This window comes from Primulina tabacum, chromosome 6, assembly GCF_025594145.1.
Source record: "Primulina tabacum isolate GXHZ01 chromosome 6, ASM2559414v2, whole genome shotgun sequence".
In the NCBI taxonomy this organism is placed as follows: domain Eukaryota; kingdom Viridiplantae; phylum Streptophyta; class Magnoliopsida; order Lamiales; family Gesneriaceae; genus Primulina; species Primulina tabacum.
Window position 1 is genome coordinate 36,791,146 of NC_134555.1, and position 72,089 is coordinate 36,863,234.

General features: G+C 33.9%; 5 protein-coding genes and 1 long non-coding RNA gene across 8 annotated transcripts in view; 2 read left to right on the top strand and 4 right to left on the bottom strand.

Moving 5' to 3' along the window:
- Nucleotides 1–18,236: 18,236 nt before the first annotated feature.
- On the top strand, nucleotides 18,237–22,336 carry LOC142549310 (uncharacterized). Of its 2 annotated transcripts, none has more exons than XM_075658183.1 (5): nucleotides 18,237–18,392; nucleotides 18,812–19,396; nucleotides 20,073–21,332; nucleotides 21,417–21,487; nucleotides 21,897–22,336. In XM_075658183.1, the coding sequence occupies exons 1-5, from the start codon at nucleotides 18,282–18,284 to the stop codon at nucleotides 22,216–22,218; spliced, it is 2,349 nt and encodes a 782-aa protein (XP_075514298.1). In that variant the 5' UTR covers nucleotides 18,237–18,281; the 3' UTR covers nucleotides 22,219–22,336. The 2 variants fall into 2 exon arrangements, with proteins under 2 accessions (XP_075514298.1, XP_075514297.1); XM_075658182.1 differs by having other exon boundaries at nucleotides 21,882–22,335.
- Nucleotides 22,337–42,959: 20,623 nt separating this feature from the next.
- Nucleotides 42,960–45,281, bottom strand: LOC142550225 (uncharacterized). Its single transcript, XM_075659464.1, has 3 exons — nucleotides 44,559–45,281; nucleotides 43,877–44,360; nucleotides 42,960–43,567 (listed from the first exon to the last, which is right to left on the bottom strand). Exons 1-3 carry the CDS (start codon nucleotides 45,279–45,281, stop codon nucleotides 42,960–42,962), a joined length of 1,815 nt encoding a protein of 604 aa, XP_075515579.1.
- An 11,805-nt stretch (nucleotides 45,282–57,086) lies between these two features.
- On the bottom strand, nucleotides 57,087–58,713 carry LOC142550226 (putative mitochondrial protein AtMg00860). The gene is made up of 3 exons (XM_075659465.1): nucleotides 58,620–58,713; nucleotides 57,470–57,766; nucleotides 57,087–57,190 (listed from the first exon to the last, which is right to left on the bottom strand). The coding sequence occupies exons 1-3, from the start codon at nucleotides 58,711–58,713 to the stop codon at nucleotides 57,087–57,089; spliced, it is 495 nt and encodes a 164-aa protein (XP_075515580.1).
- Nucleotides 58,714–58,878: 165 nt separating this feature from the next.
- On the bottom strand, nucleotides 58,879–60,105 carry LOC142550227 (uncharacterized). Its single transcript, XM_075659466.1, has 2 exons — nucleotides 59,428–60,105; nucleotides 58,879–59,307 (listed from the first exon to the last, which is right to left on the bottom strand). The coding sequence occupies exons 1-2, from the start codon at nucleotides 60,103–60,105 to the stop codon at nucleotides 58,879–58,881; spliced, it is 1,107 nt and encodes a 368-aa protein (XP_075515581.1).
- Nucleotides 60,106–66,897: 6,792 nt separating this feature from the next.
- On the bottom strand, nucleotides 66,898–68,346 carry LOC142548170 (uncharacterized). 2 transcript variants are annotated; one of them, XR_012820924.1, is made up of 4 exons: nucleotides 68,195–68,346; nucleotides 67,371–67,480; nucleotides 67,108–67,176; nucleotides 66,898–66,971 (listed from the first exon to the last, which is right to left on the bottom strand). It is a non-coding gene; the product is annotated as an uncharacterized LOC142548170 (long non-coding RNA). The 2 variants fall into 2 exon arrangements; XR_012820923.1 differs by having other exon boundaries at nucleotides 68,182–68,346.
- Nucleotides 68,347–69,382: 1,036 nt separating this feature from the next.
- The window catches only part of LOC142549311 (uncharacterized), a 7,521-nt gene continuing 4,814 nt past the window's right edge, over nucleotides 69,383–72,089 (top strand). The window contains exon 1 of the mRNA XM_075658184.1: nucleotides 69,383–70,365. Coding sequence (XP_075514299.1) covers nucleotides 69,444–70,365 — 922 coding nt within the window. The 5' untranslated portion in view covers nucleotides 69,383–69,443. The remainder of the gene's footprint in view (nucleotides 70,366–72,089) is intronic.

The window sequence follows — 72,089 nt, forward strand, 5'->3', positions numbered from 1 at the left end:
CGTCTAATACATGAGTCAACAAGAAATGGATTATTAATCTCCCCATCACTAAGAGACTCATCAATGGATCTCTCGAATTGGAACTTATTAGTTCCCATACCATTGTTTGTGGATGTATCAGTCGGAAAAAGATTATTACGATATAAACAAATGTTAAGCACAGATTGAGTTCCTTCAACTGATGAGTTATTCTCGTAAGAGTTCAAATTATCTGAATGAATAAAAATATAAATGATATCTCATTATAAACATACATGGCCATATAACATAGAAAATGACCATATGTGAAGAACACTCATTTAATACAAAAGTAACGTTAACAATTAAATCAACTAACCTCATCTTCGTGGGAATATCCACAGGTTCTTTTATCAGGATTTATGCATTTTTGTAGGAATGTTTTGATGTCATTTAATGGACATCATGTACTGCAATAATAAAGTTGTCGAGTAATAAATATATTGATTCTGTATCCCGACCCTAGTTTGACATTCCATTTTAATTAATGCCGAAGCATAAATCAAATACTTCCCCTTCTGAGAGCCAGAAGGAAAGATGCGTCTTCGAGTAAAGATGCGGGGAAGTTTAAAATTAATTTATCATTCTGCTTTTAACTTTTGGCTTTATAATCAGTTTACAGTACTCGACTGGCGTAATCCAGAGTCAAGAGTTTGGATATATAAAAGTTTCTTTAATTCTGAATATAAGTGCTTTGAGGATGATTGAATTTATATTCTATCTATCAAAAAATAAAAATAAAACACTTAAAAGACAAAAATTAATAAATAAATATGATTTTTGGTTTATTAATTAGCTTCTCTTTCAAATTTTCATATTTAAATACTCTCACTCATATTAGTGAATGAAAAAAATACATCACGGGTATATAGTGAATATTACACTAAAGTTACTTGATACATAATTAAAGAAAAAAATTTAAGTGACTTGATAGATGATTGATCGATAATTAATAAGAAATCAATTGTTAAATTTAATTACAAAATACTCCTAAAATATTAATTAAAAAAATATGAACGTCCAAAAGAATGGCAAAAGGTCATTCATGCTATATATATATATATATATATATATATATATATATATATATAATGAAAATATGACTTTTGGGTTGTTTCGATTTTTTTAACTCGTCTATTAAATATCACCAAATAATGGGGAAAAAAGGCAGTCCTAGATCAGTTATTAAAGTACGTCTAGTACATAGTGCCCCTTTTAAAAAAAACACATTAAAATATATATGGTATATGCTGATATAACATATTTGTAATTGTAATATTAATCTTCCATCTCATGCTTTATGAGCAAAAACAATAATAATAATTTATGTTCATATATATCCGAAAAATATTTATGCCCCCTTTAAAAAAAAAATCACATCAACGACCAAGATAATTAAGTAAGTGTTTTGAATTGTCATAAATGAGATCTAGGAAGAAATTAACGATGAATTATTTGTAGAAATGTTAATTTGCGGCAACCTTGGCATATTTATACAGAAAAATATGGTAAATGCATGCAATTATATATATAATGTTTTTTTTTAAATGTGATTTTATGTTTTCCGCTCTCAGATCTTCTACACATGGGCTACTAGCTACAAGAAGCATAATATCGCAGTACTATAAACTCACTTTTAAGAGTGAAAGTTCGAGTACTTTGATTAATTATTTACTCAAATTAATTTCATAAAAAAACTGCATGTACATGTATCTATTTGTGATTTTGGTAGTCATCAAATTTCAATCTTAGTCAATATTTTTATTTTTTTGGCAATTATAATATATTTTTATTGGTAGTGCGGCACTGAACATGTCGTCACAACATTAGCGTCACAACGTTGTCACGTTGAAAAAATGTCTAAAGTTGTAAGACAAATAAAAAAATAATGATAATAGATTAAAACTGAAATTTGACAACATATCAATGAAAATCACAAAAATACAATGTTTTTCCCTTACTTTTTATTTTTAGAATGGAATCAATGTGTGAATCTATTGAGAATTTTAAATCGGTCACACCAAAAATCGAATATAATGAATTCATATCTCTACTTACAGAAAATAATTTTGTATCCTTATAAATCAGTTTTCAAATTTGTGAAATATATTTTGAACTAAAAGGAATATTAAAAATACAAATATGGACTGGGTAAAATTATCCCGGGCCTCACAATGAAAGTGAGCCAGTTAATTAATTCTTTGGTTTTGGGCCTCTGTTTCGAGCTGGTTGGATAAATTCGAGCCCACTTTGAATTGACATTTAACAAGTCTACAAAATTTTGTTTCTTCTTAACTGTCATTTCCTAAAGCTCAAACTTAATTTATTTAAAAATATCCGAGTCAAGCTTACGAATGAACATTTAATCCATAATTTATCCTTATTACATAAATCTTATGAAATTCGACCTCCTCATATATGAAAAAATATCCTTAATAAAGAGACTTAGCCAAATTGGCAAATATATCCATCAATCTATAATTTTTACTTTGAAAAATAATATTTTGCCTTAATTAATTAAGTCATGGATCGAGTTAGTACTGCGATATGGTGGAACTAAATAAATTGAATAACGTGCTAATTGTGGTATATTTCTTCACGGTTGAAATCCCAAATGTCGGCAGTCAACTTTTCGGAAATGTGGAAATAATATTAAGAACTAACTTTAGATATATAAAATTCGAAAATGAAGAATTTAAGCATGAAGGCATTCTGGCATTCCATTTTAATTAATGTCTAAGCAGATATCAAAGACTTCCCCTTCTGAGAGCCAGAAGGAAAGATGCGTCTTCGAGTAAAGATGCGGGGAAGTTTAAAGTTTAAAGTTAATTTATCATTCTGCTTTTAACTTTTGGCTTTATAATCTGTTTACAGTACTCGACTGGCGTAATCGAGAGTCAAGAGTTTGGATATATAAAAGTTTCTTCAATTCTGAATATGAGTGCTTCGAGGATTATTGAATTTATATTTTATTATTTATCAAAAAATAAAAATAAAACACTTAAAAGTTAGAAATTAATAAAAATAAATATGATTTTGGGTTTATTGATCAACTTCTCTTTCAAATTTTCATATTTAAATATATCACCGACGTTAGTGAAGGAAAAAGACATAACCGGTATATATTGAATAAATTATTTTTACACTAAAGTTACTTGAAACATAATTACATAAAAAAAAATTTAGTGACTTTATAGATGATTGATCGATAATTATTAATAAGAAATCAATTGTTAAATTTAATTACAAAATACTCCTAAACTATTAATTAAAAAAAATATGAACGTCCAAAAGAATAGCAAAAGATCATTCATACCAGCTAGCTAATCTATATCTGTTTAATTGTAGTAACTTGGGTCTTATTTGTTTAATTATATATATATATATAGCAAATAAGATTGGAGATATAAAGAAAATATGAACGTACAAAAGAATAGCAAAAGGTCATTCATACTAAGAAAATAGGCATTCTGGAGAAATACTAGAGAAAAAAGACATTCTGATATCAGTGATCAAATACGTCTAATACATGAGTCAACAAAAAATGGATTATTAATCTCCCCAGCACTAAGAGACTCATGAATGGATCTCTCGAATTGGAACTTATTAGTTCACATACCATTGTTTGTGGATGTATCAGTCGGAAAAAGATTACTACGATCTAAACAAATGTTAAGCACAAATTGAGTTCCTTCAACTGATGAGTTATTCTCATAAGAGTTCAAAATTATCTGAAAGAATAAAAATATATATGATATCTCATTATAAAAATACATGGCCATATAACATAGAAATTGACCATATGTGAAAAATACTCATTTAATACAAAAGTAACAATAACAATTAAATCAACTAACTTCATCTTCGTTGGAATATTCACAGGTTCTTTTATCAGGATTTACGCATTTTTGTAGGAATGTTTTGATGTCATTTAATGGACATCATGTACTGCAATAATAAAGTTGTCGAGTAACAAATATATTGATTCTGTATCCTGACCCTAGTTTGGCATTCCATTTTAATTAATGCCGAAGCAGAAATCAAATACTTCCCCTTCTGAGAGCCAGAAGGAAAGATGCGTCTTCGAGTAAAGATGCGGAGAAATTTAAAGTTTAAAGTTAATTTATCATTCTGCTTTTAACTTTTGGCTTTATAATCTGTTTACAGTACTCGACTGGCGTAATCCAGAGTCAAGAGTTTGAATATATAAAAGTTTCTTCAATTTTGAATATAAGCGCTTCGAGGATTATTGAATTTGTATTTTATTTATCAAAAAATAAAAATAAAACACTTAAAAGTCAGAAATTAATAAAAATAAATATGATTTTTGGTTTATTGATCAACTTCTCTTTCAAATTTTCATATTTAAATACTATCACTGATGTTAGTGAAGGAAAAAGACATAACAGGTATATAGTGAATAAATTATTTTTACACTAAAGTTACTTGATACATAATTACATAAAAAAATTTAAGTGACTTGATAGATGATTGATCGATAATTACTAATAACAAATCAATTGTTAAATTTAATTACAAAATACTCCTAAAATATTAATTAAAAAAATACGAACATCCAAAAGAATAGCAAAATGTCATCCGTACGGGCCGACCCGAAATCGTACCCAATTTTTTTTAAAAAAAGAAATTTAATCCAAATTTTCGATTTCCTCTAAAATATTTTGTTGAACAAAAATCAGAAGAAAAATCGAAATCTTATACCAAATCTTTAAATTTTACAACCAAATCTTTTTACCAAAACTAAAACTTTAAAAGATTTGGTTTTCAACCAAAATATTTTCCAGATCTGAAACTATATCAAATTTTTTTTTTAGATCTGAAACATATCAAAATAATTTTTCAGATCTAAAATCATAACAGAAAATTTCTAAACAAAATTTTTTTTCCAGATCTGGATCCAAATAATATCCAAAAACTTTAAACAAATCTCAATGATTCAAGTATGAATGGCTCTGATACCACTTGTTGGGGAAAACCTATAAACCGCAGAATCCATCACGTTAAATCATTAAGAATTTGACTGAAAACTTAAGCGGAAGCGTACCTGAAGCCATAATCCTGAATTCTTTAGAACGTGTCTTGATCTTCCAGATCTACGCGCTCTTTTCTTGAGAGAATCCTTTAGTTTCTCTTCAAAACTATTTTCTTAATGGGGGAGAGAATAGTGGAAGTGATAACGCGAGATCTGGGGACCATGACCCATATTTATAGATAATGTTTATCAATATCTTCTGATATTTTTATTTTAGCCCATCATAAAAACAGAAATTACAATTATGTCTCTACACATTAAAGACCCACAACCCATTAGATACATTAAAACCCAATAACCCGAAACATTAATTGATCACTTTATTTTGGGCTTAACTTAATAGACAACCCACAATACATATATATATATATATATATATATAAAGTATGAAAAAACTACTTTTTATCATTCTTAATATCTACTAAATACAAGACACGTCAACATTATTATTAGCATAAAATATGATAATTCAGGAATAATATAATGCAATGCTTGTGTATTTTGTGTAAATAATGGCACATAACGGGGAAATTTAAGCAAATTTTTTTATGGGAACCACCGTCTTTTTTTTTTATCCAAACTCATTATGTATATTTAATGCATAAAAGTTAGAAAAACATCTTATCGTGATATTTATCTACCAAACACAAGACACTATCAACATTATTATTGCCACAAAATATGATAATTGGGGGATACTTAACGCAATTCTAGTGTTTCGTGTAAATTATGACACATGAGAACATATATTTTGAGAAGAACCACCATCATCTTCACTTAAACTCATCATGCGTTATATTTTAAACGAAATATACTTGAATTGCGTTAGATTATTTCCGAGTAATCATATTTTGTGCAAATAATTATTTGATAATGTTGTGTGTTTGGTAGATAAAAATAATGATAGGAAATGTTTTCTCAACTCTTATGAGTTAAATATACATATGAGTTTAAATCATGACGATATAGTTCTTCTCAAAATATTTGCTCAAATTTCCATGCAATGTATCATAATTTAAACGCAATAACCTGGAATTGTGTCATATTATACTCGAATTTACATATTGTGTTTCAATAATAATGTTGATATTGTCTTGTGTTTGATGGATAAAAATCATATTATACTCGAATTAAATTAGATTATACTCGAATTATCATGTAAATGTACATTTCCAATTTCTCTCTTTTCTTTTTCCATTTCAACGGCACACAAAGCAAAATCGATAGACTGACAGCCGATGTTAAGTGACGACAGTCACCGTGTAAAGAATAAGAACTCTTCCTTGGCAACGTACGAGTTTTAGGATATTTATGCTCTATCAGAAAAGGCAATGAGCATGCTGCTGAATTTGAGGAAATCAATTTCAGAATATTTCGTGATAAATGTGACAAATAACGGAAAAATTTGAGTATATATTTTTATAGAAACCACCATCGTCTTGATCTGAACTCAAATGTATATGAGCATAAATTTCGAGAGAAATATTCGCCGTCATCTTGACCCAAACACATACGTCTTTTCAATGATTAAGGTGTACAAAAACTATTTCTTATCATGGTTTTGATCTACTAAACACAAAATACTAGTAACTAAATTTTTGACATAAATAGGTCAATTTCGGCACAAATTAAAACAATTGCAGTATAATTTGTTTGCAACTTGGTACATAACATGAGAAAATATGCATATATTTTGAGAGAAACCACCATCTAAAACCAAACTTATATGTCTTACCAATGAGTACGTTTAGAAAAACTACTTTTTATCATGTTTTTTTCGTCTACTAAACACATAACACTAACAACTAAATTCTTAGCATAAATAGATGGCACAAATTAAAATAATTGTTGTATAATTTGTTTGCAATTTGATAAAAATGGATACTTTAAAATTTTTGTGCAAATACAGAGAGACCCATGGAGAGTGCAAGGCAAGCAAAGGAAGCATGAAGAGAAACAACAACTAAGCATGGTTAAGGAAGATTGCACCAAATTAAACTCAGTTCGCCAATCCATTGAATCAACCCGAGTCTCACAGTAAATCATGCAAATATGAAATATACAAGTTTTAGATGCACCTCAGACAAACATCATCAAACCCCTTAATGTAAGTAGATGGGAAAATTTGCCAAATTCTTGAAGATTTGCAACGGAAGACTGAACCTGGAAACCTGTAACATGAGATGGATCTGTAAGAAAAAGTGACACATATCAAAAGAAGAACAGATGTATAGGAAATGGCGACGGCCATTGCCTACAACTTTTGACAAAAATGATACATGCACCGTCTCAACTTTAGAAATTGAGATGCGTATACGTTTCTTCTTTTGAATCTCGGCTCCCGATACACTCATCGATGGTATGAGAAACGCCTATAAATAGCGGTGATTGAGGTCCCTAACCACACACCTCATAAGAAAATTATACACCATCTACTATCGAGAGGATGAAGTGCTTAGAAGACTTTAACCGGAAGAAAAAGCAGAGAAATCAAAATTTTTCAATGGCCAGAGGTAACACTCGATTTATTTCCGCATATTGATTATCATGTTTATATACGTTCAGAAAAATGATTTTTAGAAAAGATTCTAACATTTGGTATCAGAGCCGTGATACCTCTGCCTTGAAAATATTTGTTTTCATTTCATGAAATTTTGGGAAAAGAATTTTAAGTTTTACGTAAGAAACTTGAAATTTAAAGGACGGACATACTATTTATTCTCCGTTGAACCTTGAAGTCTTGAAGATAAAAATATACAGTTTTCTGAATTTTCAAAAATTTTTGAGAAAAAAAAATTTTAATACGAAGGTTTCTGAAAATCTTTCTGAGAAGATGAAGAGATGCCTTCGTGATATAATGGAGATGACTTCGTATTTCAAATATTTGAAGACAACATTTCACATCATATCACGTGAAGATTTCAGAGGTATTAAATAATATGCAAGGTTTTAATTTTTTGAAATAATAAAAATAATTAAAGTGGAACCCACAATTAATTAATGCGGGACCCACATATTTATTTGACAATTGAGCATTGTCGGTTTTTGTTTATTATTATTTTTATTTTAAAAATAATAATAAATAAATAATGATTAATGTGTTATTAAGTTATATGTATAATTCGGTATACATATAGCATTTGGTAAAATAATTTATACACATTAAAATAATTTCAATTTCGACGTAATTTCTAATACATGTTTAGAAATTATTTTTTCATGTTAGATATAATGTCAAATATTATGGATAAGTGTTTGATGTGTACATGCAAATTTAATATTATGTTTGCATTTATTCTTGAAATTTAAAATGCAAATAATATTGAAAAATAATTGGTACATCAATATTCACATTGTGTTCATATTAAATTATATTAAGTTGTTTATAATTTGAAATGAACATATCAAGTAAGATGTGAATACAATATTATAAAATATTTCAGATGTTCACAAATGAACAAATAATCCTCACTTTATCACTACTATGATAAAAGAGAAAAAATGATGAGGAGTCCACATTTTTATGTAAATGTGATCATCACTTTATCACTACTCTGATTGAAGAAAAAAACTGATGGGGAACGTATTTGTTCATATTAAGTAAAAATTAAATATAAAGTTATTTAATTAAAAATTTTGGCTTATAAAGATTCACATAAATGTGGATAATTAAAGTAAATAATAATTATAAGATGACATGAGAAAACATGATATGTGAGTTCTTCATAGATCGGTTTAAATTGTCTTGACTTGCCACTGGTCTTCCTGAGCAATGTTGCTCTGACTAGGAGTTAGGTATTTAAAGGGCCTTAGCACTACCTATCTTTCCTGGGAGCACTCTTGGAAAATGTTAATATGTTACTAAATAATTATTATATAAAATATTAAAGTAAAGCCAAAATTTTGTCCGGTGAACCGTATAATTTTAAATAATTGAGGAATAGTCACATCATCCTGAATTATGAAAAATTATGATTAAGTGGATTTGGATCACATAATTGTCATCAATTGTAAATAGTTATATAAACATAATAAATTTTATCCCGCGAGGATTTTATTATATTTATATAAATAATTAGGTTAAAATATCAAATTATATTTTTCTTAATTTACCCACAAGAGTTAAGGAAAATATATTTTTATAGTTTTATCATAAAGTTACAGAAAAATCTTATTGAATTAAAATTTTAGCCCACATGTAAATTTTATGTCACTAGATTTAAAAAAAAACATGAATTACATTGGTAAAATATGATATTGTCTCAAAATTTTAAGCATATGATATTTTGTGCAGTTATGCAACCTGCAAGTTTTTCTGATAAAAAATGTGACATTCTCGAACTAAAGGGCGATAACTATAAAATATGGAAAGAAAGAATTCTTATTCAATTAGGGTGGATGGATATTGATTATGCTATACGAAAAAACGAACCATCTGTTATTACTGAAAACAGCATTCCTGATGATGTTGATTTTTATGAAAAATGGGAGCGATCTAATCGACTTTGTGTAATGTTCATAAAGACCAAAATCTTTGCTGGTATGTATGGTTCTGTCGATCAGCATAATAATGTCAAAGAATTACTGAAGACTATTGATGAACAGTTTCAGTCTTCAGATAAGGCGCTTTCCAGTACCCTAATTATGGAATTCTCTTCATTAAGGCTCACCAGTGTGAGAGGTGTGCGAGAGCACATCATGAAGATGTGGGACATAGCGGCTCGGCTAAAGACACTAGAAGTGGAAATGTCTGAAACTTTTCTTGTGCACTACATTTTATGCACTCTTCCACAACAATATGGACCCTTCAAAATTTCCTACAACACACTAAGGATAAATGGTCAATCAATGAATTAATGACCATGCGTGTTCAAGATGAAGGAAGGTTGTTAATGGAAACGAGTGATAATGTATTTATGACTACACAAGGAAAGTATAAGAAGCAAGCCAAAGTCAAAGGAGAAAGGGAAATGAATAATTCCACCCCAACCTGACATTAAGAAAGAATCTAAGTGTTTCTTCTGTAAAAAGACGGAACACATGAAGAAGGATTGCAATAAATTTAAGGACTGACTTGAAAAAAAAAGTATTCCTACTTCATTTGTCTGTTATGAATCTAATATGGTTAATATGATTTATAACACATGATGGATTGATTCGGGTTCTACAATCCATGTTACAAATATCTTGCAGGGTATGCAAAACCTAAGGAAGCCAATAGAAAATGAACGGAGCATCTATTCAAGAAACAAGATGTCTTCGCATGTGAAGGCTATTGAGACTTGCTGCCTTATATTGGATAGTGGTTTTATTTTAAAATTGGAAAAGACATTTTATGTTCCTAGTTTTTCTAGGAATTTAATTTCAGTTTCAAAACTTGTACCCCTTGGTTATTCATTTCAGTTTTTGAATAAATCAATAAATTTGTTTTATAAATCAAATCTTATTGGAAATGATACAATGGTTGATGGTCTTTTCTTTACTTTTTTACAAAATAATAACACCACTATGAATGTTCAAGGAGGTATCAAAAGATGTGTTATAAATGAAGATTCCTCTATATTGTGGCACAGGAGTTTAGGACATATCTCCATAGAGAGGATTAAAAGATTAGTGAATGATAGAGTACTTAGTACTTTAGATTTTACTAATTTTGAGACTTGTGTGGACTGCATTAAGGGAAAACAGACCAATAAGTCTAAAAAGGGTGCCAAGAGGAGTACATAAATATTAGAAATCATACATTCAGATATTTGTTATCCAGATATGGACATGAAAAGTCCGAAATACTTCATCTCTTTTATTGATGATTACTCACGATACACGTATATCTACATGCTTCATAACAAAAACGAAGCACTTGAAGCCTTTAAGGTTTTTAAGGCTGAAGTGGAGAAGCAATGTGGAAAAAATATTGAGATTGTGAGAACATATAGAGGTGGAGAATATTACGGAAGATACACTGAGAATGGACAAGAACGTGGTCCGTTTGCGAAGTTTCACCAAGAACATGGGATTGTTGCCCAATATACTATGCCTGATTCTCCGGACCAAAATGGCGTAGCTAAAAGGAGAAATCGAACATTATTGGACATGGTGAGGAGCATGTTAAGTAGCTCCAAACTTCCTAAATCCTTGTGGACTGAGGCTCTTAAGATAGATGTGTATATATTAAACCGAGTTCCAACTAAGGTTGTCCCAAAGACGCCATTTGAGTTATTAAAAGGTTGAAAATCGAGTTTGCAACATATACGCGTTTGGGGTTGTCCTTCTAAAATACGAGTTTACAATCCACATGAAAAGAAACTGGACCCAAGAAATATAAGTGGATATTTCATCGGGTATGCCGAAAAATCCAAAGTGTACAGATTATATTGTCCATTTCACAGCACTAAAATTTTGGAATCAAGAAATGCAAAATTTCTTGAGAATAATTTGATTAGTGTGAGTGATCATTCAAATGACATAGTTTTTGAGAATGATCACATTAATTCACAACCCTCTTATTCAAATGATATATTGATCGTTATTCACACCCTCAAGACCAAACAGGTGTTAGGCAACAAATTACTGAAGTTCCACAAATCACTGATGAAGATCCAGTAGATCAAGTTGTTAATGAAGAACAACAAGAAATTGTTGATCAACCAAAAAACCTAAGGAGATCTACTAGAATAAGAAGATCAACAATATCTAGTGATTATGTTGTGTATTTACAAGAATCAGACTTTAACATCGGAGCTGAAAATGATCCTAAAACGTTTTCACAAGCCATGAGTTGTAATGAGTCAAAACTGTGGTTTAATGCTATGAAAGAAGAGATGAATTCTATGGCAGTTAATGAAGTATGGGATCTTGTTCAGTTGCCTGATGGTGTAAAAGCCATTGGGTATTCAAAACAAAGAAAGGCTCATTAGGAAACATTGAAAGGTATAAAGCAAGACTCGTTGCTAAAGGATTCACTCACAAGGAAGGAATCGATTATAAGGAAACTTTTTCTCCTGTATCTAAAAAAGATTCTCTCCATATCATTCTAGCATTAGTTGCACATTTTGACTTAGATTTACAACAAATGGATGTGAAAACAGCTTTTCTCAATGGAGAACTAGTGGAAGAGGTTTATATGAAACAATATGAATGATTCTTCTCTAGTAATAGTGAGCAATTAGTTTGTAAGCTTAAGAAATCTATAAAACAAGCTTCCCGTCAATGGTATTTGAAATTTCATGATGTTATCTTTTCATTCGGATTCGTTGAGAACCCCATGGATCAATGTATATACCAGAAGGTCAGTGGGAGCAAGATTTGTTTCCTTATTCTATATGTGAATGATATATTACTTGCAACCAATGATAAGGATTTGTTATATGAGGTGAAACAATTTCTCTCTAAAAACTTTGATATGAAGGATATGAGCGATGCATCTTATGTCATTGGCATTAAGATACATAGAGACAGAATTCGAGGTATTTTAGGTCTGTCTCAAGAAACCTATATCAACAAAATTTTAGAGAGATATCGGATGAAATATTGTTCACCAAGTATAGCTCTCGTTGTGAAAGGCGATAAATTCAGTTTGAGCCAATGCCCAAAGAATGATCTAGAGCGGGAACAAATGAAAAACATTCCTTATGCTTCTGCTGTCGGAAGCTTAATGTATGCTCAGGTTTGCACTAGACCTGACATTGCAGTTGTTGTTGGGATATTGGGAAGATATCAGAGTAATCCAGGTTTAGACCATTGGAAAGCTGCAAAGAAAGTAATGAGGTACCTTCAAGGGACCAAATATTATATGCTTATGTTCAGACGAACTGAGAATTTGGAAGTAATTGGCTACTCTAATTTAGACTACGCTGGCTGCATTGATTCACGAAAATCTACTTCAGGATATATTTTTATGCTAGCTGGTGGAGCTGTATCTTGGAAAAGTGCAAAGCAGACATTGACTGCTATTTTCACTATGGAAGCTGAGTTCGTATCTTGTTTTGAGGCAACCTCACATGGTGTATGGTTGAAGAGTTTCATTTCGAGGCTTAAAATCATGGATTCTATATTTAGGCCATTAAGAATATATTCTGACAATTCAGCTGCTGTTTTTATGGCTAAAAAGAACAAAAGTGGTAGTTGAAGCAAGCACATTGACAATAAGTATTTAGCCATACGAGAACGTGTTAAAGATAAGAAGTTACTTATCGAGCACATTAACACTAAATTTATGATTGCAGATCCTTTGACTAAGGGCATGCCACCATTGAAATTTAAGAATCATACAGAAAGAATAAGACCCGGTTCCTTTATGTAATTTTATTGTAAGAACAAAGTTAATGAAACTATGATGTGATATTTTCTCATATTTGTTGTGTACACATTCATTGATTTGATAAATATCAATAAAATTGGACCTCGAATAAACATAGGGTTTATTCATTAAGTTATTTGAGAAATATAATACATTGTAATACATGGAAGATAATAATCGTTTTTAGATAACATATCGCCATGATTCATGTATTTTATTTTTTCCTATGGTAAATGAGATATATGTGTCAAGTGCGAGAATGTAAGAAAAAGTGACACATATCAGAAGAAGAACGGACGTGTAGGAAATGGCGACGGTCATTGCCTACAACTTTTGACAAAAATGATACATGCACCGTCTCAACTTTAGAAATTGAGATGCGTACACGTTTTTTTTTTTGAATCTCAACTCCCGATACACTCATTAATGGTATGAAAAACGTCTATAAATAGCGGTGATTGAGGTCCCTAAGCATACACCTCATAAAAAAATTATACGGCATCTATTGAGAGGAAGGAGTGCTTAGAAGACTTCAACCAGAAGGAAAAGCAGAGAAATCAAAATTTTTCAATGGTTGGAGGTAACACTCGATTTATTTCCGTATATTGATTTTCAAGTTTATATACGTGTAGAAACATGATTTTTAGAAAAGATTCTAACAGGATCGGCAATGTTGTCAGAGGAAGGCGAGCAGGCCTGAGAATGGCCACCATTGTTTAGGAGGGAAAACAACGAAGATGGTCAAAGATAAAGAAGAAAGTGCCAGATTTGTTGGCAAGAGGAGCTAGAGGAAGAAGATCATTTACTATTTGGTACTTGACATTGTCTCAAGATTTAGAACAAGGAGTAATGTGTTGAGAGGGTCACTTTTATTCGTTTTGCCTTCCTCTTTCCCAAAGCATCGTCTTCTAACTTTTGGGTCCAATGCTTTTAAATTGGTTTGTAGCAATGGTATTCAAATTATATAAGTAGGATCCAAAATTAAAGAGCAAAAACTTGTGTGAGATAGTCTCGTGGGTCGTATTTTTTGAGACAGATCTCTTATGTGGGTCATCCATGAAAAAATATTATTTTTTATGCTAAGAGTATTACTTTTTATTATGAATATCGCTAGGGTTGACCCTAGGCTTGTCAAATTGGGTCAGGCCCGTCGGGTCGGCCCGCCCCGCCATAAAATTGAGCGGGTTGGGTTGATAAAATAGCAGCCCGTTTGGAGGTGGGCCAAACGGGTTGAGCCCGTTTGGGTTGCGGGCCAAATGGGTTGAGCCCGTTTGGGTTGCGGGCTGGCCCGCCAAATTAGGGTAGAATTTTATATTTTTAAGTTTTATATAAAAATTCCTATTTTTTCCTTATTTTTTCTCATGTGCCTAACTTCAATCACTCTGGTAAAATCTATATGCTTCTATTTTTTTTTGAAGATGTTATACTCTTCGGTCCCCTCCCTTTTTTTAATGTTTAACTCGAACTAATCCAGAATTATCAAAATAATATAGTAAATAAAGTAATTATCTGTATTATTGAAAACATAATATTACATGAGTTAATTTTTAGTACATGTGTACGATGAAATCTTGTGTGAATTAGAATAAACACTTTATTTTTTTTATGTATTATGTTGATTGTTGTATGCTTTCAATGTCTTATTTCAATGTTTTTAAGTTTTTTATGAAAATATTTAACTGAAATATATTTTTCTTCTATATTTATTTTAATACTATTTAGTATTTTTTTTAAAAAAAATAATAAGCGGGTTGGCCCGCCTAGCCCGCGGCCCAAGGTGGGTTGGGCTGGGTTGGCCATTTAGAGGTCCGCCAAAATGGCGGGCTGGCCCGCCCCGTCCCGCCTAATGGCGGGTTGCGGTGGGTTGCGGGCTGGCCCGCCCCGTCAGCCCGTTTTGACATGTATAGTTGACCCGTCTCACAGATAAAGATTCGTGAGACCGTCTCTTAAGAGACCTACTCAAATTAAATAAGAATTTTGTTCATCAACTTTGTTTTTCCAAATGATTTTCTTAATCAGTGTGGAAAACAAATAAATTTATATATTTGAGACGAATGTACTAGGTTTTAAAATGATAACTCAATTACATATGATTTCTTTCTTTTTCGGTAGTTTTAATATATAGTTCAATTTTTATATTTAATAGCATTTTTTTATTAATATATCTGTGGGGACCCGGACGCTAATCAGTTCTTAATCGTCATCAGGATCAATTTACTAATCAAGTAATTAGGGTCATAAAATTTTTTTTCTTTTTAATGGGGAATGTAGTGAAATCAAACTAATATACAATTCAGTATAAAATAAAGTACAAGTCCCGTACCGTCTAAAAATCAGTAAAAACTAAGTTCAACATCTAATTATCAAGTGCCAAAACCCTATATACATCAAAGTCCGAAGTCTCCACTCTATCACGATCTCTCCTCATCTCCTGGACCCTGATATCATGTCCCACCTGTTGTCATGTACACATACAAACAAGACAACAGCCGGATAATTCCGGTGAGAATATAATCCCAGTATAAATCAACGAAACATGCAATCATATAAACAAATATAAAGCATGTAACAGATAACAGCAATATGTATCAAAATCTGAAACATAATCAATATCAGGCTGTCGACAATACTCGTAACTCTACAATTCAGACTAGACTCAATCCTAGTCTAGGGATCCCGGTTTTCAGAAGTTGGCATTCCCATATCGACCAACAGTAATAGAAAAGACTCCAGTTCTATCCACGTCGATAGGGTATCGATCACCAGTAATAGAAGAAGCTCTGATTCTATCCACATCGATATAGTATCGATCACCAGTAATAGAAGAAACTCCGATTCTATCCACATCGATATGATATCGATCATCAGTAATAGAAGAGTTACGATTCTATCAACATTGATACAGTACCGATCACCAGTAATAGAAGAAGCCACATTTCTATCCACATTGATAGCCAATCATCCGGTGACAGACTTTGGCACTATCGCCCATACACTATCTTGTGACATCGTGCAATGTGCCCGTGGCGATCCCGCCACTATCAGGCACTTCTGTCACAAGATTACTCGTCTAATACCTGCTATCTATAAATCAAGAGAACAAGTACATCAATCAAATCAATGCAAATATCAATGCAATAAAATAAAATATGTGATTTAGGGAAACTCAAGTCTAAACCGACTTAAGTCGATCTCCCGATACCACATTGACTTATACCTTTCGTTTGTAGTCTCGGTCTGAAGCAATATCAATTCTGAACTCAAGACTGTCTCTGTAAATCTGAAACGACATATTGAGAATCATAATATCAATATTTCATTCTCAATTCAACATTGAATCTGATTAATCTGGATTTAATTCAAATCACAGCATAACGGCACAATCTCAGTATCCCCGTCAATACCATATCAACAGACATCAATTACAAATCATAACCCATATCCGATACAATTTGTAATCCATCCATAATCCAAATCTGTCCAATTTCAGATCAATATAATCAGAAAATCATAACAATTCCATAATCAGTCTGTTTCTTAATCTGACTTCGATTCTATGATGTCTAACATGACAAGAACATCATATTTGAATCCTATTCAATTCTGACAATAGTATAATTTCAAAACATGTCAAAACGTAGCAAAACTTACGTTTAATTGTAGCCTACGTCGATAGAAACACAGTACCGTACTCGGATTCAAAATCAAACGGACGGATTTATCACAAATCAAAATCTAAAATCAAGACTTGAAGTTGGCCTCGGTTTTCATTTCTCCCTTCCTTTTTCTGAATGAACGATTGTATGTATATATATATCCCTACACATTGCATGAGAAAGGAACGTGGCTTCATTTTTAATCCAACACGTCTCGCGCATATGCGCGACCTAAATCGGCGCATATGCGCGAGACCTTCTGGTCTTCGCACATTTCTTCTCGGCAGCTCGCGCATATGCGCGACACCTTCCGCGCATATGCGCGAGACTCTCTGGAGTTGTGATTGAACCTTCACACAGCTCGCGCATATGCGCGCCTTCCTGTCGCGCATATGCGCGAGACCTTCTGTCCAATTCGCGCATGTGCGCGTCTCATGTCGCGCATGTGCGCCGATGGTACTGTCCTCCCACATACATTTTCACACGTTACTTCAAATCGTGTCCCGATTAATCCTTTCATAATCATATCAAATTATAAATCAATAATTACAGATTACTAGGGTTAAATTTTCGGGCATTACAATATCCTATTAATTAAGTTTTGAAAAAAAACGTGCAATTATTTTTTGAAATAATTAAATAAAGACAAAATATGAAATTTGTTTGTAAACTTTGTTTTTCAATGAATTTTTTAATCTGTATGAAAAACAAAAAAAAAAGCCTATGTATTTAAGACAGAACGGGTGAGTTTTAACATTATAACTTTATTTATATTAATTTTATGATTAGATGATTTTTGGTTTATGATAAAATAATTGTTTTGTATTTTATATATTTTATTTTTAATGTATTATAACATTTAACTAATTTTATGATTCACTTAAACTTAAATTTAATATGAAAATTATAAATAAATCCATAAATCTATGTGATCAGACAAAAGAATTATTGTGAAGAAAATAATCGAAAAATATCCTTTTCGAGCAAAGTTTAAAGTAGATATAGACGTTCGAGATGAGTTTTATATTCAAAACAGAAATTATTATTTTTATTATAAAATCTCTACTAAAATAAAATCATCGATCCAAAATAAAACTTTACATTTGGATGTCGGCAGAGTTTAAAAAATCTCAAAGGGGCTCTTTGTAATTTTAGCATCGGGGTATTCTGCAATTATGGCAAATTTGATTTCTCCATTTCAGTCCAAAAATCAAAAGTTTACGCCCGACTTTTACGCGCCAAAAGCTCATTGACGATGGTTTCGCAGAAGAGGAGCTGCGACAAGGAAGCCGTTCCCAGCCAAAACTCGAATGGGTGCTTTTCAGATGATTTTCCGGCCATAATTTCTGTTTTCCAGTCACCCGAGGTTTGGGTTTTAGTTCCTTTTTCAGCGGATTTGCCATAGATTGGAGTTCTATGCTTGTCCTTGAAATGCCCATTGGTTTTTCGAAGAGTATATTCTTTTCTGTTTTTTTTTTAAAAAAAATTGTTTGGTAAGATTTAGGCGGGCTTTCGTGCAAATCTTCTTTGAAAACTGGCATTGGAATGCGAAAAGTGTAATCCTTTGTAAGTAGGAAATAAGATTTGCAGATAAAGACACCTCCTTTTTAACCCCTTCTATTCGGATTGATATTTTGTGTATTTATTTGCACGGGAAATGTTTTAAGGCAATTTGTAGGTTAGCCTGATCAAAATTCGTTAGTGCAGTAAGTCCCGAAACTATGAACCATAGCCAAAAGGTTTGCTACTTGTGATTTGTCGGTAACATTGGACTCTTTGTTGCAGGGAATTAAGCCCCCAATCTTGAAGAAGTTATTTTGCCTGCTTGTCGGTATTTCTTCAAACGTGAAATGGAGTCCCAAGAATACAGTTGGTTCTGGTTACTTTGGCCTTGAAACGTGCTATATTGGGATCAAAGTGACATTTGAAGATGTTTGTCTTCTCTCTAATTCACTCTTTGCTGAATTAGCGGAAAGATTTGAGAAAATTTCCTCTACTTTGTTAGACATTTCCGAAAATGAGAGTCGGAGTGAGAATGAATCCGAGTCCGACCTTCATTTGTTTGATGATGTCGAAGTAGTGAATTTGCTGTTGCGATGTTGCATGCTCCTCTTAACTTTACTTGCGGCGCAACAAAATCTTATGCTAGAAAAAGGGCAGATTCTTTTAAGAGTAATTAAGAAGTTGTGTTCTCCGATTTGCGTTGAGAATAAAGGCAAACATGTCTTCATATATAATAAATCAGTTTTTCGTCGGTGCGATCCTGGCAGCAAAGGTTGCTCTACCTCCTTTGCTGAGGACTTCACTGCTTCTTTACAAATTTTGGAGCCTTGTAATCCTCTTCATTTTTTCATGAGTGCTATGCTTGAGGTAATTTACTGCCTTTGAATGTACATTCATGATCAATCACTTAATGGAAGAGAATATATACTTTTTATTTTCTATGAGGTTCCTGGGTTTACAATTTGGTGGCGTTTAATTAGAAATAATTAACTGTGTAGAAGACTGGATGTTAACAGACATGTATTTCTGGACTTTCATTGTGTAATCTTGCAGATCCACTACAATGATTAAGTAAAACATTCGCCATAATATCCATGACATGCTCGAACAAGACAAAATTCTTGAATTTGATATAATTCTAAGGTTTATGCAAATATTTTTTGGTTTGGTTTTTTACTTGCGTACACATAAGGAGGTGAAATGCATTTGTCCTCTAACTTGACCTGCATAACCTGCACACTCCCCCTTCTCATCAAATGCATTTTTTTTAGAAAAAAACAACTGTATCTTGTTAAAGTGATAAATATTTGGAATTCAACTAAGAGTAGGAAGTGGCACATTTCTTTCAATCCCTTCTATTAACACATATGGTAGTGCCACTTGAAAATTTGCTTCATGATCTTTCTTATGTGGTTTGGAAGAAATAAATGCCTCTTTATATTGTTTGCGTGGACAAAACTTTGTCTATCGTTTGACCCAGATTTTACTGGATCTTTAACCAAATTGTAGTCTAGTTTAAATGTAACTGAAATTTTGTGCACAGGTGTTTGTAGATGAATGTTTTGTGAATGGACACTTAAGACGATATTTCAAGATGATTTGTTCTGTTGCTTCGAAGAATGAAACACTGTTAAATCCTCATCCTTCTCAGGGGGATTTTGGGATTGTGATGGAAGCCATATGCAATCATTTTATCCTCTCATTTTCTGACAAACAAGCATTTGGCGATTTTCTCAGTCGATTATTTTCAGCACATGCTGAGGAAAATAGATATTCATTTTTAGCTCCAGCTTTAAGTGTGAGTACAGCCGTATCATTGCTTTTTTGTCCTATTATGATATCTGGGCCAAAATATATGCAAGCACATCTGATTTTTATGGTTTCTAGAGCTACTCAGGCTGTGACGAAGATTGAAAGTTTGAAACCAGATCGTAAACTAGTCAACTGTTTCTTGGCAATTTTTGAAAAGTCGGTCTGTTTGTACAAGTCACATATGTCTTACTTGCAAAAAGATGGCTACTCTACAAGTGCCAGCGAATGTGCTATATCTGGTACATCAGACGAAACTGCTCATCTGCCCTTTGATTTTCTCATTTCACTCGACACAAAAAAAAGGTTTGATGGTCTACTTGCCAAATTAAATCATGCATCGAATCAAAGGTTGCACGATCGTTTCTCTAAAATTAAATCTGAGCTTGTCTGTTCTTCTATAAGAGTAGTAAAGGAGTTCCAAAATGTTTATGGCATATCTTGCCACGATGACATTCTAGCCATCTCAACCTGCTTGATTCACCAAGTTTCTGGAAGCTTTGATGAAATTACAAGGTATTCAATGGAGGCTATGACTACGCAGGACATATATCTTCTAGCTTCCTTATTGAAGTTAATGGGCACATCACTGCTAGGAGTCCTTTGGTGTCTCAGAAATAACAATGACTTGTGCTGTCTGAACACTTTGAAAGATTTCTCCTCGAGCAAGGAATATGATTTCATTTTGGGGGCAGTGACCTGTTTCAGAGATTTTCCAACTGATCTACCGTTGCAACAGTATTTATCAAATGTGTTATCATGTCATTCTGAGGGAAGCAAGGATTCCAAAATGATGTTTCTGCATTTCGCAGGACTGATGTCGCTAAGCTTTGTCTGTGGACTTGATTGCTTAGTGAAGGGTAGTTTGTTGACAATTCTGGGACTATTGAATCTATTCATCTTTGAAGAGGGTGGGTTAGATGCATTAAACAAAATGGTTGATTTCAAAACAGGATCGTTGTCATCTGGATTTCCTGTCGTCAGAATCCAGGAGGTAGCTGCTGTTTTGTTCTTCCTTTGGGCCTTTATATGTAACCTCTGTATAGTTTCAAATGTCAATTTTTTAATGATGATGCAGACCATGGTGGATCAAAACCCCAGCATCGTAGTTGCATCAAAGTTTCAGAAGATAAGGTCATTATATTCACGGTAAATGACATTGATTTGTGCTGTTGTTTTAGAAGTATGTTCTTCCAGAATGCCATTTTTCTCCTACAACATAATGCGAAGCATTTATATGATCTCATTATCTGCTGGCCATCAAGAAATCTTATTGCAACCACCTCAACTTCTCTCATACCAAATTTTAAGCGAGCTCCTTTAATGCAGTCAAATTTAAGATAATGGAGCTTCCGTCTTCAATCATGTTGTAGAAATTGAAACTCGATTGCAAACACCTTCCTAACCTGAGTTTTCAAGTAGAAGGGACACATGCAAACCACGACCATATTTCCATGAATATATATATATGGTGGCTTTGTGTCTGCTGATTTTAATTGGGTTCTATTTTCTAATTTATAATGGCATGTCAATTCTTGTTCAGTATGAACGATAACAGGTGTAAAGAAGTGGCAAACGTGAGCTCACAAAGTGGTTTAGCAACTGGATCGCATATGGAGGCCGTTGTGGGATTGGAAGAAGAGACAGAAGAGACGAGTAACGGAGAGATCTTCTTGAGTTGCATGATGGGTGAAAGAACATCTGGTTTTGAGGATCTGGTTGATTTCATTGAATGCAAACAAGGAAAAGATTACACAGGTTGGTTAAAGAATCGTCAGAGATACCGCAAGCGGAGATTTGAGAAACTGGCTGTGTTAAGGTGGAAGAGAAGGAAAAAGACTCTGAAAACCATGAAGGGAAGAAGCCTTAATCAGGCATAGCCAATATGTATCTTGTAGTTAGGCTTTAGAGAGAGCAAAACAAGAAACTGGTCTTTGGGCCATTTCGTATATCTTGTTTGGCCGTTGTGCATTTTGTCATTTTCGTATTATAAGAATATTATTATGATTATTCATTGTATCCATTTACAACCAATTTTGTACAACAATTCTTACAACACAAAAATTCAATACAAAAGTTCATTTATTAAATCTCATGATAAATTCAATACAAATTCTCACGAAATAATAACAAATTATTGGGATATAATAACAAAATCTCACTATATAATTGTTGTAAATATCGTTGTACGATATTTTGGTAGTATCTTTAGCAGTGTTCATCTATATATACACACTCACTTCACCTGATCTGTGGTCATAATCGACACAAGAATTCATCAAATTTTTTTTTATAGAAAACTCACTAACAACTTAAAATTGCATTAGATCGAATTTGGATCGATAAATTTGAAGCAAATCTCTCGACTTTGTCCCACAAGCTCCCCAAGCTGGCAATTGCTGGTATTGTCAACTCGTGTTGTAATTGTGGTCCCGTTGTTCGTAGAAATAATCACAAATCTAAATGAAAATGGTTGGACTCTCTCAAAAATGGGCCGATTAATTTGAAATTTGACAAGAGATTGGTCCCAAAAATAAAATGAAATCAAGTGGGAACTTACCACCCTAAAGAAAACTTATGCTTTAGTCTGGATCGTAAAAAGTTTGACCGTAGTTTGGGGAGATTTTTGAATTAGTCCTTCCTTGATCAGTTCAAAACTTTCCATTGCATCATTCATTCTTCAGTTAAAAGAAACACTAATTTAGTCCGTAGATATAATGTCATAAACCGTTGACATTTAATAATTTAATTTATATCTAAAATGATTTATTAAATTGATACCCATGGATGAGCCCATTACTTCTGGCTCATCTTTAGCTCAAATGGAAGACAGGCCCATCACGGACCCAGATATTCTCATATGAATATCAGGTTCGTGTGTATAACTCAGACATTCACTATATTATTTTTCAGCAGCACCCTTAGCTGCTCTCCACACTTATATCCACAGTCCCTTATTTGAGCGTCGGAATGGTTACGTCAGGACACTCTCCTGACCCCCTTCTAACGGTGTTATTCATGATTTCAGGCTCATGAGTATTTCAAAACCTGCGTATGAACTAATGACACTTAGATTCTAAATTTTCTGTGAGTATCATGAATTTATTCACATGGGATCAATATATTTGAACTATTATAAACATTAGCAGCTTCCAGAAGCAAACGAGAATTGAACCTTTTTTCCATCATATACGCTAAATCCCAGTTAATTAATCACATTTAACCATAAAATTATTACATCCCAACAAAAATAATCTATTTTTTTTAATAAATAACATATTATTTTTAGTTTTAATAGAAAATTCGTCTTTTTCCAAAGTTTGTTTTTTTTTTTAATTCATTGACCCTTTTTTAATTTCTATTCTATTTGTTAAATTAGGTCTGGGCCAAAAAAATTAGTTTAGGTTTGGTCAACAAACGATGGCTCCTCGTCCGATGAGGGTTGTGGTAGCTGGATCAGGATCCGGTGGACACACCAATATTCCTGGTTGAGTATACCGGAGAACGGAGGAAATTCGTATGTGCCTTTGAACAAATGTTGCAAGTCTATAAAACGTAGAATGTACTTACATTTCTACTTCATTATCTTCGATTCTCTCCTCCCCCATCATACCTGCACGTAAACAAAACATAGACTCTTGATTAATAATAAAAATAAAAATAAATCACATTAACTAATAATAATAATGATTAAATATTAGATATATTTATAATTGACCGGTTCAATATTTTCAGTGGATTCGGGTAAACCAACCCAGACCGTTGAATTATCGTAATTTGTTAAATACCCGACGAGATTTTGCGAATCTAGTCCGAAATTTATCATATTTACAAATACAACCACTTGGAACGATAGCCAAAATCATCATCACTCCATGTTTTCTTGAACTATATTTGATTTCAAATATATAAGAAATAAATTAAAGAGAGACGGTGAATAAAATAACAGCAGCAGCTCGGGATATATATGAAATGACAAAAATGTCCTCGTCCAAGTTCAAACCCACCGGTTCAAACCTCGTATAACACACACACACGGGGAAAAATGGGCTACAAGTCCTCGGCTTTGGACATCGCACAGAGCCGGCTCTTCTGCGCCCGGAAATCGGCGCGGCGGCGCAGGCTATGGGAAGAAGGACGGATCAGAGCCGAGAGGGCCCGCCTCAGCAGATCACCTTCCACAGTTCCAATCCTGACCAAAGAATTGGTCATAGCAGATCTCCGCATATTCAGATGGTGGTGGCTCGAGCGATAGGACGACGTCGTCTGATGCGCGCTGTACCCAGGGGAGAGGCTGCCTTTGTGGAGACTGCACCTGAAGGAACCCGGGTGCGTAGTAGGGGAACACATACACGTCTTCTTCGGACCCGGATTCAACGACCGAGGGCTAGGTCTCTGGTGGTGGTGGTGAGCGGCGGGGAGTGGGTGCTTCAGGGAGGCGGAAAATCGGACGGACGGAGACGGGGAAACGGATCTTCCGAGGGTGACCCGGGTGGGGCTGGTCGGGCGGGGGAGAATCGGATCGGATCGGGGTGGGAAGGTGCTGGAAGAGGAGGCGGAGATGGAGGAGGGGAAGAAGCGGCCCGGAGAGAGGGAACGCTGGAAGTGGCCCACAAGTGTGGTACCTCGCGAGGATTTATTTCTGGTTGACGCTTCCATCGGTTGTACCTTTGATTCCAAATATCAACTCATTGAATATTAAAATTAAAAAAAATAGGGGAAATTATTATTTATGGAGAGCCGTTTGGCTATCTATTTTGGCAAACATTACAACAAGTGAAGCATCGTTTATATAGGAGAAGACGGGGAGGGGTGTTTCAGTAAATAACGCGAGACGAGGGGGCACTTTCGGGAATTTGTAATGGACCGGCCGTTGGTTGAGAGAAAAAGGGTGGCGAGTTGTGCCCCATTATCCAATGGGGCTGTTGTTGGGAGAATATACCACGCTCGTTCTGTGTACGTTTGTTGGACGCGCATGATGTTGATGATGGAGGCAAGGACGAGATTGGTGCGTGTGATTCACGTCCTTTCGGTTGGAGCTGGAGTGTAGCTTGGGGGGAGAAATTCTAGAGGCGCCGAATTTACCGCCATATGTCACGACATTATTGAGACAATTTCATGTGACCTAGTATAAACATTAGTGCAAACGATAAAAAGGACTTATTCGGATGTTTTTTTTATTATTAGATTTTGAAAATATTCTATATTGGAAAATCGATTTGAATTACATTACGATGATTTAAAAAAAATGATTTGAATAGATTTAATTTCAAATCTACATGTCAAATCCATTTGAAATATTTTATGTATAAGTATATTTTTTATTTCGATTTCAAATTTACTATCATATCATATGGATCATCGAGACACTGTAGAATAGATTTACTCAACCAAATAAATGTACTTAATATTACGAATTTAAAATATCTTAATTTCAAATTCATCTATTCAAATTAAGCAAAAACTTGTGTGAGAAGATCTCACGAATCGTATTTTGTGAGACATATATCTTATTTGGTTTATCCATGAAAAAACATTATTTTTTATGCTAAAAATATTACTTTTTATTGTGAATATCGATAGGGTTGACCCGTCTTACAGATAAAGATTCGTGAGATCGTTTCACAAGAGACCTGCTATTAAAATAAAGTCTTAGAATTTTACTAACAGTTGAAATGATACGAGTTTATTAATATTTGTCATACTACCAAATCATATGTTTCTTATGAGATGGTATCACATTTCTATTTTCGTAAAACGGTTGAGTCCGATCTATAATTAAAGTGAAAAATAATATTTTTTTCATGAATTGAATTTGGTTGAAGATCTGTTTCACAAAATTAACAAATAAAACCGTTTGAAATTAGTTTTTGTGATTATCAAAACTTCTATTCAAAGAAGCATTTTTATTTTCTGGATGATGATGATTATTAGCTATATGATAAGCATTTTAAAATTGATTTAAAAAAAACAAATATTTATGCGTTACGCAATAATTCGCTGGTAAGATATAAATGCCTTGAAATAAAATAAATAAACGTTCACGTGTATACTAACCTACTCATAAATGCATATGGATGGTTTTAATAAATAAATAATTTGTGTGCTTTGGTACACTAAATCCATTAATCACATAATCAATCGTGATTTTGTCACTAATTTGTTTATATTTTTAATCAATTTTTGGAATTAGATTGTAGGATAAAGATCATTTGTAATTTAAATAAAATAGAGATAATATGATAACTATAAAATTTGATAGGAGCAATATAATAAAGTCGAGTAGGTCTCTTGTGAGACAGTATCACGAATCTTTATCTGTGAGACAGGTCAATTCTACCGATATTCACAATAAAAAGTAATACTTTTAGCACAAAAAATAATATTTTTTCATGGATGACCCAAATAAGAGATCTGTCTCACAAAATACGAAAATATTCACAAACTCGATTTGAATAGTCTGAACATACGAAGAAACTTTTGAGTTTTTGTTCAGTTTATAGAGGTTAAAAAGTATTGGTGATGACTGATTATAGTTTGTTGATTGAGATCGTGTGAAAATCTTGAAAAATGTTTGAGGTATAATGATAGTACCGATATTGATGGATATGATTTATTCATGAACTTGACAATTTTGAAGTCCTCTCTAGCAGCAGAATCAAAATAAAAACAAAAACAATTCATATGTCGAACCATTTAAAGAAAATGGATGTTTGCTATCCAAATGCTTATGTTGCTTAAATAATTTTGTTGGCTATATCGGTTACATTTGCATATGTAGAAATGAGTTTATATACGTTGAAGTTGATTAAAACTTATCTTCGATCTACGATGTCTCAAGAAAAATTGATGAATTGACTGTGATATCAATTGATAAAAAAGATCTTGAACATATTGATTATTCAAATTTGATCGATACTTTTGCCAATAAAACAACTAAACGAGTATTATTTAAGTGATTATTTAGAACATTTTAGTTCTAGTATTTAATTACTAAATATATATAAATATATTTGAGTATGTACTATGCATAATTATCGTTAAAAAACTCTTTAATAATTTAAAAAATACTGAAAAAGTATTTAATGGACTCAATTTTTTAAGTTCGATTCAAGCCTTGAGAATAACAGGTACGGATCTGAAATCTAAGTCTCAATTTTAACATAACCTAACTGTAAATCGTATCTCTCATGTAAATGCACGGGAAGACTGAGAAAAAGGGTGTTTGGAAGAAAAGAAGGGTTTTAATATGAAACAGACACAACCCCAGATTTACATTATATTTTCAAACTTCAAAATTTGCTATGAGATTATGTATTTGATTTGAGAAAAGAATTTGAGAGATTACTTTAAAATGGCATGCATTTTGAGTGTATTTGAAATTTACTTATATTTTGTCTATCTAAGTAAGTCAAAAAATTTGAAATTAATTTACTTGAAATATATCATTATAAATCTATCAATTTAAGCACAACTATGATAGAGCTTCCCTTGACCCAGTGTGGGCAATTGTCCACACTAGTAGTAACGGACCCATAAATTTGATAATATCTGGGTTTCTGGGTTACAAACTTTCTCAAAAAAATGCAAAATAATAAATGTCAATTAACTTCATAGCAATAAGATTGATGTTGAAGGGGAGGGAGGAGGGGGCGTGTTGGGTTAAGCGTGCATGAGTGAAAGTAGTACTGAGATTGATGACTTATTGGGAATTTCTCGTACGTCAAGCTGGTGACATTTCCCTATTTGATCTGGTTGGCTAGGTGAGCTGTAATAGAGTAAATCCAGATCTTAAAAGGAGATATTGTCTCTACTGGAGACATATCTAGTTGTAGGGAAATGGTAAGATTGATATTTAAGGGATATAAGACACACCAGCAGATATACACGCACCTCCCTGGACTCATGGGCCTAACAGCCCGACCCTTTAGCGCCTAAGTATGTACACTCTGCGCTATCACACATATAAGGAAATAAAGTTTGTTTTTGGCTAACAACTATAGTTTTTGGCCTAGTGCTAAGCGCCTGATCATAACAATTGATGTCAAAACTAGGTCATGAGTTCAAATCTATCAAGAAGCACATTTCTATATTTCTTGGGTGAGATATTGGGTTAATCGTGCATGAGTTATAGTAGTACTGAGATGAGTGACCTCCTGATAAGTTTTCATGCGTCAAGCTACTGACGTTACGCCACTTGATCTGGTTGGCTAAGTGGGTCATAAAAGAGTGACTTCAGATCTTATAGGGTAATATTATCTCTGCTGGGAACAGAGTCAATGGTATAGAAATAGTTAGACTGATCTCTAAATGATATGAGTCAGCACAACATATAGATACGCACCTCTCGCACTCATGGCCTAACAGTCCGATCCATTAACGCTTAAGTAGGTACACTTTGCGCTACGACACATAAAAAGAAATAAAGTTGCTCATTTTTCTTTTTAAAAAAATATGTCGTACATTACTGTACGATCAAAACATTTACTTCTAAATAAATAATCAAATTGCTAATAATAATAATATATTTTATATTAATTTTCAGTGGAGATGATGTTTTCAATCAAATGAGTGATAATTGGATGAATGACAATCATATCGTCTATGCAGAGAAATAAATATTTTAAAACAATTGATAATGAAACTATCGTACAAATGTTTCAAAATATGAAGACTCGAAAATGCAAATATTAAGATAATTATTTTGTGGTGCTTAATAATTATTTGATTAAAATATTTATATATTTTTTGGTTTATTAATTATAATATATTGTTGTCATACTACGTTATTAACATATGTGAATGATATGTTTTCAGAAAGGCGTAAAAAGAATATGTATATACTCATGTTGTGACAAATCTAATTTAGTGGTCGAAAGAGCTTTGCGGTGATGGATTGGTTTTTGTATTAGTGATCCGTCAGCGTACATGAATTGTTGATTGTAAGAACACGTAAGGTCATGTAATTCTTGTGACATCACTCAAATTTATTCCGGTAAAAATGTTGTATTGGTAAAATTATTTCTCTTCCTAACGTAACTGATATCCCATAAGAGCTGGAGTCATGAGTGACCTAAGACATTAAATGGATAGCCCAAATCAGAGTCAGTGTGCAAGATGATTTCTTCAGCAGCCAGGCAAGTGAATACCCGGGACGTCTTCTCCCCGGAATACCATACGTCCGGGCTCTCATATAAGCTCCCGGGAACTTTATATTCGGGCTATCTCGAGAAACGTACCTCATTCGAGTGCATCAATATGAGCTACCTTATGCTTGGGAATCATTATTTTCAGAACTACATGGGTTTGACGTGTCAAAAAAATCATCAGAAGCAAGGTATGGACAACCATCTTACCATATTTAGCAAGTGGGCACTGAAAACAAGGTAATTATGAGATTTCCTCCTATAAATAGCAGGTATACATCTCATTTAAAAGATTCTTGAATTTTGTATCTTCAGGCACTCACATATATCTTCATATATATTGTCATTATCCTCCACCTTCAACTTGCTGACTTAAGCATCGGAGTGGCTACGTCGAACACTCCTCTTGGGCCCATTCACGAGTTCATTTCCTTGTCTGCAGGTCACGGTTGTTGAAGCTATATCATTGAGATATATTTGTACCATCAGATATATTTCCTTGCTCATTTTTCCCTAAACAAATCTCATCATAATCTGGTAGATTGCCACAACCCAGCTCACCTGATCTACTCGGACATCATCAGTAACATTTAGTGATAACAAGCGTTGTCGTCACCAGCTCCTCGTGCTCTTGAGGTATCTATTCTGAATTAGATTGCAACACCGCAACAGATTCATTCAAGGAATTTGATTCAGTTCTCGCCAAGATCAACAAACAGGATGGCTCACACTATTGATCAACTTGTAAAATAGTCTTTATTTGGTAAGACCATATCCCACGTTTGTTATGTATTTATGTAAGAACTGATCGATCTGATTTGATGTAACGGAATTTCTTTTTTTTAAAAAAAATTTAAATAATATTTACAAAAATGAGCTAGGCTCGTGCCCAAAAGTAAATTTTATATAAGGTCGAGATTTAAAAAACAAATAAAAAAAATTCCGAAGTTGGATTGTAACTAATACCTCACGATCACATTCAAAGGTTGATGAAATTTTTAATGATTGAATCTAAACTTTCTGTTATGAAAATGATTTTAAAAGGGAAAATTGCAATAAATTTGGTCATGTTATGCTGTTTATTTGCAATTTTAGTAATCTATATTGTCAATATTGTTCCTCTACATTTCAAGTTTTGGCATTGTTGTCATTTTCATCGGAAATGTTAATGCGACTTTGCACATATCAGGTTCATGTCATACTCTCATAAAAAAGTACTATAATTACAAAACAAAAAAATCACCGAATAAGATTGAAATTTGATAATATAAATTTTTTTAAAAACTTATAACATATTTTTTTTAAAAAAAGCTATGAATTATAAAGTGGGAAGTGGATGAAAGATTTGAATAGCTTTAAGAATATGAAAAAGTTTATTCTCCTTTTATTTAAGTTGGGGCATTAATTTGATTCTTTACTTTTACTGCTCCACTGTGGCGTAGGTTGGCATATACTTGATCGGCAAGCATTTTTGACTACTCATGTTTCGTTCTTTACACTTTATGAATTATTAAAGATATTCTAATTTCTCTTTTTTTTTTAAAAAAAAAATGATGTGTTCTAATTAGACTTTTTGTGTCATAAATGAACCAAGCTGGCCTCAAACATAGGAAATAGACGCAGTTACCCTATTCTACAATAAGAAGTGTACATTTTTTTACACACACTATTTTTTCACCATTTTTTTACTTTGTATATTATGATAAAATTCATATTTTGTAGCACCGAACATTTGTCGTTTTACTAAAAGTTGTAGTTGGTGGTGACGGTATAACTTAAATATTTTAAACCGTACAACAGTTTAAGTATCACGTTTCAATTGCTCTAGCTACATATTGCACTCAACATATTCAACTGAATATTTATTATTCAAAAATTAAAAACTTCGAATTCTTCAAATAGATGATAGAAACAAAAAATAAAACAAAGTGAAATGTAAATTTTAGTATTATTTTTATACTATTAATTAAAATTAAACATATTCAACTGAATATTTATTATTTATAAGATAGATTTTTATATATAATCTTGTAAAAAAAAACTCATAATAAATAGTTGACAATATATAAACTACAAATAAATAAAAAAAACTATCATTTTCACATATATGAGCAGAAAGGCATGATTTTCAAAGTCTTTATCATTGAAGAGGCACGCACAGACTATTTGATGGATGTTCTAACTTTTAAAAAATAATTATATAAACCCTGATATTTTACCCAAAAAATTAATATATATATATTGGAAAATAATATTTAAATGTGTGTATTGAATATTTGAATGTTGAATATTTGAATGTAAATATTGAAAATTAGTGTATGATGATGTAGGTAATGATGTATTTTATTTTTGGATTATTTGTAAAGATTTTCTATAAATAGATCTCTCATTTGTGAAGAAAATCACAATTGAGTAGAGAAAAAAATATTATAAAGTGTGTAGTTTGGTAAATTTTGAGATTTTTACTTTTTACCATAAATTTTTACTTTTTCACAACACGTTATCAGCACGAAGCTCTAAAAGTCCTACATACTTTTCCAAGCTCCAAACAGAAGAAAAAGGTAACAAAAATAATTATATTTATTTTACTGTTATTTATTTATTGTGTATTTATTTAATATACAATATAATGTTATTATTAGAAATAATAAAAATAAATTTTTCATAAACTTGTTATAAATCCTGGGAGGATGTTAAGACGACATCCCACACTCCCGGTAAGGGATACGACAAGTATAAAAGCCTATAAGATTTTTAAACAAAATAAATTATGACACTCATTATAATATTATGATATGATATACATAATTATTTAAACATGTCTAATATTATATATATCATATTATTACCATAAAATTATACAAATACATACCTTTATTTTTTTTGTACCCCAACGGTCATAAATGGTAAAAAACGGCTAGTTTTTGCCCTATAAATATGATCTCACAAACACATTCCATCACTCCAACTTTCTCTTCTTCTCTAAAAATTATTCATCATCAAATTTTTCGAAGAAAAAAGAAGATGGATTTCTCAAGGATATTTTTAATTATTTTGGTTGTCATACTCACGAGTCTTGTATTTATCGGAGAATATCCTCCTCGTGCGTTTTCTTTATTTTTACAAATACTTGTACTTGTTGTTTATCCGTTACTTTGTATTGCAATAATTATTAACTAATAAAATGCATCGTAATTTTTTTTAGTACCACCATGTCAAATTTAACAAAGCTCGAATTTGTTGCGCTCGACATCACGGGAAAGAATTATATGCCATGGACTCTAGATGTAGAAATGCATCTTGAGTCATTGGGTCTAAGCGAGACCATTAAAGAAAATGACATATGCACATCACAAGAAAAGGCAAGAGCCATGATATTTTTGCGTCGACATCTCGACGATGGATTGAAATGTGAATATCTGACTGAAAAAAATCCCATGACTTTGTGGAAGGGATTAAAAGAAAGATTCGAACATATAAGAGAAGTTATACTTCCGACCGCCCGGGATGAATGGAATACATTGAGATTCCTAGACTTTAAAAAAGTCAGTGATTACAATTCGGCGATGTATAGAATAATCTCGCAATTAAAATTTTGTGGACATGAGGTCACAGAATCTGAGATGCTTGAAAAAACATTTTCCACGTTTCATGCATCAAATATTACTCTACAGCAACAATATAGAGTACGTGGATTCGCGAGATATTCTGAACTCATCGTCTGTCTTCTTGTGGCGGAAAAAAACAACGAGCTATTAATGAGAAATCATCAGTCCCGACCCACTGGATCAACAGCATTTCCAGAAGTAAATGCTGTAAGTAAAAATGAATTTAAACCTGGAAACCAAAATCAAATTCAAAGACAAGGTTTTGGTCGAGGTCGAGGTCGTGGACGTGGACGTGGACGTGGAATTGGCCGTGGTCGTGGTCAAGGCCGTGGTTTTGAAAATAATCGAGATAGTTATTTTATAACTCATCTCAAAAGAACGTCCCAAACCATCCACAGAAAAGGCATCATGAGAATACAAGTGTTAATGAGAAGCACTCAAAAAGATATGAAAGTTCTTGTTACAGATGTGGTACTCCAGGACATTGGTCCAAAATTTGTCGAGCCCCTGAACACCTTTGTAAACTTTATAAAGAATCATTAAAGGGGAAAGAAAAGGAGACCAACTTCACTAAACGCAGTGACCGTTTGAATAATTCAACTCATTTTGATGCTGGTGATTTTATGAATGATTTCTCTGGAAATGATCAATATGTTGGTGGGATAGAAATGAACAATATTGATGCTGCAGATTTTCTCAATGATTTCTCTGAAAATGAACAATATAGTGGTAGAATATAAATGTACAATAATTTATTTTTCATGTATCCATATAATGTTTTATTGTATAATTATGATATGTATTATATTTAAATATATATTGCCAGTAATTTTATTTCATTGCATATTTTTTTTGAAGTTCAAAAAATGGAAAATGCTATGAGCAAAGCTGAAGTTTGCATACCCGATAGTGGTACAACACACACTATCCTCCGAGATAAAAGATATTTCTTGGAACTAAAACCAACAAAAACAACGGTGAATACAATATCAAGTCCTGTAGACTTGATCAAAGGATGTGGTAAGGCACAATTTTTGTTACCTAATGGTACAAAATTTTTGATCAATGATGCTTTATATTCACCACAATCGAAAAGAAATTTGTTGAGTTTTAATGATATATATTCCCATGGGTATGATACTCAAACAATGAATGGAGGGAATAAGAAATATATGTGTCTTATCACATATAAATCAGGAAAGAAATATGTGATTGAAAAACTACCAATGCTCCCTACTGGATTGCATTATACACATATAAGTCCGATTGAATCAAACATGGTAGTTGATAATTCTTCAATATTAACCAATTGGCATGATCGATTGGGACATCCTGGTTCAACAATGATGCGAAGAATTATAGAAAATACACATGGTCATCCGCTGAAAGACCAGAAGATCTTTCAGAATAATAAGTTTCAATGTAAAGCATGTTCTCTTGGAAAACTTATTATAAGACCATCACCAGCCAAAATCCAAACTGAATCACCAATGTTTCTTGAACGTATTCAGGGTGATATTTGTGGAACAATCCATCCACAATGTGGACCATTCAGATACTTTATGGTATTGATTGATACCTCCAGCAGATGGTCACATGTATGTTTATTGTCAACTCGAAATGTTGCATTTGCAAGATTACTTGCTCAAATAATAAAATTGAGGAATCAATTTCCCGATTATACAATCAAGAAAATTAGACTTGATAATGCTGGTGAATTTACTTCCCAAACTTTCAATGATTATTGTATGTCTATGGGAATCATTGTTGAGCATCATGTTGCTCATGTACATACACAGAATGGATTGGCTGAATCATTGATTAAACGTCTGCAAATGATTGCTAGACCAATGATTATGAAAACAAAGCTCCCTATTTCTATATGGGGACATGCAATTTTACACGCTGCTTCATTAAATCGCATCAGACCAAGTGCATATCATAAATACTCCCCATTGCAGCTTGCATTTGGTAAAGAACCAGACATTTCTCATCTGAGAATTTTTGGATGTATGGTGTATGTGCCTATTGCACCACCGCAACGAAAGAAAATGGGACCTCAAAGAAAGGTTGGAATTTATATCGGTTATGATAGTCCATCAATCATTCGATATCTTGAACCTCAGACAGGCGACGTGTTCACAGCACGTTTTGCTGATTGTCATTTTAATGAGAAAATCTTCCCAATGTTAGGGGGAGAACAGAAACATACTGAAAAGGAAATTACATGGTATGTATCATCATTGTTACATCCGGATCCAAGAACAAAACAATGTGAAAAAGATGTACAACAAATTGTACACTTGCAAAGAATAGCAAATCAAATACCAGATGCATTTGCAGACACAAAAGGGGTAACTAAATCATATATACATGCTGCAAATGCCCCTGCTCGAATTGAAATTCCAAAGAAACAAATGGAAGATACTCATGATGTCATTAAACGCCTGAAGCGTGGAAGGCCAGTCGGTTCCAAGGATAAAAATCCTCGAAAAAGAAAATTCATAGAGAAACACGATGATCACAAAATAAAGAATGACGTTTCTGAAGAAACACATGATGATCACAAAATAGAGAATGGTGTTCCTGAAGAAACACATGATGATGAAAATGTTCTGTCAGAACCACAAACTGACGAGAATCATGAAATCTCTATCAATTATATTAATACTGGAAAAATATGGAACCGAAAAGATATAGATGAAATTGATGATATATTTTCTTATAATGTGGCAATCGACATCATAAATGATAACGAAGATCATGAACCAAAATCTTTTGGTGAATGTAAAAATCGGCAGGATTGGATAAAATGGAAAGATGCCATCCAGGTTGAATTAAATTCGCTAAATAAACGTAATGTTTTTGGACCTATAGTCCTTACACCTGAAGGTGTAAAACCTGTTGGATACAAATGGGTTTTTATTCGAAAGCGAAATGAGAAAAATGAAATAGTAAGTATAAAGCTCGACTTGTTGCACAAGGTTTTTCTCAAAGGCCTGGAATTGATTATGAAGAAACGTATTCTCCTGTGATAGATGCAATTACGTTTCGGTATTTGACTAGCTTGGCGGTATCTGAAAATTTAGAAATGCGTCTTATGGATGTTGTTACAGCTTACTTATATGGATCACTTGATAGTAATATATATATGAAAATCCCTGAAGGATTTAAGATGCCTGAAGCACAAATTTCAAAACCCAGGGAATGTTATTCTGTGAAATTACAAAGATCATTATATGGGTTAAAGCAATCAGGTCGAATGTGGTATAATCGACTAAGTGATCACTTGATGAAAAAGGGATATGTAAATAATTCAATATGCCCTTATGTTTTCATTAAGAAAACAACATCTGGATGCGTAATTATTGCTGTATATGTTGATGATTTAAACATCATTGGAACGAATAAAGAAATTCAAGAAGTTGTGTCATACTTGAAGGAAGAATTTGAAATGAAGGATCTTGGAAAAACCAAGTATTGTCTGGGTTTACAAATTGAACAAAAAGAATGTGGAATGTTTGTTCACCAGAAAAATTATACAGAAAAGATCCTTAAACGTTTTAATATGGATAAAACAAATCCTTTAAGTACTCCAATGGTTGTTAGATCATTAAACATAGAAAAAGATCCATTCCGTCCATGTGAAGATGATGAAGATATTCTTGGTCCAGAAGTACCATATCTAAGTGCCATCGGTGCCCTTATGTACCTTACAAATTGTACAAGGCCTGATATATCTTTTGCCGTGAATCTGTTGGCAAGATTTAGCACATATCCAACAAAGAGACATTGGAACGGAATTAAACATATATTCCGTTATCTACGAGAAACGGCAGACTTGGTACTTTTGTATTCAAAAGATACCAATCAAAACATAATTGGTTATGCTGATGCTGGGTATTTATATGATCCACACAAGACACATTCCCAAACTGGATATGTATTTACTCGTGGAGGCACTGCAATATCTTGGCGTTCTCAGAAACAAACGCTCGTCACAACTTCATCAAATCATGCCGAGATTATTGCACTACATGAAGCAAGTCGTGAATGTGTGTGGTTAAAATCAATGACCCGACATATCCAAATTTCATGCGGATTATCATCTGATGAGAAGCCTGTGATACTATATGAAGATAATGCTGCATGTGTTGCTCAAATGAAAGAAGGATACATAAAAAGTGACAGAACTAAACATATTCCTCCTAAGTTCTTCGCATTCACCAAGGAGCTTGAGAAGAATAGATGTATTGATGTCCGTCACATTCAATCAAGTGAAAACTCATCAGATCTCTTCACAAAGGCACTTCCTACGTCAATATTCAGAAAGCACATATATAATATTGGGATGCGCAATCTACGAAATTTGTGAAGAATTGTTCATGTCAACATCAGGGAGAGTTTACGTGACTGCACTCTTTTTCCCTTACTATGGTTTTTATCCCAATGGGTTTTTTCAAGTAAGGTTTTTAACGAGGCAGTACAAAAACACGTAATGAAGACATCATCGTATCATGATCATCATCACAAGGGGGAGTATTGGAAAATAATATTTAAAATGTGTGTATTGAATATTTGAATGTTGAATATTTGAATGTTGAAAATAAGAGTTGTAAATATTGAAAATTAGTGTATGATGATTTTATTTTTGGATTATTTGTAAAGATTTCCTATAAATAGATCTCTCATTTGTGAAGAAAATCACAATTGAGTAGAGAGAAAAATATTATAAAGTGTGTAGTTTGGTAAATTTTGAGGGTTTGAGATTTTTACTTTTTACCATAAATTTTTACTTTTTCACAACAATATACATGTTATAACTTTCTAAAAATAATTATAAAGATTCTAATATTTTACCCAAAAAAAATTTAAAAATAATAATATAAAAGTACAATCGATCGACCAGAAATCAATAATACTATCAAATAACTAATTACAATCAATTACGATCAATTACTAAATAGCATACATAATATATAAATGAGACTCGAATTCAAAATTTATTTTAAAAATAAGAATTTATTTGTCTGAATAATTACATTTTTTTTTAAACGAACATAAATCCAATCTACGACGACTCAGATATGGTCTGAATAATTACATATTTTTTGTTGTATTAAAAACTACAATAAGTGATGGTATTCTAATCAGAATCTTTTAAATTATTGAGAAAATAATTTCCATATATTCGATCGCTATCACGCACAGTGTGTAGACCAATTAGGATGTAATTACTAATTTGGAATTAATAAAAAAAAAAAAACTTTGACGATTGGACTTGTTTGTGTTTAAATTGAAAAAAAATGTAAATTATTTCCCATAATGTTAAAAAATCTAGATTTCAATATTTGATATTCAAAAATCTTCTTACAAATTCCAGTATGTAGGATCGAGCATTTGCCGCTTTATCAAAAGCTATAGCTGGTAGTAATTGTGTAGCTCGAATCTTTTAAAATGTACAGCAGTTTAAACGTCACATTCCCATTGTTTTAACAAGTAGGGAATATTATTGCATCTCAACAATTTTTCTCTCAATAATTGCACTTCTTGCAATTAATGAGAATCGAACTCGTGACCTTAGCTCTGTTACCAATTAGTAGGATCTATTGGTGGGATACTAGTTGAGCTGCAATAGCTCGATTATTGAAATATTGAACATCATTGAATTAAATCGAGCTTGTTTTTCAAACCAAACAGAAGATATTCAAAATAATTTTTAGCAGAAACATATTAAACATTTTGATAAAGTATATGAAAGTTCAATGTAAAAACGTTTTGGTTGAAACATTTTATCAAATATTTGGTATGCAATATTTTGGTAATTGAAGAAAATATAAAATGTTTCAACAATGCATCTTAAAAACAGTAGCAAACAAATAAATACAATAAATGAATAGACATGAATTTGTTTATAGATGTTCGGATATTAACAAGTCCTAAGTCACCCTTTCTTCCACTCGAAAATGATCCACAAGAAGACTTTGATTTATACAATACCTTGTATAAACCTTTTTCAACTTAGGACTTATCAATTTCCTTGAAACTCATATCACACTCGATTCTAGGCTGCAACCTCACAATTCACGTAATATTTAACGTCTTTTATGCAAAAACTACAAACTCAATATTTAATAGCTTCGTGTGAAACTCACTCAACTAAACTTTGAAGCCCAAATCCCATGTATGTCTCTCAAATTTAATCAATTACAGTATATATTTCTCAAATATATTCTCACACTTGGACTTTCTCTCATTCTATCTATTTTCTTAGTGTAGGCTGCTCATAATTTGAATCCACTTCCAAATATTGTATTTGATATTCAAATTGTATTTATAGGCTCCAAGTATGATATATATATTAGGTACAAGAATATGGTTGTTTAGGAAGATTCTAGACTGTTTCTGACATTAAAAAGATAATTTCCGTCTTGTTGGACGCTTATCCCGAGCCTGACTAATTTTGAGGTCCGATGTCAGTGAGGCTCGTTAGTTAGGTTGATCCATCAGCTAGACTCTCGTCAGCTAGGTTGAGCCTCACCGATTACATAGTGTGTATAACCAACTATTTCATTGTGGTTTATCAACTTCTTAAACTCCGATTCAGACTTTTACTTGTGAAGATGATTTGTAGATCATCGTCTTATTTTCACAATGCACATTGAATCATTATATTTTGATAATCGTGTTAGCCAAGATCGAGAAGATCGGATCACAAAAATTAATTTCTTGTGATTTCAATCAACTCTTCTTCACAGGATCGATTGTTCTACGTATTTAACACGAATTAATTAATTACAACACACAGAAAATAGAGATTACCTTTGAAGCGTGTTTTCGATCTTTCTCTGCACTAGATCTACGCTCCAAACCTCCAAGCCTTCTCTGGTGTTCTCTCAAACTCTTAACGTAGGATTGTGTGTGGTCACAAGTTACAATATCACATATATATAAAATATATTTGTGATATCTTGTAACAAAAAGATAATGACAATATCTTTTAGAATATAAATTTAAATGGACAGAATATATTATACCATATATAGAAGATTCGATGATAAATTTCCATGTAATATAATAGTCCAGATAAATTTATCCCACATATACCATAAATTATAACTCATATAATTTATCCGAGTTTATATTAGAGCCACCAAAGGGACCTGGTCGGATTTAATTAAATTAAGCTCCAATAAATTAATTTGATCCAATCAACTCATGATTAATCAAAATAATTTATTAATCTTATTCTACTCCACTAAAAGAATAAGATTGCACTCTCAAATTAATTGATATTACTGAAGCAAAAAATCAATAATTATATCCTCTAATTTATCGACCCAACATATCACCCCTGTCGATCAATTAGAACATCTAAAACAGGGTATCATGACCATATAACCCACATTAGATATTCATAGCTTCTCAACCCTTATCTTCTCTTTGACAGTCCCATGTGATCACATCACATAATTAATTCAACAAGAATATTGAATTACTGAGCTCAGATTTTACTGTCTTCTAGAAGAACTTGTGAGTTTATGATCATACCTATTGACTAGGTGACAGATTCCATATTACGAACATATGTTCTTTGTTATTTCACTTTGATTCCCAAAACATCGAGATATTGACCAATAGTTTGGTCTTACTCATTGATGTATCAAAGAACTTCAAGTTAGTAATCAAAGTTCATTGTCTGCTCAGGATTAAGGTGTTATGTACGACAATCCAGTGATTTTGAATTAGTATGGTCAAATCAAATTCAAATATCACGTGGTCCATTCCAATACAACAAAATGTATTCCTAATTTTATTACCAAACCAAAGATAGGTTTCAATAAAATTGAGACGATCTTATCAAAATAATTTGTCCTTATTTATTTACCGATCGTGGACAATAAAACTTTGGATTGAATTACAAATTGAATCTTTCTGTGTTTAACGACTTAAACACTCAATTTATAATAATATAACAATCCAATGGACATATGCTTGCTCAAAATAAATTTATTTAAACAAATAAATGAACATTATTCTAATTTCAAAATGTCATCAACATATAACAAAAGTACTCAATGGGCATCATACTATCGAACATTATTTAATCCTCCCACTTGCCCTAGAGTAAATGAGTCATGTCTAGTACACCCATATTTTGAATATGTCCCTCAAAAGCTTTAGCAGGTAAGCTTTTGGTGAAAGGATCAGCAAGATTTTCAGCAGATGCTATCTTGCACACTGTCACGTCTCCTCGTTGAACAATATCCCTCACTAGGTGATATTTTCGTTTAATGTGTTTTCCACGCTGATGGTTTCTTGGTTCTTTTGCATTTGCCACTGCATCACTGTTATCACAATATAAAGTAATGGCATTTGATGCAGCAGGAACAACCTCAATGCTTAGCAAAAACTTTTTTAGCCAAACGGCTTCTTTTGCTGCTTCACAAGCCGCTACATACTCCGCTTCCATTGTGGAATCAGCAATACATGATTGCTTGATACTCCTCCAAACAACGGCACCACCACCCAATGTGAACACAGATCCTGATGTGGATTTACGAGAATCTCTATCAGCTTGAAAATCAGAATCAGTATAACCCAAAGGTGCCAACTCTGAAGCCGAATAAACCAACATATACCCTCTAGTTCTGCGAAGATACTTGAGAATATGCTTTACAGCAATCCAGTGCTCTGGTCCTGGGTTTGACTGATATCTACTAACAATCCCAACAGCATAACAAATATCTGGTCGAGTGCATAGCATAGCATACATAAGACTTCCTACAGCCGAAGCATAGGGAACTCTTTTCATGTATTCCACTTCACTTGGATTCTTGGGATTGTGGTCCTTTGACAAGTGAATTTCATGTCTAAAAGGTGTTTGACCTTTCTTGGAATTTTGCATTGCATACCTCACCAATATTGTATCAATATATGAAGATTGAGATAAAGCAATCCGTTTGTTCTTCCTATCCCGAAGGATCTGGATACCTAGAACATAACTTGCTTCTCCCAAGTCTTTCATGTCAAACTGTTGAGACAACCAATTTTTGGCATATGTCATCACCCCTACACTATTCCCAATAAGTAGGATGTCATCCACATATAGCACAAGAAAAATCACCTTGTCATCCAAAATTTTTTATAGACACAAGGCTCATCAATATTTCGATCGAAACCATAATCTTTCACAGATTGATCAAATATGATGTTCCAAGACCTTGACGCCTGCTTAAGTCCATAAATAGACTTTTTCAGTTTGCATACTTTATGCTCTTGACCGTTGTGAATAAAACCGTCTGGTTGTACCATATAAATGGTTTCGTCAAGATTTCCATTAAGAAATGCTGTCTTGACATCCATTTGCCACACCTCATAATCAAAATGAGCTGCAATGGATAAGAGGATCCGAATAGACTTTATCATAGCCACAGATGAGAAGGTTTCATCGTAATCGATTCCTTCTCGTTGGCTAAAACCTTTGGCTACCAATCTAGCCTTAAATGTCTCCATTTTTCCGTCTATTCCTCTCTTTCTCTTGTAGACCCACTTACACCATATAGGTTTCACCCCTTCATGAATGTCTACAAGAACCCAGACGGAGTTAGTGTACATGGATCTCATTTCTGATTCCATGGCACTCCTCCATTGGTCAGCGTCAACATCCTCCATAGATTCTTTGTACGTGATGGGATCCTCCTCTTGTTCAATGGGAACCGCATCAAACGATTCTCCATAGAGCAAGTATCTAGAAGGTTGTCGAATGACCCTCCCACTACGTCTAAGTTGTGGAGGTTCTTGGTTGATTGGAATTGATTGTCGTTGTCTTAAGTTCTCTTCTTGATCATTTCCTTCATTCTCCATTTAGATATGATGGGGTGATCGATTATTGGAACCAATGTCTTCTACCACTTCATTTGTTTGGAAACCAGTGGTTAATGGTGGTAGAAATGTGAATTCAAACTGAGTAGGTTCAGTGCGGATCTCTGGAGTAGATGATTTAGCAATCTCTTCCAAAAAAACCTTACTCTTTGATTCACTCTCTTCTATGTGCTTGTTCTCTAAGAAGGTTGCATTTGTACTTACAAATACCTTCTTGTCTTGAGGACTATAGAAGTAAGATCCTCTTGTTCCCTTAGGATATCCAACAAACATGCATAATTTTGATCTAGGTTCCATTTTATCCATCTTTCTCTTTAGCACATAAGCATGACATCCCCATATCCGAATATGTCTTAGATTAGGCACGCGCCCATTCCACAATTCAAGAGGTGTTTTAGAGATAGACTTAGAAGGAACCATGTTCAATAAGTATATTACAGTTTGGATAGCATATCCCCAAAAGGATGTACTGAGCTTAGAGAAACTTAGCATAGACCTAACCATGTCCAACAAAGTCCTATTTCTCCTTTCAGAGACACCATTCTGCTGAGGTGTAGCTGGTGCGCTCAATTGGGATATGATCCCATTATCTGATAATTATGTTCTAAAGTCATTGGATAGATATTCGCCACCTCTGTCTGATCGAAGTGTTTTTATGCTCTTACCTAATTGTTTTTCCACTTCATTTCTGAATTCCGTGAACTTTTCAAAAGATTCAGATTTGTGGGACATTAGGTAAACATAACCGTATCTAGAGTAATCGTCAGTGAAGGTGATGAAATACTCAAATCCTCCTCTAGCTTGTACACTAATTGGTCCACATACATCTGTGTGCACTAATTCGAAAACTTCATTGGCTCTATGTCCTTTAGATTTAAAAGATCTCTTAGTCATCTTACCTTCCAAACAGGATTCACATACAGGCAAGGATACCACCTTTAAATTACTTAAAGAACCATCCTTTACCAACCGTTGAATTCTATTAAGGTTGATATGACCAAGTCTCAAGTGCCACAAATAAGTTTCATTAGTGGGAGACAATTTAATTCGTTTGTTGGATTCAATGTGATGCAAAGAGCTGTCATCATGTTTTAAGACATACAAATCGTTATTCAAATGTCCCTTGCAAATAAGGGCTTTATTCAAGGTAATATCAACCACCATTTGGGAAAAATGGACATAATATCCTTGTCTAAACAATAAAGCAACAGAAATCAAATTTCTAGTAATCTCCGGAACATAATAACAATGTCTTAAAACCAAATGTTTATTATTCGAAAAATAAAGATAAACAATTCCAACTGCTTTTGCAGACACCACAGCCCCTGTGCCAACTCTTAGAGTATGTTCCCCTTCATTGAGGCTTCTGGTTACTTGGAACCCCTGCAAAGTATTGCATATATGATTAGTGGCTCCAGAATCTACAATCCAAGTATCAGTAGAATCAACCACTAAACAAGACTTAATAAAAGATAACTCATCACTAACTTGCTTCTTGGAAGCTAGATATTCCTGGCAGTTTCTCTTCCAATGACCCTACTCTCCACAATGGAAACATTTTCCCTTAGGCTTGCCATCTACCTTGACTTTCTTCTCATTTTGTTGTGGACCCTTCTTGTTGGGCTTCTTCCTTTTATTCCCATTTTTACCTTTCGGCTTGGAATAAGATGGCCCAGCAGAAGCAACAACAAATGCATCACCAGTTTTAGTCTTAAGAACACTTTCAGCATTTTGGAGTTCCTTCATCAGCTCAGTCAGGGACATGTTTAGCTTATTCATAATATAGCTAACTTTAAACTGTGAGAACATCTCAGGGAGAGTCTCAAGTGCCATGTCAACCTGAGTCTCTGATTTGATTTCAGCCCCTAACACCCCAGCCACGTTAAACTGAGTGATCAATACAAGCATATGATCTCTCACGGGCGTCCCAGGTTTCATGCGCATGTTCATAATGGTTCTAATGGCTGCTTGTCGTGCCTGACGTCCTTGTTGCTCAAACATTTCTTGGAGGCTATCCATGATTTTTGTAGCAGTGTCCATGTTCTGATGTTTCTGTTGCAGCACATTTGAGATGGATCCCAAAATGTAGCAACGGGCCATCTCATCAGAACTGATCCACTTATCATAAGCCTGTTTCTGAGCTACTGTGGACTCCGCCGTAGGCACCGATGGACATGGTTCATTGAGCACAAACTTTTGTTTCTCCGCAGTTAAGACAATCAATAAATTACGTTTCCAATCAATATAATTTTCTCCGACTAGTTGGTTGTTGGTTAATATCATAGGCAGTGAGTTTTCAATCATTTTTCTGAAATTAAAATAAATTTAAATGAGCAATGCAATAAATAAAATTATATGTTATGCATGAAATGCATTTGTAGATCCCAAAAACTACTACAACACAGCAATTTACCTAAAACTCCAAAATACATAATTTTTTTCTTTAGGAAAAAACATGTTATTTATAGCTAGGCCGAGACCCTCCCAATAAATTCAATATATCTAGCAACTCATGCAATATTAATTTAGCATTTCTTGATTTTGGCCATCAAAAGATATTGTAAAAATATTCTATAGGAAATTCTCACAATATCATTGACTTAAGTGTATACCCTTAAATTAATTATTTATCAAGTACCAAATTAATTATGTCACCTATAGGGTGGTCACAATTAATTTTACTATAAAATAATAATAGGTCCAATCAAGTAACCAAAACAATGTAGCCCTCCTATAGGAAGACCAATAAAATTGGCACAATGCATACATATATTCTTACTAATGGACTAATAAGGGAGACTGTGGATTTATTTAAAATATACCCTCTCACACTTAATATTTAAATTTAATTTTGGGTTTTATCCGATTAATAAAATCATGACTATTTTAACTCTTAAAATAGTTCAATTATTAATCAAAATATTTATTCTCAAAAATAGAATAAATAAAATTTTATGCATGACAATATGGTACCTAAAGCTATGTTTATGCAATCTACATGGCATGATCATGAATGACAATTAATTTTGTAATCAAAGCAATAATTACCAAGAAAAAATTTATGGCTCAACCTAGACAAAAAAAATTAAAGATCTAATTGGACCCAACTTGGCCCAATCCTTCAATATTTTTTTTAAAAAAATCCAGCCCAATTAATTAATCCAGCAAATCGGATCTGACCCGAAAGCCCATGATCCGAACCCGCGACCCAGAACCCGCGACCCGTCTTCTGCAACCCTACAAAAAAATGCCGCCGCCGCGCCGCTGCTGGAGTAGCCGGAAACGTGCGATCGTGAAAATCTCCACCGCGTCAGTCACCGGGAAACCATCGAGACACCATATCCATTTCGAAATCGAAATTAGATGCCCGATTTTCCAGATCCAGCGCACAAAAATTGGTGATTTTCGCATCTCCTCCGCGCCGCTCCACCGGTAAGAACAGTGCGTGGGAAAGACCGTAAACCACCTTCGCATACACTCCTCATCCTCGCGGCCGCGTGCTTTCATCGTGTGCGATCCAGATTTGCTTTTCATGGTGATTTTCGGAATTTGCAGAACAGGCCCCTGACGTTTTGAAGAAGACGCACTCGGGTCCCTAGAAACTTTGGACGAAATTTACTTCTAGTCCTTATGGTTTTAATCGAAATTGCATCCGGCCCTCCAGTTCTTTAAACAGTAATAGAAAAGCCCAAATCCGAAAAAATACAACAAAATTGCACGAAAATAAACAAGGGGAAACATGGAGTCGTAATCCACCCCATTGGTTACAGACTTGAAAATATGAAATACAATTTCACCAAAAAACTATGGCCATAAACTGTTCAAAAATTAAATAAATCAATCCATTCAAACCATAATCACATAAATCTAACACCGCTTTAAACTAAAACATGCTTAAATAATTAATTAATTCGAAATACGCAAAACAATATCAAAACCCGTGGCTCTGATACCATATGTTAGCCAAGATCGAGAAGATCGGATCGCAAAAATTAATTTCTTGTGATTTCAATCAACTCTTCTTTACAGGATCGATTGTTCTACGTATTTAACACGAATTAATTAATTACAACACACAGAAAATAGAGATTACCTTTGAAGCGTGTTTTTGATCTTTCTCTGCACTAGATCTACGCTCCAAACCTCCAAGCCTTCTCTGGTGTTCTCTCAAACTCTTAACGTAGGATTGTGTGTGGTCACAAGTTACCATATCACATATATATAAAATATATTTGTGATATCTTGTAACAAAAAGATAATGACAATATCTTTTAGAATATAAATTTAAATGGACAGAATATATTATACCATATCTAGAAGATTCGATAATAAACTTTCATGTAATATAATAGTCCACATAAATTTATCTCACATATACCATAAATTATAACTCATATAATTTATCCGAGTTTATATTAGAGCCACCAAAGGGACCTGGTCGGATTCAATTAAATAAGCTCCAATAAATTAATTTGATCCAATCAACTCATGATTAATCAAAATAATTTATTAATCTTATTCTACTCCACTAAAAGAATAAGATTGCACTCTCAAATTAATTGATATTACTGAAGCACAAAATTAATAATTATATCCTCTGAAATATCGACCCAACAAATCGTGCATATCGGGCTGATCAAAATACAGCAAATACTCAAGTCCTACTGATTCTTGATGATGAGTCAAACTAATGAACCTTGCTGCCATAAGTTTGTCTAGATAATATTCGTTTAGCCCAACTACCGTTTTTCCTCGGACATGAACATGCAACAAATTTTATACCTTGCGATCATCTACAAGTCTAGTTTCCAATTCAAAAACGGTTCGCCATTTTGACATTTGAGTAAAAAGTTGTGTCGTTTTTCTCACTGTTGCTACAAGTTGTTTGAAAATTAAACTTGTCATACATATGTTTGAAAAATATGAAATTTGGAAATTTTTATATCTAAATTAGTTCCAAATGTTCTTTCAAGAACAACCGACCCTGATACCAATTGATAAGACCTAGCGATTTTCGCTTTATCAAAAGCTATAGCTAGTGGTAATGATAACACTCAAATATTTTAAATCGTACAACAATTCAAACATCACGTTTCGATTGCTCTAACAAGAAATGATAATTATTACACCCCAAAACCGTACCTTATATAAATGATAATATGCAATTTATTTAGAAGGTAGTTTTGAAAAGGGTTGGAAAATAAAAATACTTTTACATTTTCTTTTGATAACTTTAAATTATTTTTGAGCTTACGACAAACTTGATAAATTTTTATTCCAATTTATGGAGTCAACTGTAGAACCACTTGATGCAATGACAAAAAAAAAAAACAACTATGACATTCAACTACATTTTGAGAGAGATATATATATAATAGGCTTATGTTTTAAGAAAATATCATATTTACAAATTTTCATTTGAAAATCTTCAATTTATGCTATAAATAGTTTCTCAATTTACATTATAAATATTATTTTCGAACCAAATATATAGAAATAATGCAAAGATTACAAACAAACTTCATATTTTATCATTCATTAATTCATTAAAAAACTGATGCATGTTTTCCGATATATTACTAGAAAGTAAAAATACAAATTGGACTATATATTTGTAATACCGTGAAAAGGAAAGGAAACCTGTATAATTGAGGAGGAGATATTAACTATTTTTTAAAACTGCTTGTTTGACTTTAAATTTTGAGTATGTCTATTGTGATACGGTTTCATGAATATTTATCTGTGAGACGGGTCAATTATATCGATATTCACAATAAAAAGTAATACTCTTAGTATAAAAAGTAATATTTTTTTATGGATGACTCAACTAAAGAGATTTGTCTCACAAAATACGATCCGTGAGATCATCTCACAAATTTTTGCCTTAAATTCTTGATTTAGTCGAAATAATTAAACGAGTGCACAATATTTCTACGTAGTGGCTCCTACAACTACAAGTTTGTGTGCGCACATAATTGAATAATTAATTCAACGTTGAATATTTATTTTTTTAATTTATAATTAATTGAATAAAAAAAATAGTTATGAGAATTTTGATTCGAATATTCTCACTCGGCTTTGGGGACGAGACTTGTTCTGCACGTTAACCCTTCATTGAGGGTATTTTTTTTTTAACCTTTGTCTAACTATTTTTTTTAATAGGATTATAGGAAAACGACTACTTCAAATGTATTTCACAATTATTTTTTTGTAAGAAAAAAAAATTAGTTGACAAATATACTTGAAAATGTCTATTTTTTTTTAAAAAAATAGTCGATCAATATTATTTTACAAATTTTCGGTCATTTTAATTTTGATTAGGAGGAATTGCAATTTTCCCCTCCAAAACTATCGAATTACAAAATCCCCCCCCCCCACCCCCCCCCCCCCCCCCCCCCCCCCCCCCCCACCCAAAGACAACCTACTAAGCAGATTGGGCTAAGCTCAAATCCTCCTTCACTACTGCCGTACAACAGCCATTAAGCGACAAATATTTACATCTGGGCTGGGCCGGTCTGGGTGGGTGGGCCTGGCTGATGGGTCCAAGGTGTAGTTAAGTTCGAAATTAATTTAATACTTAATCCACACAGCTTATAATATTATTGTTATTTTTAAAAATAATTATAATTATGGGAAATATTTATGTTACGCGACAAATAATCAAAAGATATAAAACTATAATAAGTCAAATGGTAATTTATGTAGTTAGTATTTAGGGGTAATTATTCTAAAATCCCTTTGTCAAAAGAAAAAGTGTAACAAATTTATTCCAGTAGTTGAGCAAAAATAATAATAAAAATCATATAGTTTTAGATCTATTGCATATTTTAAATTATTTATTTATTTAATAGTATAAAAATACCATAATAAATATTTTAAATATTTTTAACACATGATTTTTATGAAAGTCACTTATTAAAAAAATATTACATTTTTTTATATTGAATATATTAATTTGTTTGTAAAAAAAGAAGAATGTCTTTCATTGTTTTGTTTAATAGATTAACTCTTCTATTTCGAAGTCAAAACAAAAATGAAACTTTATCAAAAAATAATTTTCAATGTCTATGATGTTCAATTGATACTACATTAATTATTATTTAATAATATAAAAATATTTATTCAAAAATTATTTGAAAATAGTTCCACAACGATTTAATATTTATGATACCTACCATTTTTAAGTAAAATACATTTATTCATCATATTCTTCTTATAAAAATTTGTTTTTTAAAAAAATCAAATTTAACTATAATTGACACTCTTAATTCAATCAATCCATTGGTGATATTGGGCAGTTAGATGTCAACCTCATTTGTTTAAATAACTCATGTTCTGTTTAGGGAAATTACATTTTTGTTTATAATTTGTACTGTTTTTCCCTTTTAGTCCTATTAAAAATGATTTTTCAATTTTAGAAATATAAGTTGCATGTTTTTTTTGGTCATTTTTTAACTAAAGCTCATTATGTCTTATTCCAATTAATATTGTAAAAAAATACAACACATATACAAATTTCTTTCCAAAAATCTAAATCAGCATTTATGTCCGTTAAAAAAAGGACCGAAAAAAAAATCAAGTTACATTACTACAATGCATATTCTCTATTAACATGACTAAAAAGACAAACACGCCCCGCTAACAAAACAAAAAGAACATATAAGTTACAAAACTAAAAGTACAAAATTACTTTTAACAACACCAAAAATGAAAATAATACAAATTATAGGATAGAAAATGTAATTATTGTTGGTCTTATTAATTTATGAATTATGAATAAGAGCATTGGTTTTATTGCATTATTGATCAAAAGTGATCTACCATGATGTCCAGTAGCAACCACAACAGCCCATCAGTAAACAATTGGTGTTAAGATTCTTGTATAATATAGTTAAACAACAACAACAATAAACATATAACACAATGATATATGCAATGCATATACATGAATCAATAACAAAGGGCAACCGGAGCCAATAAATAGTACAATAATAAAAAGAATAATGCTCGAGCAACAACAAATGTGAGCTACATCGTCATGCAGCTAAATCATCCTGCCAAATATACGAGGTACGTCGTACTGTGCGAAACAAATACTCATGACTCAGCCTCCATACATTTGTAAACGATATAACATGAATGACACAAGACACAACGAAACATAATTAAATATCCCAATCTCATCACTAACCTTGAGGGCTGCATTAAAAAACAAGATTGTTCAATCGTATCTATAGTTTAAAGTATATCAATATAAGCCTACCAACCATACCATGATATCCAGATATAAAAAAGTACCGGATAACTATGAATAACATTAATGGGTAACGAGAAACATTAAAACTCAATATGTATGTCATATACTAAATGTCATATAATATGTTAAATAAATGAACATCTAAGTCAACGAGATATTTAAAAATCCACATAATTCATATAAACACATAAACAACTATAACAACACATAAATATGTTTAGAATGTAATTTATGTGTTATCGTATCGTTTGTTTGGCTCTGTTTACCCTGTTGATATTGAGCCTTGTTCATGCATTTCACATTTCATCGACATGTATATTGATGCATGATTTATGTTATTGTTATGTTTGTTGAACTGTCTCATACCAGAATTCTAACCTCAGTTGTTTACTGGGGGACTGCTGTGGTTGCTTTAGGGTACCATGATAGATATCCCGAGTGGTTTTGCAGCACCAGGAGAAGGTTTCGATGGCGGAGCTCGTGGTTAAGGTTGAATTATTTGGTTTTGGTTCCTTGGAGTTTCCCAACTAGTCTTTATTGATGTATTAGAGTTTATGTTAGTTCTATGTCGTATTTTATCTGTCGGGGAGATGCCTCGAGTATCTGTATAGGTGTTTGACTTGTTATTATTTAGTTTGGATAAGTTTTAGTATGTTTTAAAGCCTATCGACTTAGTTGAACTGATGCTTTAGAATTGTTGACGTGTGCCTAGTTGGCACTTGCATGTGATTGTTTATGAACATCGCAGCGTCAATCTTGAGTCATTTAACTATTTTCTAATGCTTGAGTTTTTTGAGATGTCCTACTTACGGGGAGGTCATGCCGAAATTTTTCTAGACCCTAAGGTCTGTTTTAAAGTTTTTTAAATCATTTTCTGCTGTAGAATTAAATCAAATCATTATTGTTTGATCATTAATTGTTATTAGATTAAATGAGCCTCACGAAGAAAGATTTGACCTACTCTCATTCTCGATTTCATTAGGTGTCTTTCCAGTTTTTTTGTTGATATATTCTGAGTCTAACATACAATATTTACCGCTTCTGGCCAAAATCTATGTGATATACCAGATTTAGCAAGCATTGTTCGTGTTGCTTCCTTCAGTGTTCTGTTTTTCGTTCAACAACTCCATTTTGCCGAAGAGTCCTTGTCGCTGAATATTCGTGCCGAATTCCATGTTCTGATAAATACTTCTCAAGAGTCGTGTCAGTAATTCAGTGTTGCAATCACTTCTGATTTTAACTACTGAAAGTGATATACATTTTGCACGCATTAAAAAATTTTGATCAGTTGAGAACATATATGATCTTTACCACTGGGAAATTTTACCCACGAAATCTAGAGAACTCATCAATAATGACTAATGTATACTTTAGTCGCCCCAAACTTATTATGAGTATTTATCTAAATAAATCCATGTATTATAATTCTAAGCATCTAGATTTCAGTTTAATCCCATTATTTTTTTATAACTAGATCTAATATGTTTTCCTAGTTGACATGCTGAACATACATTATTTTTAAGAAATTCTATCTCAAGCAATCCAATCATCATTTTCATTTACATAGGTTTTTAATGGATCTGAAATTTAAATGATTCATGAATATATGCCATAGCCATTGTTTATCAGAAGAGGATGCAACAAAGGATGTAGAACTATCAGGTTGAGTATATTCCCAATTTATTATATAAGTGTTTCCATTTATGATTCTTTGCAGCAGAACATTTGAATCAACATTCTTTATTATACATGTGTGCTTCTGAAACTCTAGCTGATAACCAATATCGCATAATTGACTCATTCTAATTAAATTATATCACATGTTTTCAAATAATAATACGTAATTTATAATAATATTTATGTGGATAATCTTATCCTTACCCACAGTTTTACCTTTTGAGTTGTCACCATAAGTAATATTTGGTCTGCTGCAACTAATGATATCTGAAAGTAGTGATGCTTGACCAGTCATGTGTTTTGAGCATCCACTATCTAGATGCCAGGTTGATTTCTTGATGTCAGTAGAACTTTTGCTTCCTTGCAAGCAAAAAACTAAGTAATTGGTACCCAATCTAATTGGATCCGAACTGGGTTAATCCCTTAGGTACTCAAAATCGTACTACTCTAAGGGGTCTTGTTTTTCGAGTAACTTCTGGTGTGTGTGCAACAGAAGATCTAAGTGCATTATGAACAAAATTTACTCTGTTACGTTGTCATCCCATGTTGTTCTTGTTTGCTATCCTATATCTATTCTGCCAGTAGGCTTTCCTCTAAGGCTGAACATAACCTAATCCAAAATGCCTACCGTTGTTCACTTGATATTTTTCATCTTGAACATTAGGTTAATTGTGTTCATATATTGTACTGGACTTAACACATTGAATATATTTCTCTTGCACATGTTCAGCTGCGACTGGGTACTAATTTCAGAAGTGCTTTCATTGCTACTAAATCCGAGACCAATTGTATCTCCTATTTGATTTTATAATTTTTGCATATTCTATAACGAAATAAAATATTTATTCCATTATTTTCCCAGTAAAGATAACTTCCAATTTTCAATCAACAGTCCCTCGTAATTAACATTCACTTTTTCAGTCTCAGTCTTTAACTTAATCATCTCGGCTTCAAGATCATCGCAGTTGCCATCTTGTAAACAAGTGAGCTAATTGATTTGATAAGTTAAGTTTTGGTTTTCAACTTTGACTTCCTCAAATGATTGAGAAAGATTCGAGTACTCCTCAACCATATCATGCAATGCTTTAACTAAAGCAGTTCGTGTAAATTCATTTAAGTCAAAATCGAATAACTCATCAGTAGTTTTGTGGATCAAAATCAGCCATAAGACATTGAACACTTTCAACATCACTATTACTTGATTGGCTTTCTGAATGAGATGACTCAGAAATAGTCTGCCACTTGTTTTTACTTTCTTCAAAAACCCTCGCTTGGAGATCTTTTTGGGATTTCTTGTCATTGTTCTTATGTCCTTTCTTCTTGTAATCATTTTTTTTTGGCTTAGAACAATCAACAATGAAGTGACCAGTATTTCCACAATTGAAACATGCCATGTCGCCAAATTGTCACGCCCCGCGACCGGGGTTAGTCGACATCGGCATTGTTCATCAATCACACAATCGAAAAACAACCAGCCTCGTAGCACAGGATAAACCGAAACCAGTTTATTTCATAAATTCTCAAAAAAATACACATGTCTTTACAACTAAAATAATGCGGAAGCGTCTAACAAATAATAATAAAAAAAATGAAAATTCAAAATAGCATGGATACTAAAAATCTAATGAATCACCAGCCTCAAAATTGTTCGGCCTTTTCTTCCTCAACCTGTTCTTCGGATAGATCTGGGGAGGAGAGAGTAAGGGGTGAGTATTTTGGGAAATACTCAGCAAGTGGGGGCCGTTCGAGCACAAAATAACAACATGCATAATATTTCCAAAATGTATAACTTGTGCTACATTCACATCACATGCATAACAATTACCAGACACTGAGATTCATCTACTTTCAATGGCTTACTGATATCAGTCCCTAATTTTTACTCCTCTAAGGGGGCGATGCCGTATAGTGGTTATGTCCCCCACTGCGTAAGGGTACGTCATGATTGGGATTCTCAACCATATCAAGTTGAATTCTCACAGTGTCAAAACATAACTCATGCAAAAAATCGTAACCAGAAGATGGTAGAAGAAGGATTGTACTCGACCGAATTTTTACAAAACCGAAAATACATGCACCTAAAATTCAAAAATTTAAAACAAGCCCACTTACCTTTGATCTTGATGAAAAAACGTGAAAGGCTAGGGTTTCTTGCACTGGAAATTTCGAATTTCCTTCTTCGGCGACTGGACGGCAGCGCTTCGCTACTCGGTTGAGCAGATCTCGAAAATTCCTAGGGGAACTAGGGAGAGCAACTTGAAAATTTGGAGTGAATTCAGGTGTGAATTTTGAGATACTAAGCCATCCTATTTATAGGGGTTGAATGTTATCTCGATCTTGTATCATCCGCGCGTTTAAACTTGAATCAAATCTTCATCTAGAATCGTGATCTATCCATGATCTTGGGTGATATCCGAAATCTAAATCTTTCATCTCTATCAAATTTCGAAATTATCTATTATATACACCATTGAATTCGAATTCTAGGGATTGTATTATCCTTTGCTTGATTTTTATCTCGGTATCTCAAAATCATCTCAATCTTAGATCTTTATCTGCTTAACGTTCGAAAATATACACGATATTATCTTAAATTTTTGAGTTCAAAATATTGCACATGATAGAATTATCCACTCAACCTTTAGAAAATCTTAGTATTCTAAAATTATAAATACTATCATGATAAAACCGAAATCTTGGATTTTACATCCCTCCCTCCTTATGGGAAGTTTCGTCCTCGAAACTTGGGTTGGCTTGGTCTATGAAGAGGTACGGGTATTGGTTCTTCATCCTTTCTTCTAGCTCCCACGTTGCTTCTCTTTCAGTGTGGTTAGACCATTGCACCTTGACGTAGGAAATGATTCGTCGCCTTAGTACTTGATCCTTGGTGTCCACGATTCTGATGGGAACTTCTTCGTACTTCAGCTCTTCTCCCAAGTTACTTTCGATCATGAGCAATTCTACTTCCAACACGTGATTTGGATCCGAGATGTATTTTCGTAGTTGGGACACGTGGAAAACATTATGAATTCTAGACATGTTTGGCGGCAGTGCCAGTCTGTATGCCAATGTGCCCATTTTTTCAAATTTTCAAAGGGTCCCACATAACGGGGTTTCAGCTTCCCGACTTTACTGAATCAGACAACTCCTTTCATAGGCGAGACCTTTACGTAGGCCTTCTCGCCAACATTGAATTCCACTGGCCTTCTTTTCAGATCTGCCCAACTCTTTTGTAGGTCTTGAGCTGCCTTGAGTTTCTCTCGGACGACTGTAACCTTGTCTATGGTTATCTGTACGAGCTCGGGTCCTACTACTGCTTTTTCTCCCACTTCATCCCAATATAAGGGTGACTGACATTTACTTCCATACAGAGCTTCATATGGAGTCATCCCAATACTGTTGTGATAGCTGTTATTATAGGCAAACTCGATCAATGGTAGATGATTGCTCCAATTGCTACTGAATTCTAGGGCGCACGCTCGCAGCATGTCTTCCAAGGTTTGAATTGTTCTTTCAGTTTGGCCATCGGTTTGAGAGTGATAGGCCGTACTAAGAGTAAATTTCATTCCCATGGCCCCTTGGAAGCTCTTCCAAAAATGTGAGATGAACCTTGGGTCTCTGTCAGACAGGATGCTCACTGGTACTCCATGCAGTCGTACCACATTGTCCATGTACAGTGTAGCCAACTTGTCCAGATTGTAGTTCATACGGACGGGTAGGAAGTGTGCAGATTTTGTAAGTCTATCTACGATTACCCATATTCCGTCCTGACCTTGCCTCGACTTTGGTAACCATACCACAAAGTCCATGGAGATATGTTTCCATTTCCATTCTGGTATCTCCAAAGGTTGCAATAATCCTCCGGGTCGTTGGTGCTCTGCTTTGACCTGTTGTCAAACTTGGCATCTAGAAACAAATTCTGCCACATCTCTTTTCATTCCGTTCCACCAAAGATTCTTCTTAAGGTCTTGGTACATTTTTGTACTCCCTGGATGGACTGAAAATTTGGACTTGTGTGATTCTGATAGTATTTCTTGGCGAAGGTTATCGCTGTCTCGTACACACATTCGTCCTTTCATACATAGGACTCCCTTGTCATCAATTTGTAGATCTTGAGACTTCCCGCTTTCGACTTGCTCCTTAAGTTTCTTTAGCTCGGGGTCTCGGTCCTGATTTCACTTGACCGTCTCTTGCAGATATGGCCGAGCGGAGAGTGAAGCTATAGTGATCTTGCCTCCATTTTTCCGACTCAGAGCATCGGCCACTTTGTTCGCTTTACCTGGATGGTAACTTATAGTCAAGTCGTAATCCTTCAGTAATTTGATCCACCGCCTTTGCCTCATGTTTAGTTCTTTTTGGGTGAACAAGTACTTGAGGCTCTGGTGATATGTGAAAATTTCACACTTGGAGCCATAGAGATAGTGCCTCCAAATTTTTAGGGCAAAGACAACTGTTGCTAGCTCAAGATCATGTGTAGGGTAGTTCTGTTCATGCGGTTTCAACTGCCTCGATGCGTAGGCAATCACTCTTCCCTTTTGCATGAGTACGCATCACAGACCTTCCTTAGATGCGTCAGTGTAGATGGTGAATTTCTTATCTTCAGTGGGTAAAATTAGCACTGGCGTGGATGCGAGCTTTTCTTTCAATGTTTGAAAACTTTTCTCGAAACCTTCGTCCCATATGAACTTGGAATTATTCTGAGTGAGTTTAGTCAGTGGTATAGCGATTGAAGAAAAACCTTCGACGAACTTCCTGTAATAACTTGCCAGTCCAAGAAAGCTCCTGATGTCCGTAGCGTTCTTAGGCTTTGGCCATTCTGTAATTGCCTCGACTTTCTTGGGGTCCACTGATATTCCTGCTTCAGAGATCACATGTCCTAAAAAGGATACACTCTTCGGCCAGAACTCACATTTCATAAACTTATCATAGAGTTCTTCTCTCTCAGAGTCTGTAGTGCAAGGCAGAGGTGTTCTTCATGCTCTTTTTCGTTGGAAGAATAGACGAGGATGTCATCAATAAACACCACTATGAATCGGTCCAGGAATGGTTTGAACACTCTGTTCATAAGGTCCATGAAGGCTGCAGGCGCATTGGTCAGTTCAAAAGGCATCACTGTGAACTCATAATGCCCATATCTTGTCCGAAAAGCTGTTTTGGGGATATCTTCAGCCCTGACCTTCAGTTGGTTGTATCCAGTCCTCAGATCCAATTTGGAAAAGACTGAGGCTCCCTTCAGCTGATCAAATAGGTCGTCTATCCTCGGTAGAGGGTACTTGTTCTTGATAGTGATCTTGTTCAGTTCTCTATAGTCGATGCACAATCTCATGCTCTCATCTTTCTTCTTTACAAAGAGTACTGGAGCTCGCCATGGGGACACACTTGGTCGAACTTGTTTTTTGTCCAGCAATTCTAGAAGTTGTTCCTTTAACTCCTTGAGTTCAGCCGGTGCCATCTGTAAGGTGCTTTCGAAATTGGTGCTGCACTAGGAACCAGATTAATTTCGAACTCAACTTCGCGGTCCGGGATTGCCCCTGGGAGTTCTTCTGGAAAAACATCCGGGAAATCACATACTATTGGGATGTCTTCCATCCTCAGTTCGACTCCTCCTTGCACTTCGCTGATCATCGCTAGGTAGATGTCTTCTCCGGACCTTATGGCCTTCCTTGCTTGGGAAGCGGAAAGGAGTGATTTTCGTTCCTTGGACTTACCATGATACACAAGGTCTTTCTGATTTGGGGTTCGGAGCTTAACTCTTTTCCCTTTACAGTCCACCATTGCATTATTTCTAGCTAACCAATCCATTCTTAGAATGAAGTCGAAGTCGGCCATAATTAATTGTATCAAGTCGGCACTGAAAGTCTGATTAGCAATACTGATCTTACAATCCCTGTGAATCTCATGGGTTTCTATGGCCTTACTTCTAGGTGTGGCTATTCGAAAAGTTTCAGCTAATAATTCGAGCTTAAGTCATAATTTCTTAGCGAATCTCTTAGACATAAAGGAATGCGTAGCACCATAATCAAATAACGCATAAGCAGGAACTTTTTGAATTAGGATGGTACCTGACACGAATTCATTGGCGTTGTCTGCCTCCTCCTGAGTCATGGCAAAGACCCTGGCGTTAGGTTTGTCCTCCTTTGGCTTGTTGGGGTTAGCTCCCACATTCGACCCAGTTTCTTTGTTGGGCCCGGCTGCTTGATTGGCGGCAGTAGGACATTCTGCGATTCGGTGCCCTATTTTCCCACATCTGAAGCATACACCACTAGCTCTTCGGCACTCCCCTGTGTGTCTGAAATGGCATGTCGGGCACGGCTTGGGTCCTTGATAGTTGGCTGCTGAGGGTTGCCCTGAATAAGGCCCGCCTGATTGATTGGGTTTCCTGAAATTCTGACCACCCTAAGAAGACTGACCGATATGAGGACGCTTGTTCTTATTCTCTTCTTCTCTTCGACGGATGTCGATTACAGCTCGGATAGCTGTGCCCATAAGATCTGCAAAATTGGCGGGCTAATAAACTGCTAAGGCCGACTGGATTCGGCTGTTCAATCCCTTCTTGAAACGGTGCAGCTTCAAAACTTCGTCCGCCATGATTGCCGGAGCGTATGACCCAAGGGCATTAAACTGAGATGTGTACTCCACTACTGACATATCTGGAGCTTGAGTGAGATTTTCAAACTCACTTAAATTCTGGAATCTGACTTCTGCCGGATAGTACTGTTTCAGAAATGTTTCTCGGAAGTTTTGCCATGTGATTGGTCCAGTAGAGGTCATGGCTGGCAAGACTGCTTCCCACCACTTAGCTGCTCTGTCTTCCAGGAAAGGCACAATCACATCCACTTTGAATGCCTCGGGAACTTCCAATAGCCTCAACTGAGTCTCGACACTCTTTAGCCAACTCTGGCCAACTTCAGGATCGGCGTCCCCTCTGAATGTCAGACACCTATTCTTACGGAGAGACTCGTAATGAAATTTGACTCCATTCGGTGGTGGTGGTGGTGAAGGTGGTTGATTGGTGTTCGGGTTTCCCAACCCTTGCAGTGTTGTCGCCACTATGGTGGCTATGGCCATAAGATCAGCTTGGCTTAGGCCCACTCTGGGAGGTGGATTTCCGCCAGTATTTGGATCTTCATTATTGTCGTTGCAGTTGTTGGCGTACCGCGGGTTGCGATTGTTTCGTGGAGGTCTTCTGGCCATCTCCTACAAGTGTACAAGTTTCTAAGGGTTTGTCGCATTTATAAGGAAGACAAGAATAATAAATGATGCAGAATAAAGATTGGGATCACCGGATAATAAGCAAATAAGTGGCCATCCAACAACAAAACGCAGAATCAAAGGTACTGAAAGTAAGACTGAATCAAATGTCTAGTACGGAAACAAAAGTGCAACATATGTAAAACCTCCTAGGTGGTCAAGTTTTCCACTTGTTGCCTCCTCTCGAAATTACTAGCTCTCAGCCTTCTGATAGTCTTATCCTGGTTTCCTAGAGCCAATTCTCTTAAACGTATAATAGCCTGAGTGCGCGTGCGAGGTTGGTGATGGTCCAACTGAATCATCTCCCTATGAGTAATCGGGACTACGTTCTTACGAGCAGTGACATGCATCATAAATATGACAGAATAAAATATCAGGGTCATATAGAGTCAAGTATATGAAAATAATTAAAATTTTCGAAAATTTCCAAAAATGGAAAGTTTTGAGATATACATATTGATTCGAAGCAAATGTCGAGAGGATTCCAGAACAGTTGACGGAATCGAATTCAGAGTTTCCTACGAAAAGTTATAGGGGTTACAAAACTTTCCTAAAACGGCAAAAACGAGATTTCGGAGGCCTAAACGAAGGAATTTCTCGATTTCGACCCCTACCTCAAGACGAAGTGGTGAAAATTTCTTGTTGGGCCGTTTCGGAGGGGATAGCATCGGCCTAGAGTGAAAATTCCACCAAAACCTTTTTCGTAAAAAATCCCTTCCCACCCGGATTATGAACCTGACGGCTATGATATCACTTAAATGTCACGCCCCGCGATCGGGGTTAGTCGACATCGGCGTTGTTCATCAATCACACAATCGAAAAACAACCAGCCTCGTAGCACAGTATAAACCGAAACCAGTTTATTTCATAAATTCTCAAAAAAATACCCATGTCTTTACAACTGAAATAATGCGGAACGTCTAACAAATAATAATTAAAAAAAACGAAAATTCGAAATAGCATGGATACTAAAAATCTAATGAATCACCAGCCCCAAAATTGTTCGGACTCTTCTTACTCAACCCGTTCTTCGAATAGATCTGGGGAGGAGAGAGTAAGGGGTGAGTATTTTGGGAAATACTCAGCAAGTGGGGGCCGTTCGAGCACAAAATAACAACATGCATAATATTTCCAAAATGTATAACTTGTGCTACATTCACATCACATGCATAACAATTACCAGACACTGAGATTCATCTACTTTCAATGGCTTACTGATATCAGTCCCTAATTTTTACTCCTCTAAGGGGGCGATGCCGTATAGTGGTTATGTCCCCCACCGCGTAAGGGTACGTCATGGTTGGGATTCCCACCCATATCAAGTTGAATTCTCAAAGTATCAAAACATAACTCATGCCAAAAATCGTAACCAGAAGGTGGTTGAAGAAGGATTGTACTCGACCGAATTTTTACAAAACCAAAAATACATGCATCGAAAATTCAACAATTTAAAACAAGCCCACTTACTTTAGATCTTGATGAAAAAACGTGAAAGGCTAGGGTTTCTTGCACTGAAAATTTCGAATTTCCTTCTTCGGCGACTGGACGGCAGCGCTTCGCTACTCGGTTGAGCAGATCTCGAAAATTCCTAGGGGAACTAGGGAGAGCAACTTGAAAATTTGGAGTGAATTGAGGTGTGAATTTTGAGATACTAGGCCCTTCTATTTATAGGGGTTGACTGCTATCTCGATCGTGTATCATCCACGCGTTTAAACTTGAATCAAATCTTCATCTAGAATCGTGATCTATCCATGATCTTGGGTGATATCCGAAATCTAAATCTTTCATCTCTATCAAATTTCGAAATTATCTATTATATACACCATTGAATTCGAATTCTAGGGATTGTATTATCCTTTGTTTGATTTTTATCTCGGTATCTCAAAATCATCTCAATCTTAGATCTTTATCTGTTCAACGTTCAAAAATATACACGATATTATCTTAAATTTTTGAGTTCAAAATATTGCACACGATAGAATTATCCAGTCAACCTTTAGAAAATCTTAGTATTCTAAAATTAAAAATACTATCATGATAAAACTGAAATCTTGGATTTTACATCAATGGTGACTCCTTCTTGAAGTTACTGTTAGGATTTTGATATGTTCTATAACTTTTATTCAAGAATCTTGAGAATTTCTTGATGAACAGTGACATAACATCATTGCTGATATGTTCAACAGTCTTCTCTGGTACTGGGTCAACAATGGTCATGGCAAGGGCCTTGATTGAATGATTTGAGGTAGATTCTTCTCCGCTTCTAGTTTCTAATTCAAACTCGTATGCCTTTAGATCGACAAAAAAGTCATGCAATTCCACTTTAAGATCATTTGATTCTTTTATTGAAGTTATTTTCACATATCATTTTCTTGGAAGATCTTTTATAACTTTTAATGTAACTTCCCCGTTGATGTACTCTTTTCCAAGACCTCGGAACTCGATTATAGTGCTACTTATTCTCTCGTCAAAGTCCTTTAAAGATTATTCTGAATTCATCTTGAGTTTTTGAATTTCTATACGGCTACTGTGAGTTTGTTTTATTTTGTCTTATCATTTCTCTCATAGAGCTGAATCAGGTTGTCTCATATTTATTTCGCAGTAGAACACATCTTTGTCCTACAAAATGTGCTTTTGTCAAAAATCTTGTATAATATATCTTTTGTCACATTATCTAGGTTTTTGTCATCAGTGGTCCATTTTGATCGTGGTTTTTCTAGTATTTGTGGTGCACCATGTGTAATTGGCTAATGCAATGTGATTTTGAATAGTCTGTCATTAATTAATAATTCTTAATATTTTTAGAGTGTGTTTGGATCGATGTACATTCAAATGTTTTTTGTTGTTTAGAAAAATAATACCATAAACTTCAAATTTACCGTGTTTATATAGTATTTCTTGTTGATTAAAACTGATTTCAAGTTCACCTAGTCACAAACTTATTTAAAATTCATTTTATTTATATCAATATGTATAAATAATAAGATATAAAAATTATAATAGAAATCAATTGAAATCCAGCCATCCAAACGTAAGCCAACTATTATAACCAAAAGAACAAAATTTGTTGAACTGTTAACGGGGCATTTGCAAATATGGCCTCCCCACAACAAAATTTTAAGGTCAAAGGCCTCATATAGTTTTTTTTGGTCAATAAGCCTTCCTATAATTAAATTTAATCAAAATATTAATTAATAGTTAATCTAAATATTAATTAATAGGGTTTGTGGCCAATTGAGAAACACCACCCAAATCAACGTAAGGTTCTCATCTCTCTCTTCCTCTCTTCTCTTCATTTCTTCCTTCCATCGCATCTTGCCCATTTTTCTCCCATTTTTATCATTCTCCATCTTCATTTCATTTCTAACTTTTTTAACCTCTTCATTTTCTCTTCTTCAAAAAATATAAATTAGAATCAAAGATTAATAACATTTTCATTCTTATGCAATACGTGTTTTCATAGGATCATTGGAATATTAGTATAAGGTATTTTATTTGGGCATTTATGTTTTCATGTGTGTGGATTATCAGCTACTCAAGTAATTTGATTTCTCATTCAGTTTGTTAAAACATTTATTTCAGTCGGTTAAATTATATATTTCAGTTGGTCAATAGCATTCATTCGGTCGGTTAAATCATATATTACAGTCGGTCGGTCGGTTAAATCATATATCACAGTCGCTTAATGTCATTCAGTCAGTCGGTTCATATTCAGTAGGTTGAAACATTTATTTCCGTAGGTTAAGTTATGCATTGCAGTCGGCCAATATCATTCAATCAGTCGATTATAGTTATATATTTCCAACTCCCTTACATCCATTATTTATATTTTTTTTCAGATTGTGTGGACAACGATATGATTCAAATCTTAATTAATTTTGATGATGAATGGAAGGTTGACGGTGAACATAAATATTCATGATGTGATGGAAGTAATTCAGGATGACATTCTATATCTATTGATGATAGTAATGTAAGTATTGAAGATGTTGAAGATGCAATTTTTGAGACACTTCATTTGGATAGACATGATATGGTATTGAAGCTAAGTTACTTGCCGAAATTTGAGGCATGTAATCCAAGGCCAATATATATAAAAAGCTCAAGAGCATTGACAACATATTTGTCTTTTGGCATTTCAAATGTTAGACCTTTACTTCATGTTGAATTATCAAAACAAGTGGCTTTGAAACAAGTTATGAAAAAACTGACAATGCTAAAGATCTTGAAGTTTGTAGAGATCATAATGATGAGATGGATGACAATTGTGAAACTGAAGTATATGGTGGTAACGAGAGAACATATGATGAATATTTTGATGGAGTATTTTTTGAAAATGACTTAGACAAAAATGAAATGAATGAGCATGAGAATGAGGTGGATGAAACAACAAGTATTGATAATGTGGTAACAGAAATTGTTGAGAATGAATTTGTTGTGAATGAAGAGAATCATGTTGAAGAGCTTACATTGTGTACAACTCATAATCCACAAGTTGAATTTTCTTATCCTGAACAAGATGTGCAAGATTCTACATTATTAGCCACAGTAGGAGATGCTGAAGGGAATGTGACTTATTCTTTTAATGATTTGTCTAATGTTTTTGTCGGTCAAGAGTTTGAGAGTAAAGATGAATTTCAAACAGAATTGTTTAAATGCGTCCTCCTTTGAAATAGATGTCCGAAAATCCAACAAAAAAATTTATGATGTTAGATGTGTTACACCGAGTTGCAGTTGAAAAACACGTGCATCGCAAATAGAGAATTTATCACAATTCTGTATATGTGTTTATCATAACACACATACTTGTAACCTTTCATATCGGAGGAAAATGCATCGACAAGCAACATCAGACTTTGTAGCAAAGATTTTGGTTGAAAATTTTAAAGGACAACTCATTTTGCCTGAACCAAAAACCATAATTACAATGATGCAAAATAAAAGTGTTGAAATTAGTTACTTCAAAACATGGAGGAGAATACAACTTGCTTTGGATAAGTTGGCAGTCCTAAAGAGAGTTATCGAATTGTGCCTTATATTTGTACATGATTGAACAAGTGAACAGAGGCTTGAAAACTGATTTGGTGACACATTCAACAGGTAGATTTAAATATATGTTTCTAGCATACGAGACATGCATTGATGGATTTCATAGAATGAGAAAAGTTATAAGAGACAGACTGATGTGTAGACGAGTTGTTCAATTTTTTGTATTGATGGATTTAAATATGCATTGATGGATTTAAATATATCTGCCGAAAAAAATGCCCTAAGAGACAGACTGATGTGTAGACGAGTTGTTCAATTTTTTGTTTACGATGTTGTATTTGCATGTTGATTAGTTTTTTGTCAAGTTTGTTGTTTGAACAGGTTGTGCATGCAGATATAATTTGAATTGTCATTTACTGGTTTAATGCATATATATTCAGTCAGTTCAATGTGTTTAATCAATCGGTTACTGTATGTAGTTCAGTCAGTTCAATGTGTTTCAGACTGATGCGTATTAGTTTTTATCAAGTTTGTTGTATGAACATGTTGTGCATGCATATATAATTTGAATGGTCATTTAGTGGTTTAATGCATATATATTCGGTCTGTTCAATGTGTTTAATCAGTCGGTTAAACGTATATATATATCTGTTGATTCAATGTTTTTAATCAGTCTGTTGCTGAATATATTTCAGTCGGTTCAAATGCAAATATATTTCAGTGTTTAATCATTCAGTTAATGCATATATTTCAATAAGTTCAATGTGTTCAATCAGTCAGTTAATACAAATATATCAGTCGGTTCAAAGTGTCTAAAATCAGTTGGTTTAAAAGCATACATTTCAATTAACGTATAGCGTTTCAGTGGGATACACTCTTTATTTCGGTTGGTTATACCATACATTGCAGTCGGTTATACCATGTATTTCAGTCACTTCAGCGTGTTTAATCATTTGGTTAATGTAAATATATCAGTTGGTCAAATGTAAAATCGGTCTGCTAATGAAAATATATCGGTCGGTTAATGCAAGAATATCAGTCGGTTAATGAACATAGTTACTAAATCAATCGGTATATGGCTAAATATCATATAACTCTAATAGTTTATCTGATAGTCAGTATAATCGTGGGTTACACTGTTCGAAGACTTACCGTTTTTTGCTTTTTTGCTCAACACAACTTCTTTTTTCTTCAAATCAAGCTTCAAATCACAAACAGCTCCTTTGAAAGCTATTGTACCCCAAGGGTACTTATTAAAAACATCAAAATCATCAATCAGGCTAAAAATCTCTTTATCAACTTGAGGATTCTTAACTGGAGCCATAGGCCATAGTACACCACAGCCGAAGTACAAACAAGCCATCTTCACTCTCTCTATACTCAACAACTCATCCACACTTTTCAAATCCTTCAACTTCATTTCAATTTCCTTCACAGATAATTTATCACTACCTTGAAAATATCTATCACAAAAGTCTGAAACTTCTACTATTTCATCAGAAAAATTATCAGAACAATCCAACCCTGTTATCAATGCATACTCCATTCTAGAAAACCTGACTGGTCTATCATTTACAACAAACCACATTTCATCATCGTCTGTTGCATACACTTGTCTCATCACCATAAACCATAAAATCTGACTAGATAAATTATAATCCGCAACATACTTAATCATATTGCCAAATTGTGTGTTTTCAATCATGAAGCCATGTCCTGCTCATTCAAGCAATAAATTCACTGACATTTTTATATTTGGAATGTACACTTAACTTGCAACTAAAATACTTCTCATCTGATAGTTGAGATTGAAGATTAACCTGAAAAAAAAAATTAATCAAGTCAACTAGTAGTATCAATAAATTAAATACTCAATTATGTGAAATTCATGAAATTTATATGAAATTTAAAGAGCAATACAAAAAATAATTTTTTTCAAAACAAAAATGAACATACCCAAATCTTTTGTTCAACCATCTCCGACATTCTTCGTTCTACCAACAAGAAGTTTCAAGGAGAAGAGATCTTGATCGAAAAAAATAATCAACTTCAAAATTCATAGATTACATGAAATCTTTGATATTAAAAGATTGAGACAAAGTCAATCAATAATATCAATAACTCAATCATTTCAATCTACATACATGCTTATTGGTTATTTCATTAACAAACTGAATATGTTAAAATTCATGAAATTTCTAAAGCAATAATGAACATACCTAAATCTTGTGTGCAACCATCTCCGATTTTTTTCTCCTTTAGGAATTTCAGTTGGTTGATGCCTTTAGTTGGATATAGACATGGATAGTATACTTAATCCATCCAAAAACTGAAATAACAAAATTTCATTAAATTTATGAAAGTTGTTCCAATAACAAAATAATTATGATATACTTAATAACAATATGTAAACTTTTGTTTTAAATCATTATTTAACTAATATGAATTGCTATTGATACTGTATCAAGTTCATTATCTCTTATAGTATCCATTCTCTCTTATTTCTTCTTTTTTGGAGCTGTCAAGTTCAAATTGAGAAATTTATGAACCCAATCACCTCAGCAACTCATCAAACGTGTTATGAAATATTTTTTTCTTACTAACTCAAAACCACTCACTATTAAAAAAATCGCCACCTAAATAATCGAATCATCAAAAAACAGAAAGAACATAATTCAATATCAATGCAACATGCTTTCTTTGCTGTCTCACTTCCTAAAAATTCTCAATCAACACCGAAAAATAAATAGTGCTTGTCTCATAATTATAAAATAATATACAAATAAAGCATATGCCTAATTTATTTAAATATATCTTTTTCTACAATCTTGTAGAATATCCTAACAAATCAAATATTTGTGAGATAAAAAATATCACAACAGAACAAACGAGATATTTATGCAATACAATGCGTACAAGTAGCTTTTTGTGCGGCTGCCTGTGGTTATGATTGCAGCAGAATAAAGAAAATTAGCTGAGGCAAAGCAACATAGAAAGATAGAGAACATGCAAGATTATAAATCATGGGACATGGGATTTGGACCTGAAACAATCTGGCAAAGGAGGCAGCCGCAATGGTTTGGTGTCATCTTTGGCGGGCCTGAAGAAGGGTTTCTTTACTTCCTAGAAATGGCAGCAGAGGAAGATGAAGGAAGATGAAATGGTCGAGAACGAATGGAACGAGAAGAGGGGCTGGGGAGGGGATTACCGATTAAGTGATACTGATTAAGTGATATATTAGGTTTTTTATTATTTAAAATAATAATTTAAATAGGGACAAGAATGACATTTATAGTGAGATGACTATTTTCGTAAATAACTTTTTGATGGAGTCTATTTTCCTAAATTTTCCCCCAAATATTTTGTGTAACCATCTCTGATATTCTTTCTTTTATCAACAAAAAGTTTCAAAGAGAAGAGATCTTGATAAAAAAAAAGTTTAAAATCAACTTCAAAATTGACGGAGGAAATGAAATATTTGATATAAAAGAAGTTGAAAGGTTAGGAAATTCATCTCCTGCAAGATTCCAATTAATCCATAAACAAATAAAATAAAAAACGGAATAACCATATATTATCTATCAAGTGTTTCGAAGTTCAAGCTTCTATCTATCACCATTAATGGATGCATTTAGCTCCTAACATTTTCTGAAGCATTATGATGGTGAGGTAGGAAAACATATATGTAAATTTAACATTGTAAATTCTCAAATAATTTCAACTTTAACTCACTAGCCCAATAGATGTTTAAAATTATTTAACGCAAACATTCATTTCAAAAATGACAAGCAGTAGCTAAACTATTTTTCTCTTTTTCAAATGATGATATTTTTTTTGGATAAATGAGGAAGATATTAGAATAATAAATTTTGAACAGATTTCTAACACAAAAAGATCACAACTATGCAACAAAAATGAGAGTTTGACCTAGTGTTTACCATTCAAATATATGGTTTATGACTGAAGAATTCACAAGCAATCGAGAAATCAATCTGCCCAATCCATCGTCTTCTGTGCTTTTGAGAAGAAAGGAAAGTCTAAGAAAAAAACTGAGAAAACTGGCACGTCTGTTGAAGGGAATGTGAGTTGTTGAAGCAAGGGGAAGAGATCTTCTATTTAAGCGTTTAAAATTATTACTTAAATAATGGTTTTAAATTAGTTAAGAAAAAGATAAATTGGGAATTTGACAAACAAGAGTCTGGAGGTTTATTTTTCTAAATTTTTCACTGTTCACACAATAACTGGTTCTTTACTGATGTACTACAGTCTCCGAAAACCTTCGGCCACCGCGCATGGCGGCGATTACTAGTCGCTTCCTCCCCCTTCGCCTTAATACCCACCCCGTTTTCCGAACTATTCCGCACCACTTCTCCACGCCCTCGCCCTCTGATCCTTCCATTCCTCCGGCTGAATGTCAAACGCAACCCTCATTTTCCTCAAATTTCGAACAAGTAAAAGCCAGTCTCCGACAACAACAGCCCAAAAACCGCCCTCGTACCCTCCGTGGACGCGTCCCCTTCTTTGACCCTACTACTACGCAAGCACCGGCTTCTAAAATCGCCCCCTTAGAAGAGATCCGCCACAAGCTCGCTGAGTTCCGCCTCCGCTCCTTCGCCCCTCCCCCATCTGGCTCTTCCGGGAAGTTCATCTCATTCCAGGAGCTCTACAAAAGAAACGTTATTTCCACCCCATACGACTCAGAGAAAACGTTTGTGGGTCCAGCGGCTGGTGGCAAGCTCTCGTACGGTGCCATTCGCGAGAGCCTCCGTCAGTTGCGTGCTCCAGCTCCTGAAAACAGAAATGATTCCACCGGAAAGGCCATTGATCCGATGTCATTAGCTAGGTTGAAGGATAACTTCAAGCTTCAAGCTTCAGGAAGCGTGGCCGATTCACCTACAATTACGGTTGGGAGCAGTCGGTTACCCTCGTCCATTTTTGGGACTGGGAAAGAGAATGATGGGAATGATACAGGGATGGAGCTTGTAAAGTTGTATGATTATTCGGAGCTGGGGATGAAGCTGGGGTTGTTGAGGCCAGAGAAGAGGAAGGGGAAGTGGTTTTCACTACAGGAGTTGAATGAGAGGCTTGTCAAGTTGAGGAAGATCGAGGAGGAGGAGAAAGAGTTGATGGTACAGGGTGTCACTTTTAAGGACTTGAGGGAGTGTTTGTTGAAGGCGCGGCTTTCTGTTGATGAGAAAGCAAGGAAGAAAACAAGTATGTTTTGCTTTGTCTGCTCATATATGTTATAATTGGTGAAATGCCTGAGTTTTCATGAGATAGTGCCTATAAATTCACCAACTGGAACTTGGGAGGCCATATAGAAGAATGGAACAAGAGTAGAATAAGGGACTTAGGGAGAATGTGGCAATTTTCAAAATCAAAGAATCACAATGCAATGGCATATTTGTATGTGATATTATTTTTAGTGAGCATGATATTGGTGATGATTTCATGGAATTTTTTTTAACTTTTAGAATTAGAATGTTAGGCGAGTGAGGTAGATTCTTTTGGGCTACGATCTACATTATTGATTTTTACATAGATTAAATAAAAAGATAGTAAAGCAAGTAAAAGTGAGATAAAATAAAATCGACAAATTCATTGAGATTCGAGGAAACGTATATGCCCATGCCCAACTTCAATGGTTCTTGCTCCGGTATTCAACGTCCGATACAGATCCGCAAGATTTTGATTGTTGAATAACTTGAAGCTCAACTTCTCACAAGCATACTCTTTATGAACAACCTTTCTTTGGTAATAACATCTCAAAAACTCAAGCAACAATATGTACAGCGAAGGAATTCAAGACAAAATCAAGAGTTCATATGAGCTTTGATGGATGCTTTGTTACCTGAATTGATGATGGACAACGCTGCCAAAAACCTCTATTTATAGTGTTAGGCCAAGGAAAGAGACTCCAACCATCCAATCTATCGTCTCATGATCGAATGCACGGTTTTGTTGGATACCAGATGTCAGACGACTCTGATCATAGGAACTGTTGTCTGTTTTTGTAACCATGCGTTAAATAGCTTCACTTGATTGTAGAAACTTAGAAACAACCGAATCCGGATGTGCATATGAAGGACATGTCTGGTAATGCAGAACAGGTGTCTGATATTTTTACTTGATATCCGTCTGGTTGCCATTTCCTTGATATGAATGATTTGATGCACAAACAGATATTCATTCAGGAAAAACCGTAATTCAGTATGGGCTAATGATCTTTAAGAACAAGATGTTTGGTGTGAACCTTAGAGTACACTGCCTAGCAGGCTAGCGCAAATTTGAAAAGGCGATTAAAGTATGAGAACTAATATTTGGTCCCTGAAACTGAAGCCTGGTTTCAGATAACAGTCGATGCTCGATGGAATGCTGAAGAAACTTGAAAAGGATGTTCCTATGGAAAGCAATTACTGTTTTTGCGCTCTTCTAAAATCATGCTGGCACTCTCTACCATGTAACTTAACTACGTGCGGCTTTGACTGAACACGGAAGCCGGATGGATAACTGTTCTTGTTAAATTCTGGAAATAACTAGCTTTCTTTTGCTGTTGGTTGTTTTGATTCATGCATTTGATTGCACAATTGGGACATATTTAGTAATGAATCTGCAAGTTTTGAGATTGTAAAGATTAAATGTGCTTTAGGCTCAGCATAAATTTTATAATTGATTTTATCATTTGTTGGGATAATGATGGAATCCAATCCACTGCTTGAACATTAGGTTCTAGCTTCTGTTTGCGTTTTTCAAAGCTTTGTAACAATTTTATTTTGGTGAAGTTTCAAATTAATGAAGCAAGAATGCATTTGGATTTGATGTTATGTATGTGGGAGCCTAGGTAAATTGCAAAATATCCGACCAGAGTGGAACAAAAACGACATGATCTTAATTTACTGTTTGTGTTTATATGTTTGTACATCTGCGATTAACATCTG

Excerpts from the sequence above, each read along its gene's own strand:
- LOC142549310 (XM_075658182.1), top strand. The coding sequence starts at position 18,282 with ATGGTTTCGCAGAAGAGGAGCTGCGACAAGGAAGCCGTTCCCAGCCAA. Across the intron at positions 18,393-18,811 it reads CTGTTTTCCAGTCACCCGAG|GGAATTAAGCCCCCAATCTT; the intron begins GTTTGGGTTTTA and ends TCTTTGTTGCAG. Across the intron at positions 21,333-21,416 it reads CTGTCGTCAGAATCCAGGAG|ACCATGGTGGATCAAAACCC; the intron begins GTAGCTGCTGTT and ends ATGATGATGCAG.
- LOC142550225 (XM_075659464.1), bottom strand. The coding sequence starts at position 45,281 with ATGATTGAAAACTCACTGCCTATGATATTAACCAACAACCAACTAGTC. Across the intron at positions 44,361-44,558 it reads AAAATGAGAAGAAAGTCAAG|GGGTTCCAAGTAACCAGAAG; the intron begins GTAGATGGCAAG and ends AATACTTTGCAG. Across the intron at positions 43,568-43,876 it reads ATGTGAATCCTGTTTGGAAG|ATAATGGGATCATATCCCAA; the intron begins GTAAGATGACTA and ends CATAATTATCAG.
- LOC142550226 (XM_075659465.1), bottom strand. The coding sequence starts at position 58,713 with ATGGATTGGTTAGCTAGAAATAATGCAATGGTGGACTGTAAAGGGAAA. Across the intron at positions 57,767-58,619 it reads GAAAGACCTTGTGTATCATG|GAATATCAGTGGACCCCAAG; the intron begins GTAAGTCCAAGG and ends TCTCTGAAGCAG. Across the intron at positions 57,191-57,469 it reads CACTGACGCATCTAAGGAAG|GTAAAGCGAACAAAGTGGCC; the intron begins GTCTGTGATGCG and ends GTTACCATCCAG.
- LOC142550227 (XM_075659466.1), bottom strand. The coding sequence starts at position 60,105 with ATGGCCAGAAGACCTCCACGAAACAATCGCAACCCGCGGTACGCCAAC. Across the intron at positions 59,308-59,427 it reads GAATCCAGTCGGCCTTAGCA|GGTGGTCAGAATTTCAGGAA; the intron begins GTTTATTAGCCC and ends CAGTCTTCTTAG.